The sequence below is a fragment of the Macaca thibetana genome, chromosome 7, assembly GCF_024542745.1.
Source record: "Macaca thibetana thibetana isolate TM-01 chromosome 7, ASM2454274v1, whole genome shotgun sequence".
Lineage (NCBI taxonomy): Eukaryota > Metazoa > Chordata > Mammalia > Primates > Cercopithecidae > Macaca > Macaca thibetana.
The window spans coordinates 97,963,612-98,035,700 of record NC_065584.1 but is presented as its reverse complement, the minus strand read 5'-3'; the positions used below and the strand labels follow the sequence as shown (position 1 = coordinate 98,035,700).

General features: G+C 46.3%; 1 protein-coding gene across 1 annotated transcript; it reads right to left on the bottom strand.

The window, feature by feature from the left end:
• Positions 1-25,495: 25,495 nt before the first annotated feature.
• On the bottom strand, positions 25,496-62,383 carry FAM174B (family with sequence similarity 174 member B). The gene is made up of 3 exons (XM_050798050.1): positions 61,910-62,383; positions 36,993-37,124; positions 25,496-26,223 (listed from the first exon to the last, which is right to left on the bottom strand). Exons 1-3 carry the CDS (start codon positions 62,245-62,247, stop codon positions 26,220-26,222), a joined length of 474 nt encoding a protein of 157 aa, XP_050654007.1. The 5' UTR covers positions 62,248-62,383; the 3' UTR covers positions 25,496-26,219.
• Between the last annotated feature and the right edge of the window lie 9,706 nt (positions 62,384-72,089).

Genomic DNA, 72,089 nt, shown 5'->3' with positions numbered 1-72,089 from the left:
AAAAACTGACATATTTTTATAATCTTTGTGGGGTTTTTTTAACAGTAAGAATGATCATGTGCATTCCACATTTCCACATGTAACACACTGTGCAAAGGAAGGCTTTTGTTCCCACCTCCCTGAAATGCATGTGCATTTTCCTTTTGAACACTGGTTTTTGAGGTACTGGACACCTCTTGATGCAAGGGTTCTCCAAAATGTTCTTCAAACTAAGGCTTTTCATTAGATCAATGGAACTTGGAGATCTGGCAAGGAATATGCTGCAGCAAATCCATAGAATTATTTTCATGTCTGTGCTCTGCATTAACTTGTAATTCAACATCAGGATTACCTTTGCTTCCTATTTTTAACTAATGAGTCTGTTATGGGTCTAAAGCAAATAACAGAGGATGAGAGAAAAGAGTTTAAAGTGTTTAAAGGTCAGAAGGTATCATGGCAGCTGTCGTGATGGACTGAGAGCTGAATCCCTGCATGACTTGGTTCCTGAAGATGCTCACTGGGTGTTCTCCAGCTATACCCCTACAGGTGCAGTCAATATATGCACAGAGCATCCACACTTTTCTTTAAAGGTGGATTGTCTAAAAATGCCTACTGAAGATTTTTTAAGTTAGATATTTATCTCTATTAATTCCTCCACATGCCTCTCAGGGTTTATAAGTCAACAGCTGAAAGATGTCTCCTACAGTGCTAGGAAGGTACTAGGATGAGAACTTTGAAAGTTTCAAAGGGGCGTGTTTGGCATAGCTTTTTGTTGATTGGCTTGTTTAGGGGGAAATGTTGGCCCTGGCTGCTTCTGTGTGCTTTCTCAATTCCATGTTCTTTCAACTTATGGCCTCATTTCCTAAAGTTCAGGCCAACTCCGGCTGCACTGCACGCTAAAGCACCAGGGAATAACAGCATCATGGAATAACTGTACTCCTGGGATTCATCAGGGACAATAAACTCACTCCATCAGGAATGAGGGCATGCTCCTGACATGCAGGCCATCCTATTCATTTGGCACTGCAAGATGACATTGTTCAAGCTTTTTAAACCCATTTTCATTTTGATTAACACAAAAACCACATACCATCCTTTGAAGTTTTTTGAAATTTCAAAACAAATTCAACCCATAACTCAAACAAGTAAGGCAACAGGATGACACACTGATGACTTTTCAAACTCTACAATAGAAAGAAGGAAACAAAATGTTTGTTACTTACAGACTATAGTATGATTATGCACCAAGATAATATAAAAGTACTGACTGTAAAATCCTTAGGATTAATAAAAAGTTAGGGAAGGGGTCAGATACAAGATAAAAATATAAAAATCTCCAAAATAAATATTGTTTCCTATTCTAACAACAAGCAGAAAATGTAGGGAGAAAAATGCATTCATAAGAGTATTGGAAAAAAATATAAAGAACACTAATAAGAAATATCCCAGACCTATATTAAAAATGCAAACTTTTTACAGAGATTGATTAAGGAGAATAGTAAATAGACATAATCTTGGGCTGCAATATTGAATGCAGCAATGCTATTAATCCTTGTTGTTAATCCTTGCAATTTTTAGGTGAAATGCAATCTGAATTAAATCCCAGTGGAATCTTTTTTTTTTCTTTGAATTTGATGAAAGCCCATCTGGAAGGGAAAAAAAAGGATGAGAAGATTTAAGAACTGCTTAAAGAATATCAAGGAGACACTGTCTCTAAGAGGTATCTAATGTATTATTATTGATACCGTAATTAAAATAGTGTGGTGCTGGTGGTACAAGATTCCTTAGATCATCCAATGAAGTAGAACTAGATAGTCCTGAGATCATATATATATTTTAAAAATTTAAATCTGAGAAAGGAATCGCCAGGAAGAAATGGTTAATGGTTAGATTATCTGAAAGTAAAATTGGAAAATGTGGCTAAAAGGGGGGAAAATAATCAAGTTTGATCCCTCCCTAATACCATACACTGAAATAAAACCCAGTGTATTAAATGTAAGAAAAAAATGAATCCAAAAGTATCTAGAATAAAATACTGGCACATATTTAACTAGAGCCTGGATGAGCAAGAATTTTCAGAACATGAAGTAAATAAAAGTGATCTTAACAGAAGAGTGAGTTATTTTAAAACATCCAAACATCCTACATAAAATATAAAGAGAAGTGATAAATTAGTTAAAATATTGAAGAGAATGGACGAAGAGTTAACAGGCTTAAAGCTGCAAATCCTCTTTAAACATCAATAAGGAAAACAATCACAGGCAAACAGAGAACCCAGGCACACGATTCTTAGAAGTACAAGTATGTAAGTAACAAAATTAATGAGAAACGTTTGACATCAAGGTTAATCAGAAGAATGCAAACCAGCAAAATGAGACCATTTTCACAGTTCATAATTATATGTTTTAATTATATCGCCTGTTTATCAAGTGAAGCGGGGTGGGCATGGGGGAGCAGGGGGTACGTAGGTCTGGTCTCCTTTGAGAGAATCTGCCCCTGGGAAGCAGAGTTGACTGACAGCTCCAGCTATCCACGTCTTGGTGACCCCCAGCCAAACCTTCAACATGACCAGGGTCCTCACAGTAGCCCGTTCCTGCCTGTCACAGAATGGCCACCGGGCTTTGGTTTGGGGACTCCCTATCCCCTGCCCAAAGCTTTTAGAATCCCACAGCAGTGGGAGACCCTTCCACAGGATCCTTTCCTCTCTTGCCTGCAGAAATGCATGTCTGAGGCACTCCTGCTAGTCCTGCCCCCTCTCTCTTCATCTTTCACTGGCATTTCCCCCTAATTCCACTGCGTTGTGATGAAGGGATTCATGCACCCTCATATGCCGTTAAGGAAAGTGTAAATGAGCACAACGTTTCTGGAAACCATAAGTAATTGAATTATGACACTCCCTCATTCAATAGAATATAGGTATGGTCAGTAAATATTAGGTTTGGGAAGAGCCCCAGTGAGGAAATTTCTCATGTTGTAATCTTAAATGGATAAAGCAAGAAACAAAAATACATCAATAACATGACATCAGTTTTAAAAACTATCGCATGTAATAGATAGATACACAGAAAAAAGAAGGGCAGCAATTTCATCAAGATGTATAGGACAGCTCCCTCCAAGGATGCAGCTGTGAATAATTTTTATGCTTCTCCTTATACTTTTCTGTATTTTCCACATTCTCTGCAAAAAAAAAAGTATAAATTATTTCATAATCAGAAGATGTTGCTTTAAAAAAGTAAGATTAAACATAAGCCAAAACAAGAGGTAGCAAGAGTCCAGTGTAGACAGAAATGACTATAATGGACTGGGAGGGGAAAAAGGGTCCCCACCTGGGCCGAGCGGAAAGGGGGGCATTGAGGTGACAGGAGGAGCCGTGCCTACCAGGGGGAACTGGATATGCGCAGGGCATGATCGGAACTGTCAGTGAGAATGAGGGCTTGTGAGAAAAATAATAGGAAGTCCTAACGGAGAGCTTCAGGTCAGAACAGCAAAGAAACTTCAGTGCCAAACTAGCCGTGAAAACCATTGAAGATTTTTCTTTAGCATTGCCAGTTGACCAATGCTGCTTTCCCCGTAGCTTTCCTTTGAATTCCCACATTAAAATATTCATCTACAGAAAGGACCCATGCCCGAACCAGCCAGAAATACTTTGGATCTCAATGGCCATGTTCGCTTGAACCGAACTCAGTGGGACAGCAGCTGTCTGGGAGACAGCCCTGGGCCGCAGCCAGCAGAAACATGGGCGCAGCACCGTCCTCACCTTCTAGACAGGGAGGTCAGACTTCCCTGGAAGAAACTATTTCTCTGGATTTGTTTTTCTTCTGTTGCTTAATTTGTTTTTTCAGTTGTAAAAGGAGACATTTGGGAAAGATTCCATTTGCTTAAATTACGCACTGGTCACACATTCCAAGAACGTGACTCTGGATACTCAGCACATCGAGGGGTGCCCCTGTGTTGCCACTTTCTGGGATATGCAGTGACCCTAAGATGTATTTCGAAGGTGGGGAGTCATGATAAGCAGAGTCGGCATAGATGCATTTCTGGGGTGCTAACCCCTGGAGAACTCTTTCTGGTACAAGCACACCTGCCTCCCTCTCACGTGGACAAGCGGGGCAGGGACCCATCACTCCCCATCAGTTCTCCTTGAGAGAACAGTGGCCGGGGATAGTTCCAATCTCCCCATCTTCCTGTAAACACTGGGCCTGGAGAGACCTCTTCAGTTCAACCACAGGCAAAGACACAAGCAAAAATGAGAACAGAACACAAATCCCCACCCCTGACCTTGAAAAGTTGGAAGAACGTACTTTGGAAATGACCTTGAGCAATGTTTCTTAGCCATGTTTGAGCTTGTAGCTTGGGCAAATTATGACAGTTGATCTTCTAAAGATGTTTCCATTTGGAAAAAATAATAACAAAGCCCTGGAGTGCCTATGCTCAGAAGCCTACCAGTGCCACTGGGCTCCCGTGTGCACCTTTTTGGCTCTTAGGGAATCCTGCAGAGCCCATCTCCCTTGAGGACCTGCCTTTGTCTGCTCTGTTTTTTACTCTTGTGTCTTATAACAAGCAACACCTGCCACTCTGAGACATAAAGCATGTGAGGCCATGTGACCAAAGGTCCCACCTGGAGGACTCTTCCCTCCCCGCAGAGACACTATTCGCTGCCCCGGTAGGGTCTTCCTGAGCCACTATGGATCTGACCTATCAGAAAGAGGGTCCCGCAATCCCCAAAGGCTGCCTGTTCCAATCTCCTTCCCTGCTAGGGACAGGGGAAAGAGAGAGAAGGAGGCCTGGGAAAGGGAGAGAGAGCAGGAGAGAAGTGGGCCAACCTCTCCTCTCCTCCTTTCTTTCAAGCTATAAGTAGCAGGGCTATCTTCTTCCAGTCTATGCATCTTGGAAATTACAGGAGTTCTAGGGATAAATAAAAGCCCTTGGTACGTCATTTACTTTTAAAACTAACCACCGAAGTCCTTAAATTCAAGTTCTTAAAGAGCAGCCCTTCCCACCCAGGTACTTTTGGCAGGGCCTGCTGCAAGAAGTATTCAAAGCATAAGGCTCATGGTGGTCTCTCAGGCCCCAAAAGGCTGAGTCAAAGGCCCTTAGATCCTCAAGGGGGTGGGGAGACTATCTATGTTTGGCTCAGGAGGCAGATAGAAAAGTTCCACCTGTTCTTTGAGATTGAGACTCTCCTCCCAATTCCCATTCTGTCCTCCACCCTCACTCCCTGAATACTTGAAAGCAGCTGAGATGCTGTAATAGAACCACTTAGATGTTTTGTTTTGTTTTTTAACCAGGACCACAGTAAGAAATACATCTTATATGGGTACACATTGCACCTATTTGGTGTACCTAAAGAGGAAATGTAAGTTTCACAAAACAATACCCTGCTATGTGCCAGGCACACTGAAATTTTCTATTCTCCTTTTATTCTAAATTGTGCAAGGCCCACTAACGTATTTCATACCTCACAGCTGAGTGGCAAGTAGAGGTATAAAAAGCACTCCCTTGGGAGATAGGTGGTGTCCCTGGGGCCACTCTGTCAGCCTCTTCTTAGGTATTAGAAAGGCCAGAACTAAGACATGTCATGACAGACTTGACTTCCTTCCCTGTTTCTCTGTGGTATGTCACAGTAAACACCCAGGGCTCTGGCAGAGCTGCTGCCAGGGAAGAGGGATCCCACATTGGAAAATGTGCTGCTGGAACTTGGGCCATAAGAAAGGCACACGTTGAATGGTCTCAGCAGAGTTCACACTACGGAGGTCTTCAGAGTCTCACTTGCGCTTCTTCAGAATCTCACTTGTGCTTCTCCAGTGCTCACCCTGATTAACCCCTGTTGGTTCTCAGGTTGAGGGGGCAAAATCTCATAGCCCACCGGGGTGAGGGCTGCCTATGGGAAAGACATTAGGAGAGCAAGGAATTTCCCAGGGAACCTGCTACGAGGCATGTGGCTTGTTTCCCTGTATGCTCTCCAGGTCTGAAGTCAATTTGCACAGTAGAACTGTCTTTTCTTTTTTTTTTTTTATTTAAGTTCTAGGATACATGTGCATCTTGCACCACATCATCCTCCCTGCTGAAGAAACACTTTATACCCAATAAAACAATTGCTCAGGAATTCTGGGCTCCCAGACAGACCCTGAGTTTCAAATAGAGATGAGCTTGGCACCCACTCCATGAATGACTGGAGTGTGGGGGCAGCTAGGAGTCCTTTAAGGTCCAGCTTGAAGAGAATGAGCCAGAGCTCATCCACACCCATTCACCTCAGACACAAGAAATGAATGATGCCCTCTCCCCATCCCACCCTTTACTCTCTCTGGGCAAGAAGCATTGTCTGCAAGGCCCCTTGGAGGAAAAGGCAGGGAAAGTAGGTGAGGTGGCCCAAAGCCCTCTGCAAGTCCTGCTTTCCTCGCTTGGCCTTGCTCCCCCATCTCCTCGGGAAGCTGCTGTCCTATCCATTGAGCTGAGTGTTTCCAGTAAGAACACTGTCGGCCTCTAGCATCATCCCTCCAATTCCCAGCACCCTGCCATTGCCTAGACAGTCTAAGGCCCCAGGGTGTGGCCAATTCAGATCTGATCCAGCTATGGTAGGGTTCACTGATGCTGAGTATAGCTAGGAGCCCTTCCTCTTGTTGTTCTTTCCTGCTGCTGAGTCTCCTCTTCTGCTCCTAGCCAAAGTAGAGGGGTTTTACCAATCCCCACCATCCAACAATTACATTCATCTACATCGCTGGCTCAAGTCACTGCAGAGTCTCCCAGATTCTCACCGGACTGCCATTGTCCAAAAATGTATACAGGATACTCACTGCACCACGCTCAAGCCTGAGAAAGTCCCAAATGCTCAAGGAGTATACAACGTCACAGAGAAAACATGATTAACATTGAACAAACATATGCAATAATCCAGGCAATGGATAAGTGCCCATAAGTGACCTAGAGAGAGGGTGAGTTGACTGGGATGGTCTGCACAAGGTGAAATAGGAGCTCAAGGGCAGTGGCAGGAACATGAGAGTCTAAATGCAATCAACAGATACCAGCAGGCCAGGACTGCAGGGTTTGCCTAAGCAAGTTATGGTGGGGGCATGGGGAGGGTGTGTAGAAATGGGATGGATGGGAGAAATTAGGCCAACCAAGCTTAAAAGAAAGCCTATTCAGGAGGTAGGCAATTAGGACTCAGAAAAGCCTTCTAAAGTCACATGTGGGCTGATGTTGGCTTATCTCCAAAATGACAAAAAGTAGTTATCCTTCTAGAAATGTAACCACAGCCAACTGGAAGCAGCAGTTATGATTCAAGCAGTAACTATGGTGTTTATGGATCCTGTAACATCATCAGTGATGTAGCCCCTTCTGTGAGGTACAATCTCCGCCTCACAGGGCCGTAAAGAATGAGTTTCCCCATGCAGGCAGCTTCTCTGGATTTATTTTCTCCCTCTTCTGTATCAGCATTTTTTGTCAAGTGGCAAAGAATGTATTGAAAGAAGAGACCCTTCCTGCTTTCCTTCCACTGATTGATGCTTAGTATTCCTAGATCAGAAAGTCAGCTGAGATGCATGATGGGGGCAGGGAGCAATCCAGCAGGAAGGCCAGTGCTTATCCTGGGTTGGCCATTGGATGCGTTCACACTTAAGACCTCTTCCAGATCCAAGATCCTGAGTCTCTCTACTCCCACCCAAATTTTCCTCCATTTCCAAGGTGGCTAGGTACACTACCCCACTTCCCAGTCAGGATGTTTGGGTGTGTCTAATTATGTTCTTTCCCATGTGAGCGGAAGAGATGCACACCACTTCCAAGTGGCCATAAGACCTCCAAGATGTTCTCCTCTTTGTTCTTCCCCAGGTCCCATGAGCTATACTGATAATGACAATGGTAATAGCAATTTTGGAAGCCAGCTAATATTGGAATATGGCAATGCCACTATCAGCCTATTTCCTGAGGGGACACATTAGAGCCAAACTTTCTCCCCTGCCCCTACTCCAACAATCTGGAATGTCTGCCTTGGAATATTATGAAAGAAAGAAATAAACATCTCTTGTGTTTGAACCATTATATTTTGAGTCTATTTGTTACTGCAGTTTGGTCCACCCTGACATAATCTCAAAGAACTGAGTTTTCTTCTATCTGTCAACTGAGTGACTAGACACCCAACTACTTAGAATTCTGAGTGCTAATAACTAAGGGAAAGAGAGAATAAGGTAGAAATGTGAACGAAGGGTAACATATTGGTAAACTGCCTCCAAACTCTTTTGGAGGTGTCAGCCTCTGCTATGTGTATCTTCATTTGAATTTGAAGACAGATTTGGAAATTCTAAGGAGGTATCTTAGGATACAATTTAATTCACAAAAGCCTACTGAGAGTTTTGTAAGTAGTCCAGCTGCTGGAAAGGAACTGGATACGAATGCTGGAGAAGAACCCAGCCCTTGCCCTAATGAATTCAGCACATGGTAGCGAGATACGTATCAGCAGTTTATTGTAGGACACTGCCCTCTCTTGCTTGGCTCAGCTGCATCTCAGCTCTGGGCATACCTTGTTTGATTCTGACTGAAATCGTGAACAGAAGTCTTCTTACCTCAGAGCAGGGCTTCAGGACACCCTCAGCCTCACACTGGTCTTAATGTTGTGCTTACCAGAAAGCCATATGCCTGTTTCCAGTGACCTTCTAGAAACAATAGTCCTCTTTATTGGACTCCACAAAAGCAATCAAATACAGTAACCAAACCAGTTCTTGCCTGCCAAGATCCTTGGAGAATACTACCGTGCTAATGTGGTATAAGAAAGATAAAAACAAAGAGGTTCTAGAAGAGATGACGCTTTTCCTCCACCTTTAGAATTCTCCTTCCAGAAGGGAACTGGGTCTTAGAAGAAAACTGCTGTTGTCAGCCCAGCACCAGCCATGACTGGCAGAAATGCTACCTGGGCTAGAGAAAGACACTTCCTTCAGTCAGCTACTAAGGCGTCCTTGTGAACCTTGTAGGATGTTTCCAGAGTTTACATTTTAAAACACAAGTAAAGTGTGTGTTGGCAGGCAGCAAATTGTCGAACCTGATCTGTAGCCTCTCTGCATTCCTGTTAAAATATCCCCAAATATAGCCACACCTGGGGGACCCCCACTAACTGCTTTATTCATCGAGGTAGGTGGAGAAGCATGGCCCTCAAGACACACAGGCTGCCCTCTTGTCTAGAAGGAAGGCATGAAATCGCCCTTGCCTCACCCATCTACCTCTAATGCTGGGGCATAAGAGCTTCACTAGAACTGAGGCAGGCCTAGTGAAGGCTTTCTGTGTAACAGAAAGAGAATGCAAATGAATGTATCCAGAAGATATTGTGACTGGATCAAGTGTTTTCAATCTCTGTACTCCTGTGAAGTTAGACAGACATCTAAACCCCAGCCAGCAAAGTCATTACCTGGTCTCAGATCCTAACATTCCAACTAAATGAGCTTCTACTGTAGTTCCCTTAGCTGACATTTTGGCCCACCCAGGCAATATGCCACAGGCCCCCTCTGAACATCTAGAGAGACCCACCCGTTATCCTCCACCAGCATTCTTCCCTTGATGGAAGCCTTGTGGGCCTCAGCACTGAGCTCTGGTTTGCTATGCAACCCACCTCACCCTGCAGGTGTAAATTTGGCAGAGGGATCTGCCCACCCCCAGAAGGCTAGTGATAGAAGCTAAAGAAACTCCATGCATCTTGGGCTGTTGGAAAATACGTGTTCTGGAGAGAAAATCTTCCTTAAAAAAATACGAGTACTGGAGAGAAAATCTTCCTTGCACAAAAGCACAAGTATACCTGGTAGGCAGTTGTGGAATCTGTACCACTAGCAGAGCAAACTCTTACCCTGATGACTTAGGCGGGTGAAAGATCTCTAAACATACCCTCATGCAGGGAAACATTCCTGAGATGTGGAATCTATATGGGCGGGCTTTTTCTGTCTGTCTGTTTTGGAGGCTGGTATGTCCTCAGTGCCCAGAATAGGACTCGGTACATAAAAGGTGCTCAGTAAATATTTGTGAAATGAATGAATAAGTGAATAGATAGATTTCTCACAAACTGAAAGAAGACCTGTGCAATTATGAAGTTAAAGGGGATGCTTCTTCCTGGAAGCCATATGAAGGCCAGAGGAGACACATGGAACTCCACTCAGCCTTCGCAAGCTCAGAAGCCTGATTTTCCTTGGCATCCAAATATGGTAAAAGTTTAAGGCCAAGGTAATCGTTGGAAAAGAAAGAAAGACATCTGTCCCACAGGCCATCAGCATGGTCTGCAGAGGGGCCTCCCTGGTGCTTGACCCCCCTGCACCTCTCTGATCCTCTGAGTTCTGCAGGTCACTCCGGCATTCGTGACTCTTCCTCTCTCTTTCTGGGCTGTCCCTATCTGCCAAGCCCCTCAAGAAATATGGACTGCATGGCAGATGAATGTAGATGCCAGTTCTGGAGGCTCTTCTGGGTAGACCAGAAGCACCAGCCTCCTCCACTCTCACCCTAGGGCACAGCCACATTCCTCTCTGCCCTTTCCCCTCCTCCAGGCTCTGCTGCACTCCAGTTTCCCCAGCCTGTACATCTCTGAAGCTGGCAAGAAGCCCCACCACAAGGAAAGGTGGAGAAAAGTAGCTAAGATTTCTCCTTCTCGAAACAGCCCACAGGGCCATTGGAACTATCCTCTGAGGACAGTTATGAAAGCAGGGTGGGACATTGAAAATAAATAAATAAATAAATAAACACTAGGCATGGAGGCTCATGCCTGCAATCCCAGCATTTTGGGAGGCTGAGACAGGAGGATCGCTTGAGTACAGGAGCCTGGGCAACAAAGCAAGGCCACATTTCTCAAAAGAAAAAAAAAAAAAAAAAAAAAAAAAAAAAAGAACAGTCTTCTTAAAGACATCAAAGAGATAACAAGACAGTGAAGAATGACGGGGCAGAGTCAGTCATAGAGAAGAGAATGCAGGACTGTAAGCCCAGTGCTCAAAGCTGTTTTTGCCTTGAGGCCACTGGTGGATCCAAAGAATGTGGTCATAAACACACTGCCCGTCTGATGGCTCACAGACAAAAGTCGCAGCCCAGCGCCACCGAAGTTGGGGGCCCAAATAGGTCCCCTCATCTCCTTTACGCTAATTCTGAAGGGCTATACTCTCAGAATAAGGGTGAGCCCGAAGTAAACCAACCCTCCATGGACTTGGAACTTAACTTCGTGTTGTCAGGTTGATCCAGGGAAACTCAGGCTGTGAACTTGGATTATGGTGTCCCAGGCTGGTACTGCCAGCAGCATCTGTCAGAAGAAGAAAACACTCTCTGTAAGAATGATAGCGGCATCCCAGGCTTCAAATTATTCCTGCGAAGAAAGAGCCATACTCTAAGCCTTCCCCACAAGAAACTCTGGCAGGTCACTCCCTCAGAAAGACTTATGGAAGTTGTTCCACAAAGATGGTGTAATATTGTGTGACTCATGAGGCTGGAACAAATGCAATCCCTCCCCAAACTTTGGGTAGCCCTCACTGTCAGTTTTTCTGGGTTGAACTTGAATCCAGCTGCAGGCTCTCTGTGAAATCAGTTGTTTCCATGCAGGAAGCCTCTTCCCGCTAAGTGAAATAAGCAAAAAATACAAATTAGAACCATTAAAACTCATCATCTTTCCTTCCCGCATTTCTTTGCAAGAAGCTGTAAGAACCTCTCAGCAATCATTTAGTCCAGTCCCAGAGAGGGTATCTAGCCCTGGGGAATAGGCTCCAGGCTCTTCGTTAGGAAGGTTTCCCTCATGTTGGACTTGGGACACATTTCACCTCTTGGCCATTTCTCCTGAGCCTCCCTCCTGGTCCTCCCTGACCCCGCCCACATCCCTTCCTGTCCCTGTGAATTCGATTCAGGACTGACTACAGCCTGAGCTTGTGGGTTACACTGGGCAATCCCTCCATCATCCCTTAGAGCTCTCGGCACAACCACAAGATTTTTATTTGCTTAATGTCTGTCTTTTGCGTAGTATTGTAGCAGGAAGAGCCACAGACAAAACCCCTCAGACACCTATTTAAAGAAGGAAGAGGTTTATTTGGCCGGGAGCATCAGCAAGACTCCTGTCTCAAAGACCGAGCTCCCAGAGTGAGCAATTCCTGTCCCTTTTAAGGGCTCACAACTCTAAGGGGGTCCGTGTGAGAGGGTCATGATCAAGCAGGGGGTACGTGACTGGGGATGCATACACTGGTAATTAGAACAGAACAGGACAGGGATCTTCACAGTGCTTTTTTAAGCAAATAACCAATAAGGTCAGGGGTCAATTTTTAACTACCAGGCCCAGGGTGTGGAGCCAGGCTGTCTGCTTGTGGATTTCATTTCTGCCTTTTAGTTTTTACTTATTCTTTCTTTAGAGGCAGAAATTGGGCATAAGACAATACGAGAGGTGGTCTCTTCCCTTAGTATAACTGCCACGGAAGCAGAAACCAAGTCTGTCTTGTCCACTAGTGTGTTCCCAGTTTCTACAACTGTTCCTGACACAGAGTAGGACTCAGACACATATTTTGGAATGAATGAATGAAACTTGGGACAGGCAGCCCCAAGGCTTCCCCCTACTACATCTGCAGGGATAGACTTCCCTTTCCTCCAGCGATCTTGGGAGCCCCTCTCTTTATCTGGCTGTGTTTTCCTCTTCTTGTGTGTCCTCCTTTTGTAGGAGACTTTTCAGGCACCTGGGCCGTCTGGCACTTTCAGAGTACTCTTAAAGTGCTGGTGGACTCTATCTTCCTCTCAAAAAAAGCTCCCAGAGTGACTTAGCAGTGGGCTCTCATACTACCATCATTGTCACTATCAAAAGTGGTCACTGCCCCACTGCCCAAATGCAAGACCTAAGGTTGGCACAAAGAGAATTGACAGTCCAGTCTGGGCGCATAATGAAACTGGACCACCCCAGGAAAGCCTTAACCAGGGAGCCATGGAGTGATGTTGCACAGGCATAACCAAGTACATGGGGTATGTCTGAATAGCTGGCGCCTTCTTAGAGAAAGAACGCTATTTGCTTGGGTGGGGGTGGGAGAGTTTGACCAGCGCTTATGGCAGAATGTGAGGTCCCACAGGTCTAATGCAGCCTATTCCAAGGCTCAGAGGAGAGGGTGAACCAAACTGCATGAGACAAGCAGAAGGATTTTGATTTTTCTTTTTGACAGGGGAGGGGTGCAGAGGGCTGGCTTGGGGGAAGGGGTGGGAGGAGTCATTGAGTGAGAGGTTGAAGAGTGTGAGCAGAAAGAGCCACAGCAGTAAAATTTTGAGGCCGGATGCCAACCTGGGGCTAAGAGAACATTCCAATGGCAAGGGGGTAGGAAGAATTTTTTTAAAAATACTTGTGTGTGCATGTATGTTTGCCATATACAAGGCTGGTTTTCTCCAGAACATGCCCAGTTCTCCACAATATCAAAACATGACCCCTAAGTATTTCTTGCAGTTGATTTGTGACCACATCTTACACCCAGATGATGGGGTAAACAGAGCAGAGAGATGTACAGAAGGCAGAAACCAGAAGGCTGTGACGGCCACGCAGTCACAAACCTCCGAAGAAATCATGCAAAGTGGAATTCATCTGAGTTCCCTAGACCTTAAATCCCAAGGGAGCCTGGCCTCCTAGTAGGCAACGTCACCACTTAAAAGTGGAACTTGATTTGGAAGTTGAAATGGACCTTGGCTGGAGAAGTCCATGCATTGGGAGATCGGGGGGTAGGCATGGCACATTCAGGATGAATTGAAGAAGTTAGCTAGGCAGAAATGCAATGGTTATGCCAGAAACCAGTGCAAAAAGAGGCAAGAAGAGCTGGGAGCAGGGTTCAGAGAACCTCAAAGCTAAGTTAAAGAGTTTGGACTTTTAACCTGTTGGCAATGGGGAACCACCGAACGTTTGTTTGACCTGGGCCAAATAGTGCTTGAGAAAAATGCCCCCAAGAGAGGTGTCTGAGGGGCCCTAGGGCAGAGAAGAGAGTGCCTAGAGGCCAAGAGACCGGTTAGGAAACTCTGCAGGAGCTCAGGGTCTGGACAGAAACAGGGGCTGCTGGGGGGAAAGGAAGGACTGAGACTTGGAATGGCTGGAGAAATGATGGGAACCAGTGAGCCTCTCGCTGGGAAAGGAGAGGAGAGAAGAGGACAGGCAAAATCCTGAATCAAAGATGATGCAAATGATGCTGGGAGGAAACTCGAGGGCTGGGGAACCCTGGAGAGAAGCAGGTGGGGCTTGGGGTACATCAGCTGGCAGGGAAATCTGCCAGAAAAGCTCTTTGGGAAGAGAGACAGGAGGATCTCTTGAGTTTCACGCTGCTTTTCTAGAGTGCCAATTTCCTCTGTCCTCTCAAGTGTACAGAGGCCCCATACCACCTTGCTTTGGGCTAAGAGAGGTCTCTGTGTGTCTCATTGGACAGTGATATGGGGCACATGAAAAGACTCCCTCGGCAGCCATCCCTACACCCCCTGACTTAGAGCACTTACAAGGGTACCTGAGCCAGGCAGCTCATCCCTACACCCCCTGACTTAGAGCACTTACAAAGGTACCTGAGCCAGGCAGCTCCTACCTGCCACCTGTCCTCTTTGCTGGCTCTTGCTAGGGGTCAGACTAAGGACCATCCTGCTGTCCTCCTCCCGACCTGCTGAGAATCCACTCAGCTGCCCATATACCCATTTGCCTTTTCTCGTATACCATGTAGACCCCCACATACAAAAGGAACCCTTACAAATCTGAAGAATCCTATGGACAAAAGTCTGCAATTCCTCATGGCATCTGCAATCCCCCACCTGCAGGTCTACCGTTCTCACACACCTGTCTCAGGATTCTTTACATCGACTTGCAAAGTTTGAACTTGTTGCTTTGTGGACATTGCACTCAAGAGTTTCAGAATATTTTTCTTTCTCTCCTCTGCATCTATATCTTTCTTGGGCCAATTTGTGTCACTGCCCAGCTAATTTCCAAATACAGTCCTTTGCTGTATTCATATGTCCCACTGCCATCATTCCCCTGTATAGATAGTGATTATTTGGCCTAAAGCTCATCTTTCTATAGCCCAGAGTGAACCCCAATCACACACGTGAGTACATGCAGCATCTTTTTATGTGTGTTAACTTCCCCCTGGGCCCTGGTCTTTCCTGGATGCACTGGCTCCTGGGGAGCCCAGCAGTGCCTGTTTTCCCTGGGACCTGCCCATCACACTTGGCAGGCAGGACATCATGGCAAGACTTCCTCTCTGCCAATCTGTCCTGCAAGATGAGGCAGGCCCTGCAGGATACACTCCTCAACGGCTAGACCCTCTCTTTCTGAATCAAGATTTTTTGGGTTTTTTTTCACCTGTTGGCTACTGAGAAGGAAAGGACACTCTGTAGTACTCTTTGAAGTCTCTTCCACTCATCAGAAAGACTTAGCCAAATATCTGAGTGTGCTCACGACCCACCATCCTATCAGACTACGTGGCCCTTCCTCAGACATCAGGACCATCTTCTGGCATCTGCCATCCTGGAAACCCTCTTCCTCCAAAGAGAAATTTGCCACCCCATCCAAGTCTCCTCTAGGGTGGGTGACATCCTCACGTGGGCCTTCCTGGCCTTGGGTATATGGAATTGTCTGCAGGCTCACATGTGTGATCCCCCAGCCAGGGCATCTGTGTCTGGTCTCTGTGATTTTAATACAGGGGTTATCTGAGAAGTGCTGCAGAAGAGAGGGGGATCAGGGGGCAGACAAAACCCAGAATCAAAGATGATGTGAATGACGCTGGGAGAAGAGTGGAGGGCTGGGGAACCCTGGAGAGAAGCAGGTGGGGCTTGAGTTACTCGGGGCTGTGGCCTACACCTCCAGGGCTAGAAATCAGAAGCTGTAAGCAGGATGTAGAAAAAAAAAGCAGCCTAAAAGTCTCACTCTTTAAGATGTGCTTCCTAGCCTAGCAGCACCAGCAACTCCTGGGAGCTTGTTGGAAATGCGGCGTCTCAGACAGCAGATCCACTGAATCAGAACACAGCGCGTTCCATCCAGGCTTCCTAGGTGACTTCCCAGACGTTTCCACACCACCTTAACTTAGCCTCTGCGGGCCTCCCGCAGCTGGGCCGGTTGGTGGCATCCCTACACCTGGCTCCTCCCACTGGGGCCCCTGGTGCTCTGGCCCTGGGCCTCTAACACCAAACACCCTGTCAAAGAACCCCCAGCAGTGGAGCCTCCTCCCCACAGCTTGGGTAGGCTCTGCTGGGGTCTCCAGACCGAGAAACATGCAGCTGAAGCCCCCACGGCAGAGGCCACACTGGATCTGACCATCCAGTTGGGGTCACAGCCCTACACAATGTGTCCTGATCTCCCACAGGGTGACGTTCGAGGGTTTCAGACTCTTGGGTCCCTTGCTCAGTGAACTTACAGTGCCTCCCTTGAAAGGCACCGTGCTGTGAACCTGAGGCTTATTTACAGACGTGTCCAAATCCTCTCTCTGGTCCTGTGTGCAGTGGCCACGCCCTTCACAGTCTGGATGTGGGTGACTGTGTATACCTGATACGCCCTGGATATCCTCCTTTGAGGTGGGCAGGAAAGCCACAAGGCACAGGTATAGAAGGAAGAACTGCAGGGAGAGGAAGCCACTGGCCTCCCACAGAGACTTGCTTAGGGCTCCAGGACAGATGTCCAGGCTCAGAGAGAGCGTTCCCTCCCATGGAGAAAATGGTTGGAATTCATATGAACTCTCCAAGCCCATAGGTCCTTGGGTATGGAACGAGGACTCTGAACTCCTTGATCTCCAAGGTCCCCTTCAAGGTGAACGCCCGCTCTAGAAACTTCCTCGTTGTCATCCTGCCCAACAGGGTTCTGTCCCTGGGTACAGACTTTCAGGTTGGAACTTTCCAGGTTCTAGGACCTCGTCCAGAGGATGACTATTACTACCTCAGAAAAACGATACACAAAACTCTGACAAATGATGTAGACTCAGACACAAGCGGCATCCAAAGGCAGTGGTGCTGGGACAATTAGATAGACACCTGCGAGAAAATAAAATTGAATCCATACCCTACACAATGGCTGCTTCAGGGACAGGGTTCAGGGAGACTCACTGCACATCAGGGTCACCGGGGTACTTGTAGCCTGCATTGGTTGGGGGAAAGCCAGTGGGGTTTGATAGGCTTGTCGTGGTCAAGGAGCTTCAGCTCACATTGCCCACTGAGCCCTCATTTGATAGGCCCCCCGTGGGCAGCAGCTGCCTTTTGTGGGCTCTGCTCAAATGACACAAGGACAGTCACTGGGCTTCTCTCTGCCAGGGGAGGGGAGAACACAGGATCAGAACTGCACATACTCTGGTCCTAATCGCTGGGCCTGGCAGGGAGCAGATGTTCCCTGGTCACCGTGCAGAAACAATGACGGTCACAGCAAGTGGGGCTCAGCACTTAGGTGGGCTGCATCCTTCTCTAAGGTTCAGACTGAAAGACTGAAAGGGGGTCCAAGGGGAAGAACAAGGGGGAGGGAAGGAGACTACCCAGAATCTGAGCTCTCGGGAGCCAGGTCAGACCCCAAGGCCTCTCCCTTTGTACTTTTCCATGAGGCCTCTCTCGTCCATAGCTTTTGCCAATACAGGTTGGAGATAGGTCACTGAGTATTGCAATCCCACAAAAGACAATGGGAAGGCTGTCTCTTAAAAGGCCATTTTAAATATTAATGGTCATAGGGCAATGCTCATAAAATTAACTGAAAAAATCAGGTCAGATGACCCACTTTTGTAGAGGAAAAAACAGCAAGGCACACACAAGGCCAGAGGTCACTCTTTGTCCAGGTAGTCGGTCCCTCTCTTGTCAGGCATCAGATGCCCCCATGTCCCTGTCACAGCACTTTATTCTCTGTCATCCCTGGCAGTGATGTGTCCTGGTCCTCCCCAGATTCACTTTATTGAGCCTTCCAATTAGCATAGTGCCTAGCACAAGCAGGAGTTCAATACACGTTTGCAAATGAGTGAGTGAAGGATGGATGGATGGATGGGAAGGATGGATGGATGGGTGGGAAGGAGGGAGGGAGGGAGGGAGAGAAGGGGGAGGGAGAGAGGTAGGGAGAGAAAGAGGGGAGAAGGAAGGAAGGAAGGAGGGAGGAAGGGAGAGAGGGAGGGAAGGTGAGGAGAGGGGAGAAGGAAGGAAGGGAGGGAGGGAAGGGGGAGGGAGAGAGTGAGGGAGGGAAGTGGGGAAAGGGGAGAAGGAAGAAAGGAGGGAAGAGAGGAAGGCAGGGAGGGAGGGAAGAGAGGAAGAGACGGAGGGAGGAAGGAAGGGAGGGAGGCAGAGAGGGGAAAAGTTCAGAGAAAAATCTACCAAAATGCTAATCAGGGTTATGATCTAGATACCTTATTTTATCTTCTTTATAATTACCAGTCTTCCAAATTTTCACCAGTTAAAAGATCACTTTTATAATAAATATACTTTTTATCAAAACTCAGCTATTTGATTTAAATCCATCTGAAATGGTTTCTCATAACTTCAAGTCCTATTTTTAACTAATGAATCTAGAAGACACTGGAATTAGTTCATGTCTATCAAAGTGGTCAAGTCTTGAACCAACATTGGGACACACGATCTGACAGTTTCCTAAATGCTCATTAAAGAAATGGGACTATTTGGAATCAAGGTGCCCCACAAATCTAAACAAGAACCCCACATCTAAGGATGAAGGGGAGCACAGGTGCTCCCCTTAGGGAAGATGACAGCAGCACTGGGGACATGGACAGTAACCCTTAAGATGGTGGGCCTGTGTTACCCAAAGTTGCCACCTCTGAAGTGCCCATAATAAAGGTGGCAAGAGGGAGATCTCAGAGGGAGATCTCAGACATTCTACTGGGTATAATATTCCAACCTGCCCGACTTTGCTTCCCTGAAGCTAAATTCATTCTGCTTTTAAGGAATGGATATTGTCACCTTGTTGGGGTTATAGGCTCACACCTATAACTCCAACACTTTGGGAGGCCGAGGCAAGAGAGAGGATCACTTGAGCCCAGGACGGTGAGGCCTGCCTGGGTAACAGTAAGATCCTGTCTCTACAAAAAATTCAAAACTAGCTGGGTGTAGTGGCACGAGACTGTAGCCCCAGCTACTTGGGAGGCTGAGGTGGGAGGATCGCTTGAGCTCGGCAGGTTGAGGCTGCAGTGAGCCATGATTATGCCACTGGGTGACAGAGCAAGACCTTTTCTCCAAATTAAAAAAGAAAAAGAAAAAGAAAAGAAAAGAAATGGAGGGGCTGGATTATGCAGGTAAACAAAAAAGCCCTTCTGCGGCCTCCTCTCCACCTTCATCCTCCTCCTCTAACCAGAGATACATCCATGGGCCCCAATCTCCCAAGCACCAGTCACCACCAACTTCTTACCCCCAAGAAAGAGAACAGCCTCAGGGGACCCCCCAACCTCAGCACTCTCTCTGGGCCTCTGCAGTCTCACACAACTCTGTAGCTTTCGCAGGGCCGAGAGCCGAGGGACCTGGTTGGGATCAGGGCCCACCCTTCTGCAAGGCTGGCCCTGACCTTAGGCCAAGTCCCAGCAATGTAGCACTGTGGGTAGCATCCAGGCCTCCAAGCAGCAGACAGACCACTGCTAGCAAGGGATCTGGGTGCGTTTATTACCAAAGCCTTGGTTTCCTAGCTTGACAAGTAAACATCCCAACAGAGAAACTACTTTGTAGTGTTGCTGGACACATTAATGAATTAGTGCTATGTGCCTGGTAGTGCTTTAAAGACATCAAAACATCCAATTCATAATATCCAGATGAGGTAGGTACTGCTGTTGTTTCCCTTTTACAGATAAAGAGAGGGTATCAAAGAGAGGTTAAGAGATGTGCCTAAGGCCACACAAGTGGCAAATGTTAGAACCAGGATTCCAGCCCAGGGAGTCTGGCTCCAGAGTCTAAACTAGTTTTACTATGCAAATGAGTGTCTTTACAATGCATGTAAAGTCTTCAACGCAATGCCAGGAACTTATTAAAAGCTCAATAAATAGTAGCTGATCCTCTTGGCTGCTGGGATGCCTCAGTAAAGCAGATGGCAGCCACCCAGTGCTCTGTGTACAAACCTCATCTCCCTCCTACACCAACAGCCTTATGAATCAGGAGTGTGCCTGTCTTGTCCACCTTTGCATTCCAGCAGGCCCCAGCATCATGCCTGTAGCTCTCTGAAAACCTGCGGATGTATAAGATGACACCCATTTATCAAGCACCCACTGTGTGTGCCTTATCTCATTCAACCCTCCCACTGCCTCATGGGCAAGCTGGGCATTTCAGCATCTTGGCAAAGGGACACCGCCCTTCCACCAGGATATCGGTGGAGGCCCCTGGTCTGCAGCCCACTCCCCTTCTCTTGCCATCCCCATCCAGTCAGTGTAGCAAGGGGCCTTGCACATAAGTATGGACACCCCAGGCTGCATATTTGAGCTCCAGCCATGTCCACATCTCAGTCACAGCTGGCCATTCTCAGCCAAGGCATGGGCATACAAGTGGCCCTAGGGAAGATGAACCCTGTGCAGGCCCTGGGAGCTAGCAAAGGGGCATTTGGGCAGAGAATTATAGAAAAGGAAGGATCTGGGGGTCCAGGGGACATGTCCCTTTTTCCCTGCAGACCTCTTTCCCCATTGGGGAGCTGCAGCCAGAGTGGGAGCCTCTTGGAACATATGACCTTGTCTCTTTGGCCCAGAGCTGATGTCTTATGCTATCCCAAGTGTGAGCTGTTTTGGTCTCAAAAGAAAAGTCCCTTCCTCTTCCCTTCAGGGAAAAATACTGAAGAGGGCAGGAGACTGGTGGTTTGAGACCTACCCCTTAGAAACCATGTGATCCTGTGTCGTGACTGACCTTCCCAGCCTTGTGTGTACAAAATGAAGACAAACACCTACCTCACCACCCTGTTGGCAGGACTCAAAGGATGACAAAGTGCCAAGCAAATCAATGTTTTCTTATGGATAGCCAGGGAGGTGAATATAATTCAGGGGAAACAGCCCTGGGCCTATGGAAATGGTCAGTCTGTTCCAGGAATAATACCTACCTAAAGGATGCTGTTAAGGACTGAATAAGTGTGTGTGCAAAGGCACCTGGCACCCAGGAAGAACTCAAAAACTATTCATGGTAGAGGTGGTGGTGCTGGTGACGACCATTCCTGGTGGTGCTGGTGGTGCCAGGCACCTGCAGATATTTGGCTAAATTACATATTTTAATGATCACAATAACCAAAGAGGTGTGTTCCTATAATGCAGATGGAAAAAGTAGGGCCAAGATCACAGGGTTCGTGAGTGAACAGTGAGGCCGGAAACACACGCCTGTCTGTCTGCATCCTATTCCTCTTCCCACCACACTCAGCACCACCTGACTGGCTGTCTTGCAGACTCTGGGGATAATTCATTCACAACACTCTTACCTGCTCACAATAAGAAGCCTGTTCACAGCACCCAGGCCAGATCAGCCATTGAGACATTTATACTAGAGATAGTGGGCCACCTGCTTTGCCAACAGATACACAAGAGCTCCTTGTGTTCCCGTCCACATCAACTTGGCTCATCAAAAAACCCATCCCAGGGAAAATGAGCTTGCTGATAAACCAACTAAGCATAACAAGAAATACCAGCCGGGCGCGGTGGCTCAAGCCTGTAATCCCAGCACTTTGGGAGGCCGAGACGGGTGGATCACGAGGCCAGGAGATCGAGACCATCCTGGCTAACACGATGAAACCCCGTATCTACTAAAAAATACAAAAATCTAGTCAGGCGAGGTGGCGGGCGCCTGTAGTCCCAGCTGCTCGGGAGGCTGAGGCAGGAGAATGGCGTAAACCCGGGAGGCGGAGCTTGCAGTGAGCTGAGATCCAGCCACTGCAGTCCAGCCTGGGCAACAGAGCAAGACTCCGTCTCAAAAAAAAAAAAAAAAAAAAAAAAAAAGAAATACCAGCAAACTTTGAGGCACTTTACAAGGAAAGTCACACCCAAGTACTTGTTGGACCCAAGAAGACTCAGGTAGCAAGGCAGGGAGTAGCTCACGACAGCCACCCGAACAGTCACTTCTATTTAATTCTCGAAAATAATGGAAAACAAACTCGGTTTTCACAAGTGGTATGTTGTGTACACTGAGTCCACATCAGGTGTTCTTGAATTCTCTGATAAATAAAAACCACAAGCAATTGTGGCACCACTGGGCTGGAGGGAAGCACTGGCTTGCACCTGTCATTAGGAGCAGCCTGGGGCCTTATGGGGCAGACCCTTTTCCTGAACTAGTGGTGTTGGAGTGAACACCTTCCAGGTCCCCAGGGCTCGCTCCTCACCCTGAAAAGGTTAAATCATTTATTTGCATAAGAAAATATCTAACCCAAATACAGGAGGCACAGGCGGGCACAGAGCGCTGTGGTTACAATACAAGCAACATCTGGACCTGCAAACTCATGATGCTGCTACAAGAAGTGCGTGCAGGGAAGGTGGGTGGCTGGGGAGGCAGCCCAGCATCATCCCCAAAGTCTTTACTATTGCTCTCCCCTCTGATGAGTCACAATGCTCTTTGTTGGTGATGCTTGTAACATAAACCTCCTCTCCCCTCTTCAGCAACTGGCAACACCAAGGTGCTAAACTCTTTTTTTTTTTTTTGAGACAGAGTTTTGCTCTTCTTGCCCAGGGTGGAATACAGTGGCGTGATCTCAGCTCACTGCAACCTTTGCCTCCCAGGTTCAGGTGATTCTTCTGCCTCAGTTCCCCGAGCAGCTGGGATTACAGGCACCTGCCACCACACCAGGCTAATTTTTATATTTTTAGTAGAGACGGGGTTTTGCCATGTTGGCCAGGCTGGTCTTGAACTCCTGACCTCAGGTGATCCACCCGCTTCCCAAAGTGCTGGATTACAGGCATAAGCCACCACGCCCAGCTGCCAATCTCTTTAAATGGCTTCAGCTGCCAAATCTCACCAGCAAGTTTGGGTCACTGATGCCTACCCCTCTTCTCCTACAGACCCTGCTCTTCTGGGTAATTTCCCCTCATTCCCTTAAAATGATACCAACACCCAAGAATTTCACCAAAGGGGGCAAGCACGGGACACAAACTTACCACTGAATCAAGGGCCCTTTGAGGCTAATGTGCCATGTCCTTATAAAGCATCTCCCATCCCCACATGGTGTAAGAATAACCATACAATTCAGGCTTTCATAACAGGAGATGCAGGCAGTAGAGGGAGAGGCTTTGATGTTAGGACTTTAACTTACTGGCTTCCCGCAGGTGTTCCACGGCACAGCAGGGGAAACAGATTTTGTAGAAGAGGTCAAGGTGAGGATGGAGCCTCAACAGAATCTTCAAAACCAAAAGGCAAGTTGCAGTACCAGTCGACCCTCCGCCATGCAGAGACCGCTGCAGACGCTGAAACACCCTCCTCACCGTCAGGCTGGCTTGTCCCCGGGCGTCTGAACAAGCCAACCTGACAGGATGGGTACTCAGTGGAGGACACTCTCTGAGAAGACTGAGATGGTGGGGAAACCCACTCTCCAGGGCTGGCCTCCCATGCAGCTATTTGAAGAAAGAGCTACCCTGGAGAACCTTAGTCACCGCTGCGGTTGTAGAGAAGACCGAGCACAGGAGTAGCTCCTCGCGGAGGAGGGACACAGACCACACTCCCAGCTTCTTGGTGACCTCCAAGGGAACCAGTTGGAACAGCAGCAAATGGGCTTTTCCTCTGGCTTTTGCTCACCTCGCTGTGCACCCAGCCCAGATACATTCCACACTTACTCATAGAGTAAAGCAAGCCAGGTATGAGGCAGTTACAAGCTAGCAGTTTTTTATGTGATTGATTCTATCTTCTCTGGAGATGCCCCAAGATTCTCTGGAAACAATTAGGGCTCAGTATTTCCTAGCCAAGGAGCAAGCTTCCAGGAAATGAGCAAGTGAGCCTCCAATTGTATATGTAAATGTAAATTGTGTATGTAGATGTAAAAACAGCATGCACGCCCCTCCACCCCCAAGCCTTTTTCATTTCCAAGCTTTTCTCTAAATCACCAGGATCCAAATACCTCCCACCCAGCTCCCATCCCCGCCCTCCTCCTCAGCCTTGGGCCCACATCTGTCTTCACAAAAGGCGCCTCGCTGGCCTGCACCACAGAAAACATCCAAGCCCAAGGTACACAGGGTTTGTGTCTAAAGGGTTTTTATTGGAGAGCCTGTAGTGCTGAAGTGCCACCAAGGATTTGGAAGGTCACTCTCAGCAGCTGCCACTTCTACCAGGACCAGTGGCGAGCACCTGGCAGATGGAGCCCGGGTATTTCCGCGTAAGGCAAAGGAATCCAGCTTTTCCATGAGGTTCAGCTGCAGTGGTCGAAAACCCTGTATGAGCCAGCAGTTCCAGTTCAAAGGTTGAGGGGGCGAACAGCTGCGAGGTGGCTGGGCTCCCATGAGTCACTACTCAGGCCTGAGTACACCGTGGAGAGGAGAGATAAAGCAGCCACGGCTGTTCTGTTGCCAGTCCCACCCCTCTGGCAAACAGATGGGGAAAAACAGAGAAGGAAAGTCAACAAAGAAGGTGAAATGCAGGGAGCAGAGACTACACGCAGGCCCCCCGTGGCTGGCAATGCCATGTGTGGTGGGCCGGCTGCGCCATCCTCACCCAGGGCTTCCCACGGGCTCTGCTCTTTCCTGCAGAGGCCAGACTGCCTTCCTGGCAGGTGGAGGCTGCCGAGCTCCCATGCCCCTTCCCACATATCCCCACTCTTCTCAGAAAACTGAAGAACCTGAAGATGGAGGTGAGTCAGGAAAGGCTGGAGTTTTCATCCAAAAAAAGAGAGCAGGACAATAAACAAGCAAATACATAAACCCTGGAGCAACGCCAGGAAAAAAGGGGGAAATAAAAAATAAAAAAATAAAAAACACATTTCTAGAGACAGCAAAATCCCAGGGTCCCGAAGGCACTGCTAATAGACTACTAGAAGTGTCTTTGTTGCAGCCAATCACCTCTAGCCTGGGAACACCGCTAGTCGGGAGGCCTCGATCAACCTGAGAAGTCAGCCCAAGGCCCTGTCTCCAGAAGCGAGCAGCAGATCTTTGGGTCACATCACCAGCGAGTCTTCACTTCACCAGCTCAGAGGTGAGCCACTCTCACCTGAACCTCTGCCTTCCCGCAGGGACCTCCTGGGTCCTGTGGGGCCTCCTGGGTCCAGGCGGGTTTCTAGTCCAGCCCAGTCTAGACTGACTTCAAATATAGTCCCCCTGACATTGTGCTTTTTTCCAGCCAGCTGAATCACCGTTCATTTTTAAAATGGTTTTTAAAAATTACATTTCTAAGGCAAACAACGTAGAACTGTGACAGAGCAGAGGAACAACAAAAAAGCACAAAGAATGCTGCTAATCACAAGCTGCCTAGCACTTTCCTTTCCCTTCAGAGAAGGAGAAACTTTTATCACACATGTGCACATGAGCACAAGTGCACACAGTTTTTCCCTGATACTAGAAATTCTTTGTGAAGTAGCCATGCTGATTTCTGGCTAAACCTTTTTTTTTTAAGAAAGAGAAAGAAAGGAAAGAAAAGAAAGAAAAAGAAAGAAAGAAAGAAAGAAAGAAAGAAAGAAAGAAAGAAAAGAAAGAAAGAAAGAAAGAAAGAAAGAAAGAAAGAAAGAAAGAAAGAAAGAAAGAAAGAAAGAAAGAAAGAAAGAAAGAGAGAGAGAAGGGAGGGAGGGAAGGAGGGAGGGAGGGAGGGAGGGAGGGAGGGAGGGAGGGAGGGAGGGAGGGAGGGAAAGGAACCACAGATGTGTCCAGGTCTGGAAGGGGCTGACCAGCTCTAAGCACATGCACCTTGAACTCTGACACAGGTAATGCCAAAATGAGGCCAGGACCTGACCAAGCCAAAAAAACAGCAAAGGATCAGATGGGGTCCAATGTGTAGATCCAGTAGAGAAGAATGTCAGAAATTCTAAATACACAGTTGGACATCCTTCAGGCTTGTTTTAGATTCTTGATCCTCCTGATCTCTTTTACTATTGTCAACAATTGTCTTAAAAAAACTTTTTTAAAATCAACATGTTTCTACCCTTTGCTCCGTAGCAAGGCACAAAGCCTCTTACACGGGGAGTAGAAGTGGGGGACACTTTAAAGGGGCGCCCAAAGGGTGGCAGAAGCAACTCCGCTGTGGTGATGTGGAAACGAGCTTGCCAGTGACACTCTGAGCAGACGCCTGACACCCACGATGGAGCTGGGGTTTTATACATAACGTTCATTTTGGTTTCAACACCTCTGACGTGAGAGGGCTTCCAGGTCTTCACACCCCAGGTTGCAGCTGACCAACTTTCCACAGGATGCCAACAGGCTGGGAAACAGGTTTTACCTAAAAGAAAGGGAAGGACAAGTCAGCCCCTTCCCGCAGAGCCCCGCACCCATTCTGACCCCTCCTGAACATCTCTATCCCTCACCCTCTCAGCCATTGAAAAGGTCACAGTCCCCAGCCACAGGACCTTTGAGTGTGCTGTCTGGAAGGCACAATCCACTCTTCCAGCAAACCCCCTCCCTCCCCTCAGCTCCCAACTAAGGATCCCTCCCCCAGCTCCCCACACAGACTCCCTAGAACATAACCTCTTTCTCCTTGTATCTATCCCTCCTTGCCAGCACTTCCAGGGTGTTTACACTAGGGGTTGGAAAACTTCTTCTGTAACAATCCAGAGAGGAAATACTGTAAACTCTGCAGGTCCCGCAATCACGGTGATAACTCCTCAACCCTGCTGTGGTGGTGGAACAGCAGCCACAGCAAGAAATGCTTGGCCATGGCTGTGTTCCAGTAAAGTCTTATTTATAGACACTGAAATTTGAATTGCATATTACTTTCTCTTGTCATAAAATAGTATTTTTCCTTTAGTTCTTTTTCAACCATTAAAATGTGAAAATCATTCTTGGCTCCTGAGCTGTACAAAAACAGACAGCGGGCTGGATTTGGCCCCTGGGCCATAGTTTGTTGACCCCTGGCTTATGTATCTGATTAGCGTTGGTCTCTTGCTTAGACTGGGAGCTTGAGACAAAAGCCACGTCTAAGCTTCCTTACCTTTAAACCCCAGGCCCACACCACAGTGTCAGACAACATAAGAAGTACAATAAATAAGTTTAAGCCAGGCATGGTGGCTCAAGCCTGTAATCCCAGCACTTTGCGAGGCCGAGGCGGGTGGATCACATTCTGGCTAACACGGTGAAACCGCATCTCTACTAAAAATACAAAAAACTAGCCAGGCGTGATGGCGGGCACCTGTAGTCCCAGCTACTCAGGAGGCTGAGGCAGGAGAATGGCGTGAACCCGGAGGCAGAGCTTGCAGTGAGCCAAGATTGCGCCACTGCACTCCAGCCTGGGCGACAGAGCGAGACTCCGTCTCAAAAAAAAAAATAAGTTTAAAAACTGAATCTGCGGCCAAGCGTGGTGTCTCACGCCTGTAATCCTAGCACTTTGGGAGGCCACAGCGGGTGGATCACTTGAGGTCAGGGGTTCGAGACCAGCCTGGCCAACATGGTGAAACCCTATCTCTACTAAAACTACAAAAATTAGCCAGGTGTGGTGCCACACGCCTGTAATCCCAGCTACTTAGGAGGCTAAGGCATGAGACTCACTTGAACCCAGGAGGCAGAGGTTGCAGTGAGCTGAGATGGCACCACTGTACTCCAGTCTGGGTGACAGAGAAAGACTCTGTCTCAAAAAAAAAAAAAAAAAAAAAAAAAAAACTGAATCTGCTCAAGACATCATCAAAAGGGACTTTAGAAAAGGAGGGAAAATTTGACCAGTTAAAGCTGCCACCATCACCTCTTGATGTTTGATTATGAGCATTATATAATTACATGAGTGAAAATAACAAGGATTTAATAGAATTTACAAAATAATGAACTGCCTGTCATAATATTACATAATACCAAATATATTACCATATCAGGTAGCTATTTACTAGAAGATGTAAACATCCTATTTTTAGGAAATACATAATTATTTGCAGGAAAGGGCCATGATATATATAACTTACCCTCCAATGGTTTAGTAAAAACCGTTTGTGTGCACACACACACATATATACACGGATGAATCAGAAAGCAAACAGGCAAAAAACGTTAACAGGAAAAGATGAGTTAAAAGTACAAGGGAGTTCCCTACACTATTTTTATTTTTGCATGAAATTTAATTTTTTTTCCACATAAAAAGTTGTTTAAAGAGAAAACATAAGCCAGGCACGGTGGGTCATGCCCGTAATCCCAGCACTTGGGGAGGTCCAGTTAGGAGAATCGCTTGAACCCAGTAGTTAGAGACCAGCCTGGGCAACATAATGAGAGCTTGTCTCTACAAAAACTACAAAAATTAGCTGGACATGGTGGCGTGTGTCTGTAGTCCTAGCTACCCAAGAGGCTGAGTGGGATGATCACTTGAACCCAGGAGGTTGAGGCTACAGTGAGCCAATATCTTGCCACTGCACTCCAGCCTGGGTGACAGAGCAAGATCATCTCAAAAAAAAAAAAAAAAAAAAAACCCTACTCAACAGACTAGAGAAAGAGAAAAGTCTCCAGCAAGCCATGTCCAAGCTGTACAGGAGGCTGGCTTTCTTATACTGATCCCCTGGCCCCTTCTGTGGGTTGGGGAGTCGGGGGATCTATCCTCTCAAACCAACATCTCAAAGCCCAAGCACTCATACCCCCCACTGCAAAGAGGAAGGGACTAAGGACCCCCAATGTTAAGGCTCCTACCAGGTCTGACTCCACCATCAGGCCTTCCACTGCCTCTTGCTGCAAGGTCAAAGTCGAGGATGAGGGGTGGGGGCACAGGAACTGAGGAGGAGCAGTGAAGATTTCAAAGACCAAGAATCAGAGCTGAGGGCAGGGACCTGATCACCATAGCTGTGCCAGAGCAGATCTGGCCACAGCAGGCCTGTGGGCTCTGGAGAAAGCAGCTGGCAGAATCAACGGAGATGCAAACTCTGTACCACTGCCATGCTGAAATTCACCTCTGTGAGTGTCTGGGCATCCCACGGGACTGCTCTGAATCTTACGGGGATCCCCTACCAGGCTGTTTGCCCTCACCTCACCCTCAGGTTGCTGTCTCTATCCGTGTACTTAAGAAACGCCCACACGTACACAAGGTAGGGAGCCACACTGCTCATCACAGAATCCTTCACACTCCTCCACAGGGAGAAGTCCACCCGCACATGGCAACGCCTGCCCAGGTCAGGCCTGGCCACTGGCTCTCTGGGTCTCTCCAGGAGATGGTAGAGCCATACCCCAAGTTTCAGCCATGTAGTTGGCTGGGCCTTCAGGCTCTCTGGGGTGACTGGGACTCAGGAACAATACTCCAGGGACAGTGGAGGGAACAGGCTGTCTCCAGAGGAGGCTGGTTGTAAAGTCCTGGCTCTCTCAACGTCATCTAGCTGTTTCCCTGTGGCCATCTATGGGCCAGAAGCTTTGGGGTTCCCCCGAGGAGTGGCTTGGGGGACACAGGCTCAAAGCTGCCGCTCACCCAACATCCCTATGCTGGCTCAAACGTCCCTGTGCCTGCACCTGCTGTAACTTCTCCCTGGAATGCCCTCACTACTCCCTGCACGTTGAGCCACCTTGGGCTCATTTCCTGGTCCTCTCAAACTCGTAAGTTTCACCTCCTCTGGGAAGAACTTACTGCCCTCTTCCTGGCTGCCCACAGTACCTGTTCCTTCCTCTGTGAGAGCCAGGTGGTCTTAGAAGTGGCCATGCTCAGCCAGGCACAGTGGCTCACACCTGTAATCCCAGCATTTCAGGAGGCCAAGGCGGGCAGATCACTTGATGTCAGGAGTTCGAGACCAGCCTGACCAACATGGTGATACCCCATCTCTATTAAAAATACAAAAATTAGCTGGGCGTGGTAGCGGGCGCCTGTAATCTCAGCTATTCAGGAGGCTGAGGCAGGAGAATCGCTTGAGCCCGGGAGGCAGAGGTTGCAATGAGCCAAGATCGGGCCACTGCACTCCAGCCTGGGCAACAAGAGTGAGGCTCCATCTCAAAAAAAAAAAAAAGAACAAGTGACCATGCTCCTGCTGTCTCCCACTCTCAACACAGGCCCCTCGAGGGCAAGGCCAGGCTTACATAGCCTGTACTCATGGTGAAGGGAATTATCAGGCTCACCAACTAGACACACTCTAGATGACAAGCAGAGATTCCAAAAGGCCTCTCTCAGCCCCCCTTCTCATTCCCCAGAACTGCCAAATTGCTAGTGACATTTCATTGTTAAGGTAAGTCAGAAAGAGTCAATGCCGACCACCACCCCCACCAAAATCTCTGTAGGAAGTGAAGGCATATTTAGCTGCCACGGCCCAGGCTTGTTCAGATTCCCCACTGTGCTATAGGATGACACCGGGTTACAACCATCCCACACAAGGAGAATGACATGTCCCCACTTGCGTCTGGCCCATGTTTTACAAGAAGCTTGTCTGACAGGCGAAATAGCTGTCAATACAGGAGCACCTGTTGCAGCACCTGTCAGTGGCGTCCGGCACCCTGGCAGCTGACCTCTCTGTGCAGCCGGCAAGGACACCCTGGGAAGAGGACGCAGCGGCCCCACGAGTGAATGACGGAGAAGCCAGAGGGAGGAGGCCTGGCCTGTCTGTGAGTATGTCTGAGACAGAGAGATGCGGGGACACCACCACCATGTGTCATGTGTCCCTGCTTCCATCCAGGGACACACAAGAAAAGAACACCTGAAAAACATGGCTTGCTTTTGCAAAAGCATTGATACTTAGAATGATTTGTGTTGTTCGTCTTTCCTTCCTTCCTTCCTTCCTTCCTTGGTTCCCTCGTTTCTTTTTCTTTCTTTCCCTTTCCTCTTTGTTTGTTTGTTTGATCAGATTCCTGTTCACATAGGCTCCATCCTTGTAGACATAAGACACAAGAATTTTTAAGGTGCCCTGGCTTTGAGCGAGACACCTTAAATGAAAACTGCCCGCAGGCTGCCAATATTGCTTCCCAAACAAAAATTCTCCGGGCGATGCCCATTTTTAACACATATGCTCTGCATTCTGCAAGGAAGAGGACTGGCAGAGGTTTATTCAAACTGGTCTGGGGATGGCTTCCGATGCTGTTTCAGATAGTTACCCTGCAAGTCACTGGCTCCCCTCCGGTTCCTTCCAGGCCTCAGAAGCTCATGATGCCCATTGTTTCCATACCCACCGCCCAGGCAGCTGTCCATCTGTTGATGCTCCTAACAGTTCACCCTCAGAAGACCACGAGGAAGCATGGGGTGCTCAGCCATTCAGAGGTCCTCAGTAAGTAGAAGCAGCTGCAAGAAGTCACTGCCTTGAGTGTGTTTAGCAACTGCCATGAGGGCATCCATGGGGACTCAGAGCTCCCGGGTAGCAAGCCAGGTCTGTTTTCCCATACTCCCTGCCTACCCTGCAGAGGCCTCATGCTGCAAGCCGCACAAAAATGCCCTTGGTTTCCAAGACAAGACACCAGCCAAAGCCCTCAGCATTACAGCGGAAATCTCATGGGTTTCTAATTATACTCCCGAAGGAAGCCCTACCCACAAGAGGGTGGGAAGCAGGGATTTCTAGAATGCACGTCCACACACCCCACGGGGCCACATCTTTTCCACATATAAGAAGCGGGGACAGGGACCTCCCTCTTGGCAGGGAGGCAGGGCTGGCAGGAGCAGCGCGTTCTCCCAGCAGTGTGCCTTTGGGCTGCGCCTGTCACAGCTGCTGGGCCGCCTGCCACACACACGGGAGGAAGAGCCCACATCTCTCTCGTCCTGGGGGACACCAAAGTCTCCTGTAATAAACCGGGAATGCAAAGAGGCCCAGAGCATCCACACAACTGCACACTAGGCAACAAAGCTCAAAACACATGCAGCGGAAACCCAAATGCCTCTTGAAAGATAGAACCATTTCAAAACCCCAGGGTACACTTATACTCCAGTTAGCTATCATTTCTCCCTTCTAATTAGCCTTTTTAAGTACAGAGTTAGAGACTCATTTCTACAGAACTCCTCCCTCCCTCCCCAAACTCTGGCCCTACACACTTGAGGTCTTATCTCCTACGCTGCCTGTATTCTTATTCCTCCTTCATTTCCTACCTGGCTGAAAACTTTGAGGGGAAAAAAAAAAAAAAAAAAAAAAAAAAAAAAAACCTGGCTGATAGGCAAAGGCTCTAGGTCACAAGATGTTCTCAGAGAGTTGCCTGGGAAAGAATAAGAAGCAGGTTACTCTGCCTTACTGCCCTGGTGCCAAAAACGTGATTTTCCTCTTTCCACTCAATCATAAAATAACCCAAAGTCATGATTCATCTGATTTAAATGTAGTCTGTTTCCTAGAGAGAACTGAAACATTTGGCTGAGTTATGTCTAAATGGGAAAAACAAGTACCTGTGAACAGATTAGCAATGTGCAGACAAAGAAGTTCACAAAAACATTAAACCAAACATGCAATGTCCTAAACTCTTTGTTCTTTCACACCTATTGACCTGAAAAGTTGCTCATGATTCATTGTTTGGGTAGAAAAATGTGCCAAAACAGCGTGTATAATACAGTCTTATTTCTATAAAAAAGAAAGTTCCACATATATGTACTCACACACACTCTAGTGGTTACTGGTAAGTAGTGAGATGATAGGTAATTGTATCTTTCCTGTTTATTATCTGTATTTTCTACAGCTTAACATTACCTCTGTAACAAGAAAAGCCAGCACTACTTAGTCTTTCTAAACAGTCACTCATCTTTAGGCCTGAGGACTGCAGTGGGCTCGTGTCTAGTGACTCACCTCCAAGTTCACTCACATTCTGATTTTATTTCAACCACAAACAGCACAAACTTCTCAAGGAAGGAAAGCAGAAAAGGCAAAAGAAGAGATAAAACGTTTAAGGACTTGGGAGCAGGGACAAGGACTCTTCTTAGTCCCAGATGACATATCTACACAGAAGACCCAAAGATTCCACATTTATCCTACAAGAATTAATAAAAGTTTAGCAAGGTTGCTGGATTTTTGTTTAAAAATCAGTATCTTTTAAAAATAACTGCAATAAACAAAAAGTTTAAGGATAATATTTTTTTAAGAGACATCAGAGACAAAGTCATGAATCATGAGGTGGCGGCTTGCAGAGAAATCTGCTTTTGACACTGTCCCCAGAATGACAGCAGAGAGAACCTGGCAGCCCCAGAAGCAGAAACCCAGGCATGGAGATTGATCGGTGGGGCAAAGGGGTTCTTTAAGGCTGATGGTCTGGAGCGGAAAACTAATACAGAGGGATCTGCAGGGTCCGGAGTTTCTGCCTAGAATAGGGGCAGAGGAGACACCACTAAGGTGCTTCAGGAAGCTAACACTATTCCTGTATTGAAAACCACCAAGTGTTGGCCAGGTGCCATGGCTCACACCTGTAATCCCAGCACTTTGGGAGGCCAAGGCAGGTGGATCACGAGGTCAAGAGATTGAGACCATCTTGGCCAACATGGTGAAACCCCATCACCACTAAAAATACAAAAAATCAGCTGTGCATGGTGGTACATGCCTGTAGTCGCAGCTACTCAGGAGGCTGAGGCAGGAGAATTGCTTGAACCTGAGAGGCGGAGGTTGTGGTGAGCCAAGATAGTGCCACTGCACTCTGGCCTGGGCGACAGAGAAAGATTCCATCTCAAAAAAAAAAAAAAAAAAAAAAAAAAAAAAACCACCAAGTGTTGACGGGTCCCGCACTATTGCTGTGTCAGATAGAGATGGAATGCACATCATTAAAGTGGCCAACGAAAATGATCCAGAGCATGCCTGCAGACCAGGGGTCTCACTTACTTTTGCCCTTGCAACACACCAGCCAGCAAGCCAACCTGGACTTCCAAACACAAGCTTGGACTTGTCTGTTAACTTTAATACCCACCAGGTGGTTTACCTTTAGTAGTTTACCTTTAGTAGTTAGTCTGTTTCACAGCCAGCAGCAGTGCCAATATGGCACTCATTGTCAGCCTAGAAAAGGAACTCGCTCCATTGTTTGAAGAACAGAGACAAGCTGTGGAAATTTCTTAATCTGACACTGGTTTCAATGTGTGCCTTATCTTCATCATACCAGACACAACATCAGTCCAGCAACCAGGCCACAATAATACGGATGTCTATGCCCTCAGGGAAAGGCCCCTTTTCCCACCTTCTAGGAAACAGTCTATAAAGAGAATTTCTGAGCAGATTGATCATTATATTTTTCTTTGTTTAGGGTCTTCTCTTATTTAGTGGGATGTGGAGATACCACAAAAATCGTTGCGTCTATCATTGTTCCCATGGAGTTAGCTCAGTCACCAAAGATTGATGAGATGCTGTTCAGTGGCTCAGAATCAAAACACTACATTGATCCACTTGAACCATTAAATGCTCCCTGTTGTACAATATTCCCAGCCCTGCAGGAGGAAGTGGACTCTTGACTGTGAATAGTGATGAGGACATGGTTTTCTTCACATTATATTTTACTTCTTTGTATTGAGTGTGAGACAGATAAAATGGCTTAGCGATAAACTCAATAGAGTCACTAACTTTCCTATGTACACAGTCATCCCTTGTTATCCTCAGAGAATTGGTTCCAAGACCTCCTGCAAAGACCAAAATCCACAGATGCTCAAGTCTTTTATATAAAATGGTATAGTATTTGCAAGTATTCTATGCACATTCTTTAGTATACTTTAAATCATCTCTAGATTATTCCTAATACCTAATACACAATGTAAACACGAGGTAAATAGTTGTTATACTATATTGTTTTTTGGATTTGCATTATTTTCACTGTTGTATTGTTTTTTTCCCAAAATTTTCTTTTTTCTTTTTTTTTTTTTTTAAGACAGGGCCTTGCTCTGTTGCCCAGGCTGGAGTGCAGTGGCATGCTCACGGCTCACTGCAGCCTTGACCTCCCAGGCTCCAGTGATCCTCCCACCTCAGTCTCCCAAGTAGCTGGGACTACAGGCATGCACCACCATGCCTGGCTAATTTTTGCATTATTTTTTTGTGTAGAGGTGGGGTTTCACCATGTGGTCCAGGCTGGTCTCAAACTCCAGAGCTCAAGAGATCTGCACTCCTCGGCCTCTCAAAGTACTGAGACTACAAGCATGAGCCACCATGCCCGAATATTTTCAATTTGTGGTTGGTTGAGCCTGCAGATGTGGAACCCTCAGGTACAGAGGGCTAACTGTGCATTATTTTGTGGTATGGATAAATATTACCAATTGATTTGATTGTTTTCAAAGGGTGCTGCCCTTTACCTAAAATGCAAATTACAGCTAAGGGGATTTTTCTCCCATTCTGCTATCCATAACCAATCCGTTTTAATGCTTTCAAGTTCTTCATAAGATTTAGGTGTGATTCACTAACAAACTCAGCTTCCAAAACCAGTATGTATGTAAACGTGATAATACAGTCTTTTTTCCAGATATGAGTATAAATAAAATAGTACTTTAAAGTAAAAAATTTACATATCAAAATGTAAAACACCTGTGAGAATATATCTAATAAAAATGTATAAATCATTTATACGTAAACTTTTGAAAGTACTGAAGGCCGGGCGCGGTGGCTCAAGCCTGTAATCCCAGCACTTTGGAAGGCCGAGACGGGTGGATCACGAGGTCAGGAGATCGAGACCATCCTGGCTAACACAGTGAAACCCCGTCTCTACTAAAAAATACAAAAAAAAAAACTAGCCGGGTGAGTTGGCGGGCGCCTGTAGTCCCAGCTACTCGGGAGGCTGAGGCAGGAGAATGGCGTAAACCCGGGAGGCGGAGCTTGTAGTGAGCTGAGATCCTGCCACTGCACTCCAGCCTGGGTGACAGAGCGAGACTCCGTCTCAAAAAAAAAAAAAAAAAAAAAAAAAGAAAGTACTGAAAAACATTTTTTTAAATACCCAATAAATGGAAAATCCATTCTCTATTCATGGATTGGAAAAGTCAAAGTAAAAGTGCTGATTCTCCCTAAATTGATCTACAGGCAATGCAGTCCCAATCAAAATCCCAAACACTTGTCTTGCTGAATCTGACAACTGATTTATGCAGAAGGGCCAAGGACCGCCAAGGCTGTGCTGAGGAACACAGGTGTGGAAGGCTCGTCTCCCGGACATGCAGAAGCCACGGAATGTGGGGAGCCCAGACAGGGACAGGCCTGCATTTCTATTCCACTTTTACTACTAATTGGGACTTTGGTCAAGCAATGCCCCTTCTCTGGATCTTCGAGCCCTCATCTCAAAACTCTGCTCATCCTCACCTCTTCCATTAAGAAGCTCACATATTCAAAGTACACCTCAAAATGATCTGAAAACCCACACACTACAATCCTAAAGTCACAAAGTCACCTGCCTTTGGAGCTCATCGGTAAACTCCATCCAAGCAGGAATGCCACCTACCCAGTCACCCACATCCTCAGCTATTGACGTAAGTGAGGCTGAAAGATAAGTTTCTGTTTGGGTGCCCAGTGTGTGGCACACATGGCTGCTTGGGCCGGACCCCCACAGCCAGTGGACATCTAGCTTGTTGTCTGAAGCACAATCCTCCTTTTCCTTCTTTAAAGGTGACTTCGTGTTCTCATTTGGGAAAAGCAATAAATAAGCAATTCTCTGCTGGGTTTCCAGGTGCAGTGTGTTCTAGGAAGGGATCTGATATGGTTTGGCTGTGTCTCCACCCAAATCTCATCTTGAATTGTAGCTCCCACAACTCCCACGTATTGTGGGAGGGACCTGGTAGGTAATTGAATCATGGGGGTGGGTCTTCCCGTGCTGCTCTAGTCCTGACAGTGCATAAGTCTCAAAAGATTTGATGGTTTTATAAGGGGGAATTCCCCTTCACAAGCTCTCTTGCCTGCCATCATCCATGTAAGATGTGACTTTGCTACTCCTTGCCTTCCACCATGATTGTGAGGCCTCTGCAGCCATGTGGAAATGTGAGTCAATTAAACTTCTCCTTATAAATTACCTAGTCCCAGGTATGTCTTTATTAGCAGCACGAAAATGGACTAATACAAGATCAGAGCAGGTCTCTCCATGTGCAGAACATCCCAGGGCCCAACACTTAACCAAAAAACAAGAACACATGGACATCATGCCTGACCTTGAGGTCCCACCAACCCACTGCCCCAAGCCCAGGAGGAAGCCTCTGTCTCCACCCTGTACCTGTATTTGATGTCGAATACTGTGGAGTCCTCATCCTCATCATCCTCTTCATTTAGCGGCGCCATTTCCACTCGCTCAGCTGGAGTGGTGATGATATCATACTTGCGGGTCTTCTTTAACCTCTTTCCTGACCTGCAGGAGAAGAAGCACATTCATGAGAACACAGCTGAGAGAGAAAGAGTCATTGGGCCCAAGCCCCAGAGGACCTGACAGCAACTTAGCAGCTGGTGTTAAGTCAGGTTTCCTTCCTCTGTCTGAGAGCATGAGGATCTGACAGAAGGCAAACCATGCTGCTGCCTCCAGCCTGGCTGCTGAGACCACTCCCAGCAGATTCGGTGAATGCCCTGCTAACCCACTTACGATCATGGGACCTCAAGTGAGTGACTGGCCTTGCTAACCCTTAAAGCAGAGTTCCCTGGCCTGAGCACTAAAAACTCAGTAAGCAAGATAAAGAATACACAAATGCTCTCGCCCTCTCTCTCTCTCTCTCTCTCTCTATATATATATATATATATATATTTTTTTTTTTTTTTTTTTTTTTTTTTTTGAGACAGAGTCTCACTCTGTCTCCCAGGCTTGAGTGCAGTGGCGTGATCTCGGCTCACTGCAAGTTCTGCCTCCCAGGTTCACGCCATTCTCCTGCCTCAGCATCCTGAGTCCCAGGCACCCGCCACCACACCCAGCTAATTTTTTTTGTATTTTTCATAGAGAAGGAGTTTTGCCGTGTTAGCCAGGATGGTCTCGATCTTATGACCTCATGATCCACCCACCTTGCCCTCCCAAAGTGCTAGGATTACAGGCATGAGCCACGGCACCCAGCCACAAACGTAGTATTTTAAGAAGGCAAAATTCATGCTTTTAAAAAAAACCCCAAAGATCAAGATGTCCAATGAGGACCAGGTTTGTCACAGCCTGATGCTTGAGGGTGCTGCCCTATGGGCCAGTCAGGGGAGAGCTGGGTCAGAAATGGGCTGCTCTGTGCTTGTGTGATCAGGGGCAAGTCAGTTCACCTCCCTGAGCTTCCATTCCCTCACAAACCACATTGGATAGGAAAAGTCTTCCTCACAGGTGAGGGAGAACTGCATGAGATGATGCAGTTATGCCTGCACACAGCAGGCTCCTGGCAAAAGTCACTATTAGGGATGATAAAGAGGAGTTAAATATGCTACATCACTACATCGTTTCTCCTAGGTCAAGGGCTTGTGAAAATGAGTCAATTTTGTTTCCATCATGAGGATTCATGAGGAAAATGGTTACAACACTAGAGTGTTCTGGTTTTGTTTCCTTGTTTTGTTTTGTGTTTTAAAGGCAGGCTCTCAGCTGGGTGTGGTGGCTCACACCTGTAATCCTAGCATTTTGGGAGGCCAAGGCAGGCAGATCACGAGGTCAGGAGATTGAGACCATCCTGGATAATATGGTGAAACCCCGTCTCCACTAAAAACACAAAAATTAGCTGGTCATTGTGGCAAGCGCCTGCAGTCCCAGCTACTCAGGAGGCGCGGCAGGAGAATCACTTGAGCCGGGAGGCAGAGGTTGCAGTGAGCTGAGATCGCACCACTGCACTGCAGCCGGCGACAGAATGAGACTCCGTCTCAAAATAAAATAAAATAAAATAAAGACAGGGTCGTATTCTATCACCTAGGCTGGAGTGCAGTGGTGCAATCATAGTTCACTGCAGCCTCAACCTCCCAGACTTCAGTAACCCTTTCACCTCAGCTTCCTGAGAAGCTGGGACTACAGGCACATGCCTCCAAACCTGGCTGGATTTTTTTTTCTATCTGTAGTAGAAATGAGGTCTTGTTATGTTGCCCAGGCTGGTCTCGAACTCCTGAACTCAAGTGATCCTCCCGCCTCAGCCTCTCAGAGTGCTGGGATGACAGGCATGGGCCACCAAGCCAGACCTAACACTATGTTTTTACCTTTAGGATGGTAGAGAGTCACCGTGGGCTGCAGGGAAAGCACTGACACAAGCCACTTCAGCCTCTAGCCTAAGACTCTCTGCACAAAGGCTGTGATATGTATCAGAACATGGCTAGAAGGTCTAGGATACCACTGGGAATAACACTATTAGTGTGATGACTAACGTTCTTTGTGTTTGTTCCTCCACTCTCTTGAACTTTTTCCTAATTGCTTTGTATTCACTGATGTCCCTCCTTTTTCAGAATATTTAATACTGTCTATGAGAAACCAGCCAACCCAGAAAGTCATAAACAGGGCACTGAAGAATCAGGTTCCCTACACATTCTTCTTGCTGACTGTAAGCTATTCCTGAGTGGAGACCACATCAAAGGCACACACGAGATCTCTTTGTCTTCAGCACAGAGAAACTCTCCAGTAAGTTGGCAAAATGAATGAAAACAGAACTTCACTTTCAGGTTTTCTAAAAATTTCTTAGCAACAGCAACTTGGTCTTGTCTTAACTGATATGATTTACCAAAAACATGGTTTACCAAAGTGTCACATCATGTCTTTGGCATAAAGCAACCTACACAACCCACAGCACCCACTTCTCATGTTTCCTTGCGTAAAGAAAAGGAGTAGGATTTTGGAAGAGGGGGAAAAATCAGCTGTAAAGTCTGATGACACCCAAGCCTCATCACACAGCATTTTTCCTCTCTGCTTTCATCACAGGTGCATACACACACACACACACACGCTTGCGCGCGAGCACAGGCATGGGTGTGAATCTACCTGGATTCTGAACACAGGATAAAGCATGGTGCAGATGCCAAGCCTTGTGGTAAGAGGATAAACCAAAGGGGCATACAGCCAGTCACCTTGCCAGTAGCCTTGGGACAACAGTATTTAGGAAGCAAGCTTTGTGTGGGACTTAAATGCTAACTTTATAAACAGTTGGATTCACATTCTCTCCCCCAAGAGATTCTTCTCTCCACCTCCCTCCAAAGGAGTAAAATAAATCTCTGCATTCTGCCCTGGATGACTTATGATCCCGGACCAATTCCATCTCAACACTGGAAGGGGGAAATTTAAGCCCAGAAGTGGATCCAAATGCCACAAGCAATCCAAGACAAAACCACAAGAAAAACCACCCATCCTCAAACCTCTGAGTCTAGGGTCAAACTCCTGATCTACACGCCTTTCTCGGGAAGACAGCCCTAAATCCCTGTCCAGACAAGTTGTGGCTATCTGGCAGGAAAGCTTGGCTTCTGCAAAGGGGCAAGGCTGGACTGTCCATTTCTGACATGCAGCTGAACAAGCATCTGGAACAGTAGAAAAGGAAATGTCCTGCAAACCCAAGGACATGAGAAAGTCCCCTGTGGACCTTCAAAAGGACACACCCAGATGGCTTCAGGCTGAGGAGTCATAGTCATGTTTGTGACTCTTTTTCAGGCATCGCAAAGCCCAGAAAATGCAAAATCGGATTCGCAAACCTCATTGCATACTTGGAACTTGGTGCCTCATGTAGTCATTGGCCCTGGGGCAGGACTGATGGCTGACCCTGGGAGAAGGCTCTGGAGGCTCTGACTTCAGCCCTGGCCCTGCCTTGTGGGAGTGAATCCCGGGAACCTATAAAATCACTCTTCCTTCTCTATAATCTTATTGTTCATGTATAGAGTCTCACAATAAGAAAATTAGCCTGCTGAGCTAAAATAAGGCCCTTGAACACCAACCCATGGGAGAAGGAAGAAAACTACACTAGCATCTAGAACACTGTGGCCCATGATGCTTTAATGCCAGCCTCTGCAGCCAAGCAACCCCAGAAAATAAAAAATCCCAAGATTATATACCAAAGGCGTGATGCCTAATGCTCCTATGACAACTTGAGTGGGCCACAGGGTGCCCAGACGTTTGGTCACACTGTCTGCGAGGATGGCCCTAGATGAGATTAACAGTGGAATCAACGGGCTCTGAGTACAGCAGATGGCCCTCCCTAATGTGCGTGGGCCCCATCCACGCAGTTGAAGGCTTGAATAGAATAAAAAAACAGAGCCTTCCCTCAGGGAGTAGGAGAACTCCTCCTGTCTAACTGCCTTCCAACTCGGACATCAGTTTTTTCCTGCCTTGGGACGCAAACTGAAACATCGGCTCTTTGTGACTCTGCAGCTTGTCTGCATTTAGGCTGGACCTTATACCACCAGCCCTCCTGGGTCTCCAGCTTACAGATGGCAGATCCTGGGACTGTCAGCCTCCATAATCGCATCAGTTGATTCCTTACAATAAGCCTCTCTCTCTCTCTCTCTCTCTCTCTCCCCACCTCCCTCCTCTCTCTCTCTCTAGCTCTCTCTCCACACATATACACACACACACCCTATTGATTCTGTTTCCCTGAAGAATCCAAATACAAAAGGCTGTTAGCAAGAGTCCTCGTGTATGCTTCAAATGCCAGTTTTGACATAATGAGCTGAAGAAATTACATTTCAAACAAACAACCCTCTGAAACACAACTCTCTTTACAAAAGAAGAGCAATTTCTGCTGTTTCCACTGCTGGGTGTGTTAATAGGGATAAAACTGAGACTTCTGAGAAGTTTAAAGACATTGAGACACATTCCCAGCTGAGGTGCACCGGCTGTGTTGACAAGGGTCTCTGTGGATGGTGGGCAGGAAACCTCACAGCGTATAAATGGAGTTGGGGGTACAGGGACAGGGCAGTGGGAGTGGGGGTGCGGGAAATCTTCACACCTTTTTTTTTTTTTTTTTTTTTTTGAGACAGAGTCTCACTCTGTAGCACAGGCTGGAGTGCAGTGGCACAATCTTGGCTAACTGCAACCTCCACCTCCGAGGTTCAAGCAATTCTCCCTGCCTCAGCCTCTGGAGCAGCTGGGATTACAGGCACCTGACACCATGCCCAGCTGATTTTGGGATTTTTAGTAGAGATGGGATTTCGCCATGTAGGCCAAACTGGTCTTAAACTCCTGACCTCAGGTGATCTGCTGCCTCGGCCTCCCAAAGTGCTGGGATTACAGGCATGAGCCACCATGCCCAGCACATTTCTCAAATTAAAAGAACTCTTCCTTTACTAACTGTGCACCAGTGAGAAGCCGGGAAATTTAGGAACAGAGCCAATCAGCATTTTCCACATACCTTGAGATCCACAAGCCTGTCTGAACAGTGGGCTCACAGAACAGTGCAGTTCTGCCTCAGAGAGAGAGAATGTGAGAAAATGGGAAAATAAAGTGCATTCGAAGCCTAAAAAACCTAATCAAGTCTGGCTCTTCTTCTCTAAGTGTAGATTCTTTAACATGTCTTTTTAAATAATAGTCCATAAGGCTGGACACAGTGGCTCACGCCTGTAGTCCCTGCTACTTGGGAGGCTGAGGCAGGAAATCACTTGAACCCAGTAGACGGAGGTTGCAGCAAGCCGAGATCTCGCCACCACACTCCAGCCTGGGTGACAGAGTGAGAGCCTGATTCAAAATAATAATAATAGTCCCTAAAAGTTGAATTTTTCCTGGGTGCCAGCTAAGCAATTTAAATTTGTGATCAAATGCAAAACATCTAAAGCACCCTGCAAGGCACGTGCTGCTGGTATCCCTGTCTTACAACTGAGGAGACTGAGGCTCAGGGAAGCCGACTTACCCATAGCCATGTAGCTAATTAGTGGCAGAGCCAGGGTTTGAAGCAGGCAGTCCAATGACCAGAAGACTTGCAGTGGGGCCTCCTTCCCACATGGGTGAGTGAAAGTGCCACACAACTACCCATGGTCTGAAATGTGCCGCGGAGATAGGCTGCATGGGGCTTGAGAGTACAGACTATGGAAGCAACTCAGGAAAATCACAGGGCATAGTGAGCACATATGACCCTTTAGAGGGCCAGGGGGTGCTCCAGCTCAGACCTCCCCAACAGGTCGCCTTAAGCCATCCCTGGCATGCCCTGCTCTGTCACTCCCACTCACTCCCATACAAGAGCCCCACTCCACGTGACACCAGACTTCGCGGCCACTTGACTTCAGCACTAAAAAACTCTTTGCCCTCCCTCATCACACTTTCCGGAACATGTCACTTTGCGCAGCTCACATTTTCATATTCCACACTGATCTGGACACACTTCTAATAAACCCTTTCTAAACTGTGACTCCCGCAGGAGGTGTGCTGGTTTGCAGCCAGCCCACAACCACTTCCTCCCTCCTTTTGGCATCTATATCCTCTGTGCCCTGGGTGAAGCCCCCTCCCACATGGGCCTGGCCACACTGCCAGTTCCAGGAGTGGACGTGAGCCTGGAGCCTGAGCCAATCCAGGTATTGCCATCCCCAGGCCATGGCAATGGCAGGGGAGCAGGGCAGTGGGGAGGGGAAGGCACGACCAACCCGAGCCAATGACCCTCTGCTGTGAAGGCTGGAACAGGGGAGGTGGGTGCCCCTCCCAATAGCCTTGAGGCCCAGATGACATAAGCCATCATGCCACCATCTAGAAACAGAAAATAAAGGCAATATGGTGGAGGGCAGATTGGAAAGAGAGAGACCAAGTCCTAAATTGACTACTAAGCCAGCTCTCCTTAAAAACTACAAACTCTCTTTTTCACCAAAGCCAGCTGGGGCCGGGTTTTCTGTCACACATAACCTAGCAAACCTTAACTGCCTCGAGGTCTCAGGGAAGGCACTGCACGAAGGGAAACCACCACTGTAATCACAATACCTTCTTGGGGCTTTTTCCATATTTTAATAGTTAGCCTTCCACATGTAAGTATAATTTTCCTATATCCTCAAGTCTGTTTAAACCCCAGGTCTCTGCCCCTTATAGAAACAATGAACTATATACACAGAAGCAGAGTGATTTTTTTGCTTAGGGCTACCTATGAGCAGGCTTTCAATGAGGACAAACATCCGGTGACTGCGCCTCCCAGAACTGCCACGAGCCTGAGGCGAAGGCAGAGACTACATGGCTGTGATGAAGCTGAAGTTCCCTGGGTCCCTTTGCGGGCAGTGGGCCAGCCTTGGGAACAGGACCCTCATCTTACCCAGAGACACACGCAGCTCAAGGACAAAGCGCCTGGTTCTAGAAAGAGCCCAGGTTTGCAATCAGACTTGGGTTTGCAGCCTGGTGCCCCCACGTCCAGAGCCTGTCCCCTCAGCTATGTACTGGGTGGTGTTGGGGGCCAGTGAGACAGCAGCCTACGAGGGCAGCCCAGCGAGCACCCCCCATCGAAAAAGGAACTTTGGGAAATAAAGAAGTGAAAAGACACTGCTGGCCCATCGTCCACAGCGGGAATCTTTCTTTTCTGAGATAGGCTATTATTAACCAGGAGGCGTCAACCTGGTTGAGACGTAAAGTGGTCGTTTTATTAATAAATAAATGTCCATACTGTCTTCATAGGAACAGGCAAGGCCAGATAATTTCTAGAAGAGATAAAGCACTGTTCCATCCAAACCAAAACTCATTTCTAACGAGAGAGGAGAGGTTCAAAATTACTTTAGTCTGAAATATAATCCTGAAGCCAGAGGGTTTGTTTACTCAACGGACTGTTGACCAGCTGCTCAGAAACAGGTTTCGTGTGAGTGCTCATACATCCCACTTATGCAAACAAGGAGGCCGAGGGAGGACACCAGCCCCCAGCAGGCCACAGTGGGGAGGCCTTCCTTCCTCGCCCTTCCCCACAAAGAAAACAAAACAGGACTAAACCCTTTAGACTCAATTCAGTTTTGAGTGTGACAGTCAGAGCCACCGACTCTAAGTGCAGAGACTGAGGTTCAGCGCTCAGCCCTGCAATTCCCTTGCTGGTGTGCTTCTGAGCAAGCCTCTCATCATGAACCCAAATTTCTTCATCCATTTCTACTTCCTAGCAGGTGTGGTCCAGATTCTGATGACAGAGCCTCTAACACCTCTCGTTCTACTTACTCCAAGGGGCCACAGGCTTTCTCACTTCTCCTGAGGCCATTCCAGGACATCCCAACCACGCTGGGTTTTCTCCTTCTTCTGAATCCTGCAGCCCCTCTTCATAGGCACATCCCTGCCACTGGGCACCATCTACACATGACCTCCAGGCACGCGGGCCCCTCCTGCATCATCCACAGCACTGTGGATGTACCAGCAGGCACTGTGAGACGGCAACCCTGAGTGCCAGGTAATGCACATGTGATCTCATCACAGCCTCCAGCCAGTGAGGCAAGGAGGGCTCCCGTTATCAAAGCAAGGAAACCAAGGCCAGAAGGCACTGAGTGACCTGCCCCAGGAAGCAAGCAGGGCTCAAATCCAGGTCCATCACACTCCACAACATGAGCCCTTCACACTCCAGCAAGAGGATAGGAACTCACCTCAGACCTCTGGATGTGCCCCAACCCTACGACTCAGCACTCAACAGACACTTCTCAGGACCCAGAGGTGCCCCTGCAAGTTCTTTTGGTTGCCAGCCAGCTCCTGTGATGACCAAAAGCAACCAAAACAAGCTTGTGTCAACAGAAGGAGGGCACGCTGTGCCTCTGACTAGGAAGTTTCAGTCTCATGAAGATTTCAAGCCATCTAAATTAATCTGCAAGCTTAGTGAAATGCAGTAAGATACCAACCAATTTCCACTGAGGATCTATATGAGCTGATTCCAAAATTCATGAGGATGGGAGAAGCAGCAAGAATGGAATAGCCAGGAAAATTCTGTAAAGGAGTTAGATAGTAAAACATGCTGTAAAACTATAATAACTGAACACGGCGTGATATGGTTTGAAACTGTGTCCCCAACCAAATCTCATGTTGAACTGTAATCCCCAGTGCTAGAGGTGGGGCCTGGTGGAAGGTGACTGGATCATGGGGGGTGGGCCTTCATTAATGGTTTAGCACCATTCTCTTCCTTTTGTTCTTATGATAGTGAGTGAGTGCCTGAGAGATCTGGTGGTTTAAAAGTGGGTGATACCTCCCACCTTGCTCTTTGTCTTGCTCCTGCTCCCACCATGTGAGTGTCTACTCCCCCTTTGCCTTCCACCATGATTGGAAGCTTCCTGAGGCCTCCCCAGAAGCAGAAGCTGCCATGCTTCCTGTACAGCATGCAGAACCATTAGACAATTAAAACTCTTTTCTTTATAAATTACCCAGTCTCAGGTATTTCTTTATAGAAGTGCAAGAACAGATTAATACACAGTGGCTTCCCACATTAACAATCAGTTGCTATAGCAGAATAGGAAGTCCAGAAATACACCCAAATACACACTGGAATCTAGTATAGGATAAAGATGGCATTTCAAATGAGTGAGAAAAAGGTAACTCATTAAATATTTTGTTGATAACCACCTATATCTCATGCTTTATATCAGAATAAATTAGATGGATCAGACTTAAATGTAGAAAATAACACCATAAAAGTACTAGAAGAAAATACAGGAGAACTCCAAAATCCGTTTTTTAAAAAGGATGATAAATGTAAACACATAAAAATGTCTTATAGTCAAGGCAAATAGGCCGGGAGCAGTGGCTCACACTAGTAATCCCTGCACTTTGGGAGGCCGAGGTGGGCAGATCACCTGAGGTCAGGAGTTCGAGACCAGCCCAGCTAATATGGTGAAACCCCATCTCTACTAAAAATACAAAAATTAGCCAGGCATGGTGGTGGGCGCCTGTAATCCCAGCTACTTCGGAGGCTGAGGCAAGAGAATTGCTTGAGCACAGGAGGCAGAGGTTGCAGTGAGTGGAGATTGCGCCACTGCTCACCAGCCTGGGTGACAGAGTGAGACTCCATCTCAAACAAACAAACAAAAAAAAGTCAAAGTAAATGATATACTGGGAGAACTATTTCCAACTCATTACAAATTTTGATTTTTGGTTTTTGGTTTTTGGTGGGGTTTTTTTTGTTTTTTTTTTCTTAAGACAGAGTCTCACTCTGTTACCCAGGCAGGAGAACAGTGGCACAATTTTGGCTCACTGTAACCTCTGCCTCCAAGGTTAAAGTGATTCTCCTGCCTCAGCCTCCCAAGTAGCTGGGATTACAGGCACGCACCATCACACTTAGCTAAGTTTTGTATTTTTAGTAGAGATGGGGTTTCACCATGTTGGCCAGGCTGATTTTGACTCCAGACCTCAAGTGATCCACCCACCTCAGCCTCCCAAAGCGCTGGGATTACAGGCAAGAGCCACGGCACCTAGCTAACTCATTATAAATGTTTTAAAATTTAATCTCCTTAATATATATATAGTCCCTGCAAACCAATAACAAAGATCAATAATCTAATTGAAAAATTGGTAAAGAACATAACACAGGCAGTTCACACACACAGACACACACACACAAACCCAAATGGCTCCGCATTCTTAACTATGAAAAAATGTCCAATCTCACTTTCAATAAGAGAAATGAAATTTTGATCTTCACACAGATTCAGTTTTTCACCTATTAATTTAGCAAAAATAGAACTGTCTGAAAACACACTGTTGGCAAGGATGTAGAGAAACACTCTCTCATTACCTGTTTGTGGACATGTAAATTGTTACAACACATACAGAGAGCAGTGTGACAATATCCATCAGTTACAAAAGGTATAGCCCTTAACCAGTAATTCCATTTCTAGGAATTTGTCCTATGTGGCGGAAAGTCAGGGACGCTGAACAGAGGGACGGCTGAAGCCATGGCAGAAGAACATAAATTGTGAAGATTTCATGGACATTTATTAGTTCCCCAAATTAATACTTTTATAATTTCTTACGCCTATCTTTACTGCAATCTCTGAACATAAATTGTGAAGATTTCATGGACACTTATCACTTCCCCAATCAATACCCTTGTGATTTCCTATGCCTGTCTTTACTTTAATCTCTTAATCCCATCATCTTCGTAAGCTGAGGAGGATGTATGTCGCCTCAGGACCCTGTGATGATTGCGTTAACTACACAAATTGTTTGTAGAGCATGTGTGTTTGAACAATATGAAATCTGGGCACCTTGAAAAAAGAACAGGATAACAGCAATGTTCAGGGAACAAGGGAGATAACCTTAAACTCTAACTGCCGGTGAGCCGGGTAGCACAGAGCCATAGTTCTCTTCTTTCAAAAGCAAATAGGAGAAATATCGCTGAATTCTTTTTCTCAGCAAGCGACATCCCTGAGAAACAGAATGCGTCCCTGAGGGAAGGCCTCTGAAATGGCCACTTTAGGGAGTGGCTGTCTTTTATGGTTGAAGCCAAACGATGAAATAAGCCCCAGTCTCCTATAGCACTCCCAGGCTTATTAGGATGAGGAAATTCCCGCCTAATAAATTTTGGTCAGACTGGTTGTCTGCTCTCAAACCCTGTCTCCTGATAAGATGTAATCAAAGACAATGCATGCCCAAAACTTTATCAGCAATTTTAATTTTGCCCCGTCCTGTGATCCTGTGATCTCACCCTGCCTCCATTTGCTTTGTGATGTTTTATTACCTTGCGAAGCATGTGATCTCTGTGACCCACACCCTATTCATACACTCCCTCCCCTTTTGAAAATCGCTAGTGAAAATGTGCTGGTTTTATGGCTCAGGGAGCATCACGGAACCTGCTGACTTGTGATGTCTCCCCCGGACACCCAGCTTTAAAATCTCTCTTTTGTACTCTTTCCCTTTATTTCTCAGACCAGCTAATGCTTAGGGAAATAGAAAAGAACCCACGTTGAATATCGGGGGTGGGATTTCCCCCGATAGTCCTACAGGTATGTTTCCACATGTGTGAAATGACACCTACATGTCCATTAACAGGAGATTGATTAAACAAATTATGTTACATCCATCTAATGAACACTAGAGATTGATTAAACAAATTATGTTACATCCATATAATGAACACTAAGCACCTATATAAATGAATGAAGAGTTTTTTATAGCCTAACAAGGAATAACCATCCAGACACACAAGATATTTTTATAAAGCAAGATGACAAGCATAGTGTATGTATAAGAGATAGAAAAGATATCCACATGCAAAAGAATAAAGTTGGACCCCTATAAATCATGTAAAAAAATTAACTCACACCATATACAAAAATTACCTCAAAATGGAGCTTCCATATAAGTATGTAAGACTTATATGTAAGAGCCAAATTTATAGGAAAAAATAGCATAAACCTTTGTGACACTGGATTAGACAATGGCTTATTAAATATGACACCAGAAGCAAAACCAACAAAAGAAAAACTACATAAATTGGACTCATCAAAATTTAAAACTTTTGTGCTTCAAAAGATATAATCAAGAAAGTGAAAAGACACCCCCATAGAATGGGAGGAATCACTTGCAAACTATACATCTGATCAAAGTATTTGTATGTAGAATATATAAAGAACTCTTACCCATCAATAATAAAAAGACAAATAATCCAATGTAAAATGGGCAAAAGACCTGAATAGACAGTTCTTGAAAGAAGATTTACAAGTGCACAATACACAAATGCAAACAAGGTCAACATCACTAGCCGTCAGTGTATTGCAAATTAAACCCACAACAAGATGCCACTTCACACCCCCTAGGATGGCTATAAGCAAAAAGACAGACAATAACAAATGTTGGTGAGGATATAAGAAATCATAACCCTCATACACTTCTAGTGAGATGTAAACTAGTACAGCAATTTGGAAAACAATTTGGCAGTTTGTCAAAAGGTTAAACATGGAGTTATCACATGACCCAGAAATTCCACTCCTAGGTATATTCCCAAGAGCCATCAAAATATATATATGTCCACACAAAAACTCATACACTTGTTCAGAGCAGCATTATTCATAATAGCCCCAAAAAGGAAACAACTTAAATATCTGATATGGTTTGGCTGTGTCCCCACCCAAAGCTCATCTTGAATTATAGTTCCCATAATCCCCATGTGTTGTGAGAGGGACCTTGTGGGAGGTGATTAGATTATGGGGGTAGTTCCCCCATGCTGTTCCCATGATAGTGAGTTTGCATGAGATTTGATGGTTTTATAAGGGGATTTTCCCCACTCCACTCTGCACTTCTCTCTCCTGCCACCATGAGAGGACATGTTTGCTTCCCCTTCTGCCATGATTATAAGTTTCCTGAGGCCTCCCCTACCATGCAGAACTGTGAGGCAATCAAACCTCTTTCCTTCTTAAATTACCCAGTCTCAGGCAGTTCTTTATAGCAGCCCCTGAGAACAGGCTAGTACAATATCTATCCATTGATGGATGGGTAAATAAAAGATGGTATACCCATTTGATGGAACACTATACGGCAATAAAAAGAAATGATACATGCTACACATAGATGAACCCTGAAAACATTATACTAAATAAAACAAGCTATTCACAAAAGACTACACATTGTATGGCCCCATGTATATGAGAGACCAGAATAGGGAAATCTATACACATAAAGAAAATTCAGAGACGCATAGGGATTAACTACTATGGATTCATGGTTTCAGTCTGGAGTGATGAATGTATTCTAAAATTGATTTCAGTGATAGATGCATAACTTTGTAAATATACTAAAAACCACTGAGTTGGACACTTTTTTTTTTTTTAGAGAGATAGGGTCTGGCTATGTTGACGAGGCTCGTCCAAACAAACTCCTGGCATCAAGCAATCCTCCCATCTTGGCCCCCAAAGTGCTAGGATTACAGGCATGAGCCACCATGCCTGGCTGGGTTGGACACTTTAAATGAGTGAATATGGTATATAAGTTATATCTCACTAAAGTCATTATAAGAAATAGGGAAGGAATGTGTGTGTGTGTGTGTGTGTGTGTGTGTGTGTGTATGCATGTATATATTACATTCACTTGCTTCTACATTTATAAAATCTCCCTGGAAAGATTTGACAAGAAATTGACAACATAAAGTGAAGAAAATTGTGTGGCTAAAGAGTAGAATGCTTTTTGTTATATCCTCTTTTGTTCTTTGTGAATTTCGAACCATGTGAACATATGACCTATTTTAAAACCACGTAAATAAATAAAATTCAATATAAATGATTAAAATAAATTTGAAATGGACTAAGTCTATGTCAGCTGCCCCTCTGGCAGGCGACCCTTTCCCCAGAGCCCACCCATGGCCACCTCCGTGTGGCTTTACCCAGCTCTACTGGTGACTTCAGAACCCAAACTCAGTGACTCAAACCTTTCCTCCACCTTGGCTGTTTCCACTGAAGTAGTTCTGTAGCCCAAGACCAGCGTTCTGCCAAAACTATATTACTTGTCAACAAACAGCAAATGTGAACTCTGACATTTGGAAAAAGCAATCAAGAAAATGAAAATGGATCGTGGGAGAGGAAGATTGAAGCACACAGGTGCTGCCAGTGTAGACAGGAGGACTAGCAGGCGACCCTGAGCCAGGCGGTCCCTCTGATTCTCTGAGGACACAGACCTGCCTCGCTTTTACCCTCTGAGCTCTACACTGCACCTCCTCCTCAGGACACAAGAAGTAACAGGCTCTACACTGCACCTCCTCCTCAGGACACAAGAAGTAACAGAGCTTCCCTTAGAAAACCAGCTACACTTGAAGAAATGAAGAACATGACTCAGAACCCACTCTTCAGCCCTAGCCTCTGCCCCACCCTCTAAGGAAGCAGGTGTTGGAGGCCCCTGGACAATCAACAGGCTAGCCAGGGTCTTGCCACCATGGCCTGCCACCAAGACGCATTCCCAATAACCAGCCTACCTCCCTTTCTGCCCTGGGCACAGCCCTCTGAGCTCCACCCGACACCTTCCATCTAGAGCATTTTTGACATGCCACTGAGAGGCAAACACCAGTGTGATAGAAATCTCATCTTATTCCACTGCAGGTGGGCCACTTCAGACAAACAATAAGTCACACGAGGCAGAAGTATTTTCCTATAGTGCAGCAAGAGCCTCCAGATCTCCAGCAGCCAAGCTCCAACACAATCCAGCTCCGGCAGATCCCTCCCCAACACAGAGGCTGGGGAGACCTTGCATGCACCCTCGACTCACCCCTGTCCTGGGGCACCCCCTCCCACCACACTGTAGCCCCTCTGTTCCAGCACCCAGCACCCAGTCACCCAGTCAAGCACCATGGCTCAACATACCAGGTCAATAACTCAAATGCCCGAAGGCCTTGTACACAAAAGAAACCAGAGCAGCAGGATTGCCAAGACCTAAACGAGTGAACAAACAACAGTGACAAGTGGTGGACAATGCTCTGTCTTCGAGTCAAAAAGGCACAAATAGCGGCACCCTGCCCAGCCTAGGTAGAGTGGCAGCCACCCAGTTCCTGTCCGGCTGCCCCTGGAACAGAGGTCTTGCACTTCCATGTATCCCCTTCTGTCAAAAGAAGCAGGAAATCTAGATTTTTATATAAAGGCTCCTAACTTATAAGTGTTCTCAACTATCTTAGTTTTTAAAACACCGTGCAGACCAAAAAACAAAACAAATGTCTGTGGGCCAGATTTTTCGGCCCCAGGCCATCAGTTTGCCATCTCTGACTTGGTTCCCTGACCATGGTTCATTAGGTCCTATGTGCCAAGCATGAGTGATATTTAGTAATTTGGCTCAAAATCATGAGTCCAGAGAGATGTAATGATATGCACGTTCCACCAAATCCTTCCTTATCTCTGTTCACCAACAGTTCAACCATGACTAAGGAGTGTTGACCATTATTTATATAACCTAGCTGCTTCCTCTCCCTCCTGGGCACCATCCCATTGGGGTTAGTTAACCAAGTGTTAGCACTGTTGATTGACCCCAGGATGGGCATGCAGCACACTGCACAGACTATGCCCCTGGGGGCTTATGCTTCATAGAGGATCATCCAGCATGGTCCAGACAAACCTGAAGAGCTCAATGACAAGTCTTCAGGTTTTCTTCATTACAGTAAAGTGTTTACCCTCCATCTGCTCCCCACCTTGTTTCTCTTTCCCTCTCTCAGTCCCTGAGGGACAGATCCAATGCTTACTCTTCCAAGACAAAAGCAGTACACATTAAATCCGGCAACAGCAAATGCCCCAAGACCTGTTCCTCCAGCTCTCGGGTGTGTTTGCAAAGGGTTGGTTCTGCTTTGTTTTTATATAAGGTGCCAGGGGAGGGAAGTGAGGTTTAAAGCAGAGAAGGTAGCCTCTAGGGGCAGCTCCATGGAGTCAAGGACAGTGGCAAGATGACTCAGAGGGGCCCTTGGTGGACCCAGGGGACCTGACCACCACCTGGAAACTCTGAGGTCACAGTGCTTTGGGACACAAGTCATAAGGGGCCCTTTCAGTACCACTTATCCCTGCAGCCTGGGTAGGGGAGGCATGGGAATGTCAGTCCTCACCACCCACTCCTTCTAGGCAGATGCTCCCAATGCCCCCTCCACCCAGCCCCAAGGCCCAGCTACATGACTGGAGTTTTCATGAGTAAGTTTCACCTATGAGTCCTCTTCTTCCTCACCAAACCTACACCCTTCCCTTTCTGGCCACGTCCTTCACAATGCCCTCCTTCCCTGGGCCCTTCAGGACAGTCTAACACATTCCTCTTTCTCCTCTTCATCCACTCAGGCCTCCAGTCCTCCCAAGTGGTCCTTCCAGCACCTTCCACAGGTCTCCCCAGCCATCCTGCACCCCCTACACCAGCCACGTAACTATTCATGCATTCTTGGTAAATCCCTGGTACAATCTAATCTGGACCAACATTTCTACAGAAGCCCTGTGATTACTTCACTCCTGTGTTCAAATCCTCCATTTGCTCCTCTCACCCACTACAAATCCCCAAATCCTCCAGCTAGAATTGACTTCCAAAATCCAGCTGCGATGGGAAGGGTGAGCCAGACTCCTCCCCTTCCCCAGCTGCTAATCCTCAGGCAAGACACTTCACCACTTGAGCCTTGGTTTTCTCATCTGTGAAATGGGGATGATAAACCAAAATTAAAATTCTAAGCCCCTCGACCACATGAATGAACCCGTCCTCTCAGGAAGGCTATTGATGGCAATTTGGAATCTCGGCAGTGCCAAAGCTAACCTGAAAAACTAATTCAGGCCATGCTGGGAAGGGTAGGGGGCTGGACATACCTGATTCTACCCTCCTCCCCTTTGGAATTATTGATAGACCCTTTAAGTCTGACAAGAAACATTTACAATCTATTTTCTCCAAAACCTGCTACCTGGAGGCTTCACCTGCATAATAAAACCTTGGTCTCCACAACCACTTATCTTAACCCAGACATTTCTAAGTCTTTAGACAATAACTTAACTCTTTCAACCAATTGCCAATCAGAAAATCTTTGAATCCACCTATGGCTTGGAAGCCATCCCCACTTCCAGTTGTCCTGCCTTTTCTGGACCAAACCAATGTACATCTTACATGTATTTGATGTCTCATGTCTCCCTAATATGTATAAAACTAAGCTGTACCCCAACCACCTTGGGCACATGTTCTCAGGATCTCCTGAGGGCTGAGTCATGGGCCAGTGGCCACTCATATTTGGCTCAGAATAAATCTCTTTAAATATTTTACAGAGCTTGACTCTTTTTGTTGACAGGACTGACAGTACACCACTCATAGGCACGAGGAAAACATATAAAATGCTTATTACAGAGTCCATTACACAGTAAGGCTTAATAAATATTAGTTGTCATTATTGTCATCATCATCACATATTTCCAAGTGATCATTTTTCACAAACCCTACCCTCGGCAAAGCTTGCTTCACCCATCTGGTCCTGGAAGAACCTCTTCTTCCTCCCATCCTGCCAAGTCCTAATAGTCCTCCTCCGCCACCATGCCTTCCCAGACTATTCTGGTCCCTAACCAAAGCCACTGTACCCATCCTTTCTCAGTTTATCTAGCACTGCTTTTAATACATGGCTCCCCTGTGGGACTGGATGGCTCCTTATCTGCCAAGTAGAATCATTCAAGGCATAAGTCAAAAATAAAATTCTAAGCCCCCCAGCCAGTTGAACAGACCTGGCTGTTCAAACCTGAAAAACTAAATTCCAGGCCTAGACAAGAAAGAAGGTCAGACATGCTGTATTATATCCCTCCCTTTTGGAGTTTAGGCACAAATGACCAGCATCAATAATGAAATAGAGATCATAAGACTGGCAAAACAAGGCTCTTTGTGGCAATAAGATAGCAAATTCCAACCTGATTCTGTATAGCATCACATGACAAATAGCAGGCCCCGAAGGAAATGAAATTTTACCCAAAAATATCTGTGACATAGTTTGAAATGGCCCTGCAAAGCCATCTTTTATGGGGAAATTTTTGCATCTGTAGAGAATCTTCATTAATGCAGCTAGGCCTTTGGTGGATCTAGGAGAGATTAACTAAAAGTCTGACACCTTTTACGGTCTGAAAAGAGACATTTACCATCTATTCTCTCTGAAGCCTGCTACCTGGAGACTTCATCTACATAACAAGAACCTTGGTCTCCACAACCCCTCTTATCTGAACTCAAGCATTTCTTTCTATTGCCTTCAAGTCTTTAGACAAAGCTTAACTCTTTCAACCAACTGTCAATCAAAACCTCTTTGAATCTGCCTATGGCCTACAGGGTTATAGGCCCCACTTCAAGATGCCCTACCTTTCTGGGCTGAACCAAAGTAAACCATCCATATATTGATTCATGTCTTTGCCTGTAACTTCTATCTCCCTAAAATGTATAAAGCCAGGCTGAAACCTGACCACCTCAGGCCCATGTTCTCAGGACCTCTTGATATTGTTCCCCAAGCCAATATGGTCACTCATATAGAGTTTGGGGTTTTTGTCAACAAAGGGCATTATCCTATCCCCTAGATTGAGCTGGATGGTCCTTGACCTCTGATGTGTCCCATGGCACCCCTATGTTCACAGTGGGTGCTAACTAAACACCCTGGGAAGAACACTGTCTACTCAGCCATGTTTTCTCCTAGGTGCTGGGTTCAGTGTTGGGGAGACCTGGCTGGACAGGGCCAAACTCAGCCTACCACATCTTGGAGGCCCAGAAAAGGCCAAGCTGAGCATCCAAGCCCCTAGACTTAAGTCCAGAAACAGATGCACCTGCCTGATAATTGTGGTCATATGGCTGCATCCTCATTTATGGACAGAAGCAACACCAAAAGGTTGGGTGTAAATTACATCTGTTTTCAGAATCGTATTTTTCAATACAACAGGACACTTGGCTGCTTAAAGGAGAGCCAGAGACTTAGTTGACACACTCTCATTCTAAACATCCAATAGCCCTTGGAAGCATGTACTCTAATTAATGATGAGAAACAGCGCCCAGAAAGGTTCAATAAACTGACCGTATCAGACAACCAGCAGGCCTTGAAGTTGAGATTCTCGGCATATCTCAACCCTGGCACCCTTGAAATTCGGGGCTGGATAATTCTTTGGCTGGATAATTCTTTCTGTGTACTGTAGTATGTTTAGCAGCATCTTGGCCTCTACCCACTAGATGCCAGTAGTAAATTCTCCCTATCCCTACAGCCGCTCCCCACCCTGACAACCAAAAATGTCTCCAGATATGACAAAATAACACCAGAGGGCAAAATCCTCCCCAGTTAAGAACCATTTGAGCGATCTTGTTCTCTCCCTATACCATGATGTTTTGGAGAATTGAATCTAGGGCTTGCTCTCTACTCTCTTATTTAAAGAATCTGGATTTTGGCTGTATCCAATTTGTTTAACACTTCTTCACTGTGGCATATAATATCAAACATGAAAGAAGATGAACATTTGTCACTTCTATAGTTTTTTCCCTTCAATTCAAAGCCTCGGGCAAGCAATGAGAAATGACTGACTGATGCTAAACAAGTCCCACATCCTTTCTCAAACCTGAAAATGGGGCTGGATCTTCTAACCATGGCTCCACCCAAAATTCCAATTTATTAAAATAACATTGATATACTATTAAATAATAAGCAATGACAAAAAAAATTTAATGGTAACTTTCCCTAAATGCTAAAAGTATTAAGCTTTTATATTTTCTTTTAAATAACTGTTCTTATTACAAATGTAAATACACACACAATAAAAAATTTAGGAAATACAAGATAATTAGGACAGTTCTCGTCCTTTTCAAAGACCAGGCTTAGTAAAATTAACTAAGCATCTGTGGTTCCAATGTCTTCAGGGCATGGCAGTGTGCACCTTTTCCACTGACAGCTGGGCAATGTCAGACCGTTTAGAATTCAACCTCCCAATCCCTCGGGAAGCACCAAAAGAACCCTCCTTTCAGATAAGAGGATTTTACAAAGATTTTGAAATAAGAAGTGGCTGGGCATGCAGCCAACAGAGATCTGGGAGAAGTGGAGCCTGCATTGTGGAGATGGGAGACTCTCCAAGACTGGGAAAGGATCCCCAGGATGAAAGGAACATTGTGGTTTCAAGGTGGCAGGGTTTTCCTGACTTGCCCCGACTCTGCTCATGAGACACCAGAGCGTAAAGTCAGATTCCTTCCAGAACTCAGACAATAAAGTGTTCTGAGTGAATGTAGGGGCCAAAGGGTACTGATACCAGCAGTCCTTGGCTTATGTGTGTTGTCCTGAATCCATGTAACATCACCAGATGTTTCCCAATATCAAAAAATTAGGAGAAACACAGCTTTTTACTTCCTAGAGACAGCCTCTTTGCTGATTCCCTTTCAGCTCCCATAAACCTGCCAAGTAGCAGACCCAGGGGGTCCACCACACCGGGTGCCTACAGGACTGCTCTCACACATGGGAAGGTACCCAGCAGAGGGCACTTAGTCTCCAACCAGCTTTCCCTCCTTCCGATTTTGTCTCCTGTGTAAAAACGGTTTGCCTTAATGATGAAATACATTTAAAAAGGTGGACATGATTCTATAGATGGGGAAATCAGATTGATTAAGGAGAACATTTGGAAGAGACAGAGGCTCAACTTTGGTAGAAAATGAAGAAATATAAAACAAAACAATTAATACCAAATTATACCCATCAGATTGGAAAGCATTAGAAAGTCAGACAATACTAAGTGTTGGATATGATGTGAGAATCTGAGAACCCTCAGGCTCTGCAGATGGAAACCTACACTGGTGCCTACTCAAGGAAATCAAGAATGAGCACCCCCCAGGATCTAGAAGCCCCACTCCCAGGTATACACCCCAGATGCTCTCATACTGGTCCTCAGAAAGACACATCCAAGAATGCAGCCAGGAGATGAGTATACACACAGGGGTATGCAGCATACACACATCATAACTACATGCTTCTGGATTGTAAAAGAATTCAAACTATGCAGAAACATATCACGAATAATAAAAAAATTATAGTCATCCACAATCACACAGATTTATTTGCACATTCATCTATACATGTTTATAATTTATTTAAATGAGCTGATACATGTCACTTTGTGACCTGTTTCACACTCAAAAATATATAGCAAGTATTATCTCAATGTCATCATTTTTAACAGCTGCATAGTATTCTGCCATAAAGATTACCATAATTTGCTTAACCAATGTCCCATTGTTGGATACTTAGATTATTTAAACTTTTTCACTGTCAAACAGAACTTCTCTGAATATCATTGCAGTGCATCTTGGCTTTCTCTTCTAATCATTAACATTAGAAGCAAAGAATATATAGTGCGGTGGAAAATGTACATCCTTTAAGAATGGAATCGCTTGATTGAAAGTATACATCTTTTTCATTAAAATACATATTCTTTGCTTCTAATTTCCTTGGATCCAAATTTTTTCTGTTGTCTGGTAAGGTGACTCTTTCAGAGAAAACAGACAAATAGGCTAGGACTGCCCTTTTATAAGCAATCATACTTACTACACTCCCTTTTATCTACACTGTACAAATTCCTACCTTGCAGGTATCCAGCATCAATCATGCAGCTAGTCTGGCACATTTTGAGAGACATCAGCAATGTAAAATCCTTGAGAGCTCAACATTCTTTTGCTAAAAATATCTTTATTAAATGCCAGCTTGTGCCTGGAACCACACTAGGTATTAGGGAAACACAGAAGATTAATGCCTAGTCCTGCTCAGAAGAAGTTCAGCGACACTTGACTCTGAAGAGATGGAATTCAAAAATCGAATGTGCTTTGGAAGCACAGAGGGGCCCTAGCTGCGGAGGCTTCTCAGAGGAGGCAATGGCAATGAGGTCAAACAGCACCGAACTGACCATACAGTCTTAGTGACAGAGGGGACTCCAGGCAGAGGGATAGAGTGGGACAAGATGCTCAGGCCACGCAATGCCTCCGGAGAACCCCCGGAAGTCCAGCAAAGCAGGAGGCGCACTGAGCAGAGCCGGGATGGGGGCTCAAGAGGGAAGCGGCACCCCGGTCTAAAGAGTCAGCCTTGCCCACACATTAAGGAGTTTGTATGCAGGGAGAATTGGCAGGCAGGGGTGGAAGAAGGATGAGACAGGCATTCCTGCAGACGAGGGAGGATGGACTGGAGAGGGACAAGGTTGGAGGCAGGAACCCCAGCTGAAGAGATATTATTGCAATTCAGGAGCGACAAGGTAGAAACAGTGGCAGGTGGAGAAGCTCCACCAGGGAAGTTGGTGTGGGCAGAGGTGAGACAGTCTCTAGGAGACTCAGGTGGTGGAATTTCCAGGATCAGTGCCTGCATGCTAAGGAGTTGCAGAGGGAGAAAGGAAGGAGGGCCCCCAGCTAGCCCAGCAGGCATTTGGTGAACTGACTAACCAAGGTTACAGGCGAGCTTGGGACAAGGGAAAGGCCACAGTACAGACCGAATAGCACAGATGAGGTGCTGGCCCTGCCTTGGCTACACAGACTTGCAGAGTGTTCTAGAATCTAGCAATGACTTATTCCACTTCCTGGGATACAACTTTCTCATCTGCAAAGAAACATATGGGGACTGTGCACCATCAGGGCCCTTCCAAGCTGTAAAATGTTACAAAGTCCCGTCTAGATCAGAATCTGGGGTGGCAGCTGTCCACCTGAAAATTCACCCTAACAAGATTGCCTTCCTGGGAAGAGACATAGATCATGTCCATAACCAGCTTCTCCTATGAAGTCGTAAACTTCTTTCAACACTCCACACCCAAGCCACTAAAGATCCATCTCTTCCAGGCCAGAGTGCTGGCTTACCCACTCCAACATGAGGTTCGCACCCCTCACATCTGGGTGCATGCTGCCTTCTTTTCTCCCCTACTCCTGAGTAATAAACAGCAGACTAGCAAAATAGTTCAAATACCTTCTAAAAAAGAAATACACAGCCTTGTGGACTCCATGGCCTATTTTGAGCTAAATGTTTCAAACCTCCAGACTCAGAGCTGCTCTAGGCATTAACCTTCACTCCAACTGAACAATCAGGAAGTACGTAAATGACAATGGCACCTCTGCTGGATGGCAGGCCCTCATCAGGCATGGAGACATGAAGATGGACTGGACTTGCCAACCTCCAGGGCTCTCTGCTGAGTGCAGAAGCCAGCATGGCACGGTTGGACTGAAAGATGCACAGATTAGGGATGAGGAGGTCAGAAAATAGTGACCTCATTCAAATGTCCAGGAAAAATATACAGAGGAAGGAGGATGGGAGCTGGGCCTTGGTGGCTGCACGCACTTGTAGAATATAGTTAGGCTAGAAACGGGAAACCACAGAGCATAAGGAGCAAGTGACAAGGGACTAGGCTGAGAAGCGCTGGTTGATGTCTGCATTGTGGACTGGGGCCAGCTTGCAAGGGCCCCGAATGCCACACCCAGGTATTGTCATACCTAGGTAGGGCCACAGGGAGCTGCTAGAGTTTGTAAACAGAGGATTGAGGCCAGGGGGTAGAGTGGGAAGAAGACAGGAGTATTTCAACCCAGAGTACATCAAGGAGACCAGCAGAGTGAGGAACGATGTGGCCTGAGACAAGGCAGGGAATGGTGGGGTGAGCGTGGGACCGTACTTCCCCTTTCTCCATTTTCTCAGACCACTGGCATCTAATTCTACATAGAAGGAAACACCTGGACCCAAAGTCACACACAACTGACAGCAAAGCTCAATACATAGATGGCTCCCAACTCTGCCTTTTCCTGGTCTGGTTTCTGCTCCTGCACTGAAAATGCTTCCCAGGAGAGCAAGCCCTGAAGCCCAACTTCCACAGCTGATCAAACACCAAAGCACAGTGTGTAGGCTTGGAAGCAGAGGGAGGCAGCATTGAACAGCTGACACACACACCCAGACTTCCAGGCGGGCGGGCCTCAGTAACAGGACAGGTTTGGTTCATTTCCTGCAAAAACAGGATTTCCCAGGCATTAAAGGAAATGTCCTTGCATTCCTCTTACCCCTGTCCCCCAGGATGGACAGGGATCAAGGACCTGGGACATCCTTCCTAATTTGCCAGACACTTTATCCCTGAACGTGAGCAACCTACAAAAGGCTCTCCAAGATCCCTCGTGCCCCTGTGAATGTTCATCTAATGCAACTTAGGCAGGAGCCTAGGAAAGTCGTCTGCGTACCCCACTAACAGAAAGTAAGGGAGGCCACCAAGGGTCACCAAGAATCCTGAAGCCCAGCTCCAACCCCTGGTGCAAAACACCCCTCCAGTGTAATCCTGCAGGCAATTCTCCCACCCCCCACGCTAGAAACTGCTTCTTTCAGTAGCAAAAAAAAAAAGAAGAAGAAGAAGAAAAGAAGAAGAAGGAGAAGGAGAAGGAAGAAAGAAGAAAGAAAAAAGAGAAAGAAAAAGTAGACGCGGCGTGAGGGAGCTGCAGATGGTAGAAAGGAGAAGGAGTAGCGAGATTAAAGTTACACAGGTCCGGGTTCATATCCTACCTCCACCACTGAGTTTACTTAGATAAGCCATTTTGCCTCTGAAAATGTTTTCCTCATCTGTGAAATGATTATAAAAATAAATTATGGAAAAAGCTGTCAGAATTCGGAGCACTCTTGTTAGTGTTCAGCATTAGCAGAAAGTCAACAAATGGAACCAAATATTTATTTTATATATATAGTTAAAGAGAGGAAAGAAAATTCCTAAAACGTGTACCAGGAAATCCAGACGAGCCCACCCCGGCCCCCCACCCACCCTCCCGGGCAGGGCAGGAGGCACACGTCTGGCTGGGGCGCACCAGGGCACCTGTGCGTGCAGGTGGGGCGGGCGCGCGGCGACAGCAGGTTGGCAATGCCGCCCTGTCGACCGGCGGGGGAAGGAAGAGGGCGGGAGGCCCACCTGAAGACGCGCAGCAGCAGGCAGGCGATGAGGAGGGTGGTGAAGGCGAACGCCACGATCACGGCCGCCTTGAGGGTGGGTAGGTCGCGGAGGAGGGTGGAAATGCGGGTCACCAAGGCGTCGCCGCTGCTGTTGGAGCTGCCGCTGCCGCCCGCCGCCCCAAACCCAATCCGTGTAGTGTTCCCGGGCCCCGGGCCGGGAGGTGGCCGCGACTCGCGCTCGGGTTCGGGCCGCGGCGCGGAGATGGACTCGGCTCTGTTGGCGCGGGCGGCAGGAGCTGCCAGGAGCGCGAGCAGCAGCAGCGGCAGGAGCTGAGCGGGCGGCGGCACCGCGCGCATAGTGCGGTGGGTCGGCGCAGGATCAGGCAGGGCGCGCGCGGCTGAGCCCCAGGATCCGCACCAGCACGGAGGCCTGCACCGGGGGATCCTGCAGCGGAGGCGGCTGCGCGGTGCTTGGCAGGAAGCTGCGGCGCCCGGAAGAGCCCGCGCCACCGCCGCCGCCACCACCAACACGTTGCAAGGAGTCATTCGACGGGCCGCGGCCCCACGTGGGCGGGGCAGGCCGCCCGGCCTGGGTCCCAGCTGGGCTCCGCCCGCCCGCGACCCCAATTCCTTGGGACCTGAGACCCCGTGGTGAAGCAGCAACTGCCACGATGACGCTCGTGCTGGCCCTGTGCTGCACGTTTCACGTGTTTTATTTATTTCATTTAATTCTACAACCCCCTTTGAAGACAGGTATTCTGTTATCCACATTTGATAGTCGACTTAGTACCCAAAGAGCCAGCTCACAGCAACCCCGATTGTATCAGACTAAGAATCAAAGACTATGGGACCTAGAAGTAGACTCCCATTTTGCAGATCAAAAACTGAAGCCGACAGTAAAGTGGTTGCCTGATGTCCTATGTGACGCATAATTTCAGTATCTCTCCTAATTTCCCTCTTTCTCAAAAGGAGTTTCTTATTTCCTGCGCCTCTGCTTATGAACCGGACTGGGATGTGAATCTCTGCATTCATACCTTTGCTGTGGAACACCAGTTGGTGTGGTTAATGCCCTCCTGCCTGGCTGAAGTTTCTCCAGGGAATAGTTGGCTTGCTGCCTCTGGTTTGTAACAAAGCTAAATGATGCTTAGGTGAAGAAAGACAATTAAGGAGGTTCTAGTGGGAGGTCCAAAGGTGGGAATTGATGGGGGCACAGAGCCCCTACCTGAAGTACTAGAAGCCATTCCCAGGGCTTCAGGGTTCCCCTTTTACACTGCAGATGGGTCCTGGCAGGAAGCTTTTCAGTGGTGGGTAAACAGTTAAACACACATGACAAGGTCCCAGGGACCTTAAACGACCCATTTCTGGTCCTGCTGGAAAAAGAGACAAATATAGTACAGTGTATTCGTTGTCTATTGCAGCATAACAAATTGCCCTAAAACCTAGCAGCTTAAAACAACATGCATTTAGTATCTCACAGTCTGTGGGTCAGGAAACTGACCATAGGTTACCTGGGTCCTCTGCTTCAGGGCCTCTCCCAAAGGTACAATCAAGGTGTCAGCTGGGGCTGGGGTGTCCTCTGAAGGCTCAGCTGGGGAAGGATCTGCTTCCAAGCTCAATCAGCATTTTTTGTCCAGATTCAGCCCTGCACTGGCTGTTGGACTGGAGCCTCAGTTCCCCTGGGGCAGTTGGCCAAAGGCTGCCCTCAGTTCCTTGGCATGGGGCCCTTCCAACATAGCAACTTGCTTCATCAAAGTGTGCAAGTCAAGATAGCAATAGAAAGAGTCACCTAGCAAGACAGAAGTCATTGTCTTATGAAACCTCATCACAGAAGTGACATTCTCACACCTTTGTCATATTCTGGTGGTTAGAAGCAAGTCACAGGTTTCATCCACACACAAGCAGAAGGAATTACACAATGGCATGAATATCAGGAAGCAGGGATCATTGGGGCCATCCTAGAAGCTGCCTGCCACATACAGTGTAATTCATTTTGATTTGGGGAGATGGACAACAATCGGATTATCAGAAGCCATCATCCAGAAGGTACTTTTGAAATGCATGTTAAATATGCATGTCATGTTAAATATGTCCCAGTGATATGAGATATGGATAGATCACATAATTTAGGTCTCTTCTAACTCTGAAACATACCTTCTGGTATGTTAAAAATGTTGCATTAGTAAAAAGTCAACATCATCATATCAGTATGATAGAAGATGTAAAAGAAAATTTTTAAAGAAATACCTCTGAGTCCATGATTTTGGAGCACTGTTCTCCAGGGCATAAACCTCAGCCATCACAGCCTCTTATTTTTGTACTTATCAGAAATTCCTGCACGATACAGCAAAGAGGTCCTGGGCTTTGAGCCTCTTAGCCGGGATGAAAGGTTTGACCACTGAATGGCCTTGGCCAAGTATTTAACCACTGAATGCCAGGTTTCTAATATCTGAAATAGGCTGGGTGCGGTGGCTCACGCCTGTAATCCCAGCACTTTGGGAGGCCGAGGTGGGCGGATCACCTGAGGTCAGGAGTTTGAGACCAGCCTGACCAACATGGTGAAACCCCTGTCCCTACTAAAAATAAAAAATTAGCTGGGTGTGGTGGTGCATGCCTGTGTTCCCAGCTATTCAGGAGGCTGAGGCAGGAGAATCGCTTGAACCCAGGAGGCAGAGGTTGCAGTGAACTGAGATCGCACCATTGCACTCCAATCCGGACAACAAAAGCAAAACTCCATCTCAAAAAAAAAAAAAAAAATCTGAAGTAGGGACAAATAGTACCCAGCTCAAGGCCACTGGGAGCTTCCACAGAACAGAGAAAATATCAGTGCTATTTTCCTTATTTTGCCACAATTTGTGGACTGATGGTCTACATCAGTCATTAAACAATGCTTGATTGTTTAATGTTAACCTCAAGAATGTAGAAAGCATAAATGTTAGACTTTTTTCATAAAGTGAAACTTTAGAATCTTTCCTTCTAATCATTTGCTTACTTAAAAATTGCCCTCAATTAGAGTTCCTTAAAAACATTTTAGTTCAAATAACCATAAACAATGACATTTTTAACATGGTAAATGGGCAACAAAACCAAATCTGGTTGATTTCAAAGAAGGGGAGATTATTGGAAGCATGTCGTGTTGCTTCCAGAAATGACTGTAAGCTAAAGCAGAAATTCTAACAGTGGGATTTGTGGACTCCTGGGGTCTCTCAGATCCTTTCAGGGAATCTTTGAAGTGAAAACTAATTCCATAATGATAAGATGTTATGTGTCTTTTTCACTATGTTGACATTTGCACCAATAGTGCAAAAGCAACAGTGAGGAAAACTGATAGTGCCTTAGCACAAATCAAGGTAAACAATATTCATAGTCATTGTATTCTTCACAACTATACACTATAGGAAAAAAAAAATCAGTTTCACTTTAGAATGCCCTTCAGGTAGCCATGAAAATATTAAATCTTGACCCTTGAGACCCTTTTAATATTATACATGATGAAATGAGAAATAAGAATAAATCACTTCTGCTGTACACTTACGCATAATGATTGACTCAAGAAAAAGTATGTTTACAATTCCTAGAGTTGCAAACTGAACTAGCCACTTTTTTCGTGGAACAACATTTTTAATTAAGAGAGTGACTGATAAACTTTACACTTGGCCTTTGGCAGGCATTTTGTCAAAAATGAGCAAAATGAGGCTGTCACTTCAGGGACACCCACTGACAGTATTGTAGCCAATGACAAAATGCAAGCCTTCAGGTGAAAATTAGAATTTTTAAGAAAACTTGTCAATTAGGATGTTTTTGCTATGAACTTGACAGCTTCCCAATGCTTCAAAATTTTTATGATGATCTTGGTGGTGATATTAGAAAGTATGGGTTTTTTATATTATGTAATGAAACATATCAAAATTTGAAAGATTTGCATAAATTTTTCCAAATGGCCAATGCACAGTGTTACAAACTCATTTCTGAGTAAATGATCCACTCAAAGTATAAGACAGACCAATAGATTCTGATGAAACAAAATATAAAATATTCATTGCATGGTTTCATATTCCACATTGCAAATAATCTTTAAGAAACTACTACCTGCAAATTTTGGTATAGTATCAAAGAAGAATCTCCACAACTACCTGAAAAGGCTACTAAAATTTTCCTCTCTTTTCTGACTAAATATCTAGGTGAGGCTGGATTTTCTTTTTTTTTTTTTTTTTTTTTTTTTTTTTTTTTTTTTTTTTTTTTGAGACGGAGTCTCGCTGTGTCTCCCAGGCTGGAGTGCAGGGGCGCGATCTCGGCTCACTGCAAGCTCCGCCTCCCGGGTTTACGCCATTCTCCTGCCTCAGCCTCCGAGTAGCTGGGACTACAGGCGCCCGCCGGCACGCCCGGCTAGTTTTTTGTATTTTTAGTAGAGACGGGGTTTCACCATGTTAGCCAGGATGGTCTTGATCTCCTGACCTCATGATCCACCCGCCTCGGCCTCCAAAAGTGCTGGGATTACAGGCTTGAGACACCGCGCCAGGCCGAGGCTGGATTTTCTTCATGTTCTTCAACCAAAACAACCAACTGCAACAGATTGAATGCAAAAGCAGATATGAGAATCCAGCTATTTTCTATTAAGCCATACATTAGAGAGATTTGCAAAAAAAGTTAAAGAAAGGCATGCTTCTCTCTAATATTTTTGTTTTAGAAAATTAGTTATTTTTCATTAAAATATCTCTCATTTTTTTTGGTAGAGACAGGATCTTGCTATGTTGCCCAGGCTGGTCTTGGATTCCTGGCCTTAAGCCATCCTTTGGCTTCAGCACCCCTAAAGCACTGGGGTTACAGGCATGAGCCACTGTACCCAGCCAAAAAATATCTTATTGATGTTAACATGCTAATGTGTTATTTTTGTTTTTAAATGAATTTTAAAATATTTTAGACTTCATTTTAATTTATAATGCAGCAAATATCAATATGTATATTGATATAAAACAAAATAAACCAAAGCTCTTCGAGGTCCTCAATATTTCTTAGAATGGAAAAGATTCCTGAGACCAAAAAGTTATCTAAGAAATGCTAACTTCAGAGGAACAAGCTTAGGGAAACAAAACCAAACCAAACAAGCAAACCAATTAGGATACTTTCTGCTATAAAAAAACAGAAAATTCAACCTGAGCTGACTTAAATAAAAAAGGAAATTTCACCCCAATTACTCTGATGTGATTGTTACACATGCGATCAGAACATCACATGTACCCCATGAATATATACATGAATATGATGTGCCCGTAATATTTTTTAAATTATTTACATAAAATGTTTTTTTAAATCACATTGTACCAAAAGTAAAAGATGAAAATGAAATCTCTTCTTGCACATAAAGGAAGTGCCTGGGAGGGGAGGTTTCAGGATTGGTTCATTCAGCCATGTGCATAATGTCAAGGGTCCTAAATCTTTCAATCTCTCCACTGCTGGCCACAGCATTGACTTCAACCTTAGAAGGGTGGCCACCTGGTCACAAGATCCACAAGGATAGCTGGAGTGGCAATCAGGGTGGAATGCTTTCTTGCTCACATATAGCAGGTGAGAGAGGAAAATACTTTTTCCAACTATGGAACATAAACCCACCTCTCAGTCTGATCAGTCCATCTTGAGTCACAGCCCGAGGACTATCATGCCCTGATTGGACTAGACTTGCCTTGGAACTAGGGTTAGTTCCACCCCCCTCCCTAGGAAAATTAAAGAAAAAGAAAAGGTTGTGTTGGGAACAAAGGAGAAGACATGGATACTTAACAGGCTGCAACGCCCATTCCAACAAGCAAGAAACAAGGAACTGAGTCTGTCTGGATTTATAGAACCAAAGCCAAAATCAGACCCAGGAAGGATCTGGTTAGGAAACAGCACTGTCCAGCAGATGTCTCGCAGGCTCCACCATCACCACTGCCTCCTAAAGCCACCAGACAGTAGATGCCACTACTGTGACCATGGCTCAAAGAGTGCATTTTTTTTTATTTATTTATTTTTATTTATTTTTTTTTTTTTGAGACAGGGTCTCACTCACTCTGTTGTCCAGGCTGGAGTGCAGTGGCACGATCTCAGATCTTGGCTCACTGCAACCTCTGCCTCCCAGGTTCAAGCAATTCTCACACCTCAGATCAGCTTCCTGAGTAGCTGGGACGACAGGCATGTGCCACCACTCCTGGCCAATTTTTGGTAGAGAGAGGGTTTCACCATGTTGGCCAGGCTGGTCTCAAACTCCTGACCTCAAGTGATCTGCCCACCTGGGCCTCCCAAAGTGCTGGGATAACAAGTGTGAGCCAATGCACCAGGCTTGTAAGAGTGTCTCCTTAACTGCCTGTGAATTGCATCACTGGCTTGAAATTAAAAGTCCTAAAATGCAGCATCCGATTGGCTACCTCAGTCACGTGGCACTGTCCAAGAAGGGGAGAGCGCATATCCCATTCTCTTCATCTTCCAAACGGGAAGAGGGGGGTCCTCCTCCACCAAGGATCACACCACTGGGTAGTCTACCACAATAAGGACATCTGGATGTGGGTAGCCAAAGCCAAAACTAGTAAACGGCCACTTCAAACACAGATGAAAATTCTTCAGAAATAATTAGATCAAAAAAGTAAGTAGATAGTTTTTTTTAAATAAATAAATAAATACGAGACAGGATCTTGCTGTGTTGCCCAGGCTGGTCTTGAATTCCTGGGCTCAAATCCTCCTGTCTTGGCCTCCCAAAGTGCTGGGATTACAGGGATGAGCCACCACGCCCAGCCAAGGTGGGTAGATATTGATGAGAGAGATATAAAGATAGATAGATAGATGTTAGAGATAAAGGATAGAGAGGTGATAGATGGGCATATAGGTAGGAGAGAGATATTTATACATATTTTCTATATACTGTACATACATTCATATATGCACATATATATTTTTATATGCACAATAAATACAAGTCATTTAATTCCAGTACACCACTTACTAACTGTGTGATCTTGTTTAAACCTCCTTATGCCTCAGTTTCCTCATCTGTAAAATAGGGCTAATAAAAGGACCTATCTCATGACAATATTTCAAGGACCAAATAAGTTAACACTTGTAACATGCTTAGCAAAATATCTTAAAAATGGTAAGTGCTCAGCAAATGTTAATTATTAATAAAATATCAGAGGAATGAAGAAGGATCATTGAAATGGCAGAAAACATTTAACTGTAAATCATTTTTCCAGCCTTCAAGGTTCACCAATATCTGAGGGAGGGAGTTTCCGATGCCCTGCCTGGGACACCTCCAGGAGACAACAGCTATGGAGCAAAGCTAGATCCCTGAGTTAATAATGTCTAAACCACCTTGGAATTCAGAGCAGGAACACCCTTTGGACACCTCTCACCTATTTGCTGTTTTATACATAGGTAGCCCACAGGAAATAGGTCTCAGTGAAGTAAACTAACCGTTTGGAAGACAGACATTCTCTATTCTCTGTGACTAGCAGCTAACTTAAAACAGTAGGACACAGGAAAATATATTGGAAGAAAATATACCAACATGGTTTGGTTTGGTTTTGTTTGGTTTGGGATGGAGTCTCTCTGTCGCCCAGGCTGGAGTGCAGTGGCCAATCATGGCTCATTGCAACCTCCACCTCCCAGGTTCAGGCCATCCTCGTGCCTCAGCCTCCCGAGTAGCTGAGATTACAGGCACGCACCACCACACCTGGCTAATTTTTTGTATTTTTAGTAGAGACAGGGTTTCACCGTGTTGGCCAGATTGGTATTGAATTCCTAGGCCCAAGTGATCCGCCCACCTCGGCCTCCCAAAGTGCTAGGATTACAGGCATGAGCCACAGTGCCCAGCCCTGGAAATATACCAACATGTTAATAGCAATTATCCCTAGATGTGGGATCATGGGGCATTTGTTTTGTCTTTACTGTATCAGACTTTTCTAGGCTCTGTAATAAATATGTACTAATTTTGCAGTTTTCTTACATGCAGTACATATATTAATCTTAACTATTTTATTTCCTAAAATGAATATGACATGACTTACCTTTGTTTTTAACATACCCTCAGGCAAAGGGCTTACAAAGATGACCAGAGATCAAACTCTGGAGCATGCGTAAGGAGAATGTGAGAGGCAGACTCTCCCTGCTGCACCCCACGCTGCTGACACAGTGTAGTGAAAATAATTTTTAAGGGTAGGCTGAAGAGGGGTAAGGAAATTCCAGATAACAATGTCCACTATGCATTGAGCTTTGCGCATAATCACACATACCTTTCAACCCTATGGGAAATAGGCATTAGCATCCCTATTTTGCAGAGGAGGAAACAGAGGCTTGTCAATTTAGGGACTTGAGAGAGGCACATGTGCGTGGGCAGTGGAAGAAAGGTCTGGCCTGGTAAGGGGGTCCCCGTCAGCCCTTGGGGAGTTATTTCTATTCCAATTTGGAGGAGCTGCTGACTACAAATCTACCTGAGAGGGACCCACAGCAAAGGAGTGGAGGGGAAACCCAAGACAACTCAGCCAGAAACCCAGCAAGCAACCCCACAGAGTGTTCCAGCCCATCTTTCATTTCTTCCTAGATGTCAGCAGCACTCATGTCATCTGGAAGGCTTCTTCCCACAGCAACAGATATTTTTTGTGCCCTTGTTATGGGCTGGGCACTTTCGGGAAAAGAATAAATATATAGCATGTGGCCTCTAGCCGTAAGCATGGCCATTCTGATTTGCAGACAAGATATGTTAACTGTTGAGCTAATCACTAGTAAATAACATTTGCAGACCCAAGAGACAAAGATGGGAAGGAGTAGAGGATCCGTCCTAAGTATATTCCACAGTCATTGCTAGAGACGTTCAGAATCAGGAACTCGTGTTTGTTGCATGCCCACTGTGTGCCACACTCACCTCACGTGCATCTCATTAGTCCTCACAGCAACCCTCTGTACCCCATCATAGCCTCCCGGGTTAACGTGCAAGTAAATGAAGGTCTGCGGGGTCCTACAGTGTCTAGGGTCACACCAGCACCAGGGCACAGACCCTGAGCTCAGTCTTTCCAACTCCTAATCGAGACTGGGGTTGTCTCCAAAGACGGTGGGGCATTGATCCATTAAAAATATCCTGTCTCGCTCCATGGTGCTGGGAATATCAGAGAGTACCTTTGGAAGAGTAGAGCTGAGTAGCAGGAGAACCCTCTGGAACCCCAGTGAAACCTCCTGTGTGCAGGCCACAAGCACTCGTATAAAGAGCAGGCCCCAAATACTAGTGAAATGTCATGATCAAATCCACTTCTCAGATAGGCTCCTTTATACACAGTTGTTATCATCCACATAATAAAAGGAATTGGGATTTCCCTCATTTGTCTTAAGTCTTTGCACAATTTCCTCCCACCTTTCCTGGGCCTGCTGGGAGGCTCTGCACAACCCCACTGGGTGGAAGGCAGAGTAGGCGGGGAACCCTGGGCCTGGCAGTTCTGTTACAATACTGTGTCACAACACAGACAGATGGGGTGGCCAGAGTCAGGCAGAGAGACGCAGGGTGTGTCAGGTGGCTCTCCTGCCCTGCCTGTGCACACACATGCTGGAACCCTGGTACTGTACTCAGCTTTCAATTGAGACGAGAGGAAGAATAAACGAGGGACAATTCATCCTAACAACTCAGGACAGCGGCCAACCCTCTGGTTTGCCTGGGTCTGAGAGATTTCCAAGGATGCAGGACTCTGTTTTTAAAACCAGGCTAGTCCCAGACAAACCAAGAAGAGCTGGTCACCTCAGCTGACTCCTCTACCCTCAGGTAATGCAGCCCCTTGCCTTTATCGTCTCTGGTCCTTCCTCAGCCCACACGCGTGCCCCGCCCCTCTGTGTCTGAGCAGGCAGGCAAGCTTGAATACCAGCTAATATTTATTGAGCATTTACTTAGCGTCAGGCACTTTACATCAGGCCTAGGGAGAAAATACGGTTATCACCTCCTGTCACAGATGAAGAAGCTGAGGCTGACAGAGTTAGTGTATACAAATAATTCCATAAAACCAGCTTCTACGCACACTGGAGCTTATAAAGGTCTCCATACTTTGCCTTCCCAAGTTTGCCAGAGAGGGAGACAGAAAAAGAGAGAGAGAAAAAATGAGTGATGAGAAAGAGAGAGAAAACGAGTGATGAGTGAGAGAATGAGAATTAAAGGTCTCTCCCTCCCTCCTGGATGGGGACAGGCTGCATCCCAGACATTA

What these genes read in the sequence shown, in the direction of transcription:
- FAM174B (XM_050798050.1), bottom strand. Translation starts at nt 62,247, where the DNA reads ATGCGCGCGGTGCCGCCGCCCGCTCAGCTCCTGCCGCTGCTGCTGCTC. An exon ending in CTGCTGCTGCGCGTCTTCAG is followed by an intron (nt 37,125 to 61,909) that starts GTGGGCCTCCCG and finishes CTTCTCCTGCAG; the next exon opens with GTCAGGAAAGAGGTTAAAGA.